The sequence below is a fragment of the Caloenas nicobarica genome, chromosome 5 (genome assembly GCF_036013445.1).
Source record: "Caloenas nicobarica isolate bCalNic1 chromosome 5, bCalNic1.hap1, whole genome shotgun sequence".
In the NCBI taxonomy this organism is placed as follows: domain Eukaryota; kingdom Metazoa; phylum Chordata; class Aves; order Columbiformes; family Columbidae; genus Caloenas; species Caloenas nicobarica.
This window is the reverse complement of record NC_088249.1, coordinates 57,723,956-57,796,044: the sequence shown is the minus strand read 5'-3', so window position 1 is coordinate 57,796,044 and position 72,089 is coordinate 57,723,956. Positions and strand designations below refer to the sequence as shown.

The 72,089-nt window shown below is 39.8% G+C and overlaps 1 protein-coding gene and 1 non-coding gene across 2 annotated transcripts; both read left to right on the top strand.

The window, feature by feature from the left end:
* The first annotated feature begins 58,480 nt into the window (after window positions 1-58,480).
* EIF4G2 (eukaryotic translation initiation factor 4 gamma 2) lies at window positions 58,481-70,197 on the top strand. The gene is made up of 23 exons (XM_065636891.1): window positions 58,481-58,750; window positions 58,865-58,903; window positions 60,644-60,708; window positions 60,857-60,922; window positions 61,301-61,426; window positions 62,004-62,106; window positions 62,673-62,804; window positions 62,893-62,959; window positions 63,045-63,196; window positions 63,630-63,740; window positions 64,199-64,282; window positions 64,366-64,464; window positions 64,708-64,849; window positions 64,941-65,101; window positions 65,532-65,645; window positions 66,428-66,553; window positions 66,800-66,904; window positions 66,982-67,197; window positions 67,469-67,727; window positions 67,946-68,150; window positions 68,596-68,807; window positions 68,942-69,063; window positions 69,373-70,197. The coding sequence occupies exons 1-23, from the start codon at window positions 58,481-58,483 to the stop codon at window positions 69,436-69,438; spliced, it is 3,042 nt and encodes a 1,013-aa protein (XP_065492963.1). The 3' UTR covers window positions 69,439-70,197.
* LOC135989968 (small nucleolar RNA SNORD97) lies at window positions 65,687-65,850 on the top strand. Its single transcript, XR_010606360.1, has one exon. It is a non-coding gene; the product is annotated as a small nucleolar RNA SNORD97 (small nucleolar RNA).
* Window positions 70,198-72,089: the final 1,892 nt, after the last annotated feature.

Here is a 72,089-nt window from a genome sequence, read left to right as displayed (position 1 = left end):
TGTATTTCACTTTTCCAGGTTGTTGAGCAAACAGAAAGCCTTTTGTAGACTTTTGCATGATCAAAAAATAAGCTTTTTCCCAGAGAAGCCCTGGGAGCTGGAAGAAGGGCATGACACAAGCACAGAGTTTGTCCTATATACCCACTAGGGCTGCAGGCCAAGACTAGGCCACTGCCTAGGCCCTGGTTTGAGCTTAAGCCAACTGCAGAGGACATGGAAAGCTACTGAATGTGGCTCGCGGAAATGCCAAAGGCGAGAAGGTGACAGAGTTACAGACAGCACCATGATGACTGGGCTTCACAGGCAGTAATGTGGACGTTACACCAAAACCAAATGAAATTCCGTTGATAACTGAAGGAGAGTTCTGGGGACTTTCTGGAGAGCAGAGCTGTGCTAGGCCAGCAGCATTTAGGTATCAGTAACACCACAAAAGGCTGAGATTATCTAAGTAATGGTAGCAGAAATGCCAAATCTGGGTATAGATGCAGCAAAACTGGGACCAACAAGGGAAAAGTAAGAGGGAGTGGAGAAGGAAAAAAACTAGGGTGGAGAAAGGGAGGTACGTGGGCAGCAAAAAGAAGGGCTAGGAAATGGGAAAAGGAATAATTAAGGTATGAAAATCACACTGCCTTGGGGTGCTCGCTGGGAAGCATTGTGTTTGATCTTCTCAGCCTAAAGCAAGACAATAAAACTAAACCTGTTGTTCTGGCCACGCCACACAGCCCAAACTGACTGCCAGGGTTAGGAGGCACAGGAGGAAAGGAACACTTGCCCTGGCAAGCAAGGGAACAGGTGTGGGCAGATCAGGTGTGCCAGGACTGCTGTGCCAGGTTCAGCAACCATGCTGCCCACCACCTCCTCACTGTGTCACTTCAAGACACCACTGAGTGTCTTGAGTCCTGACACTCTCAGTTAACTAAACGCTACAGTGGTAATTATTCTAATGTTGCCAAATCCAACTGCAGTACAGAAACTAGCTCAAATATGCTTTTATCCAGTGCCTGACTTACCAGATGAACAGAAATCTTTGAAAGCTTATTACCCAAAATGAAATGAGCAAAACCACCGAGGACAGCAAAATGCATTTACCAGATTTAGAACTCAAAACTCCTTTCAGAACAACTAATGCTGGGGTTTGGTTTGGTTTTGGACCAATGCCAGCTAAGATGTGCAAGCATATACCCATATTTTTTAAAAAGTCTTTGTACAAATTTCACTACAGATGTGATCCAGAGTTTGGAATTTCCTGCACTGCAACTAGAGAAGAGTTCCACCATCACTTACTGTCAAGAGCATGCCATTCATATAAAGACCCACTTGTAACCAGGATGAGGACTACTCCAGGTCCTTACAGCATGATTTGCAAAGCAGTCTAAAGCTACGTTTGATACACTTGGAACTAATTCAGATTAAAGATTAGCATTTTGCCTCAATGGACAAAGCACACGACTAATTCAATATGTTCTATTCATCACAGCACTGAGCTTAACTACCGGCTCACTTTAGAGTTCTACCATCCAGTTCTACCTGACATATGGTTGTTGGATGTATATAAATGCCAATTTTTAACACTCCTTGACTTGGATTGTTAGTAAGAACATCTTTTGCTTCTCACTCTCAGAAGCAGGAAGAACTGTCAGTGGCCGTCTGTGCATATTCACAGTTCTTTCACATCTTCCTCTACATTTCTGAGCATCCTGTTTTATGGAGCTTGTATAAATACCTAGGTGAGCATCGGCATCAGAGGCCATGTAACTGTAGAACAGTTAGATTCTAACAGGGAAAATATCTTTCGACTTGAAAGATACATTTCCACACTTTGCTCAGAAAGGATCACTTTCCATAATGCAGACGGCTGTTGTCCGATAGCCTCTTTTCACACCATATGCAATGCAGCAATATAAGCAACAGAGATCTGTCATGCAGGCACATAGGGTTAATAGAAGAAGAGATTTTTTAATATATGACTATATAAAGGAGAATGTAAACCACTGAGTGTGCCAGGAGCTTGTGCACACTCAACTATTTTAGGCTACCTAAGCAATGACATGCAAACAGGCTCTGACACGGGGCCAATCTGTAAAGTACCACCAGAAGGGAGCACACAAAATGCAGCTGCTTCCCCTCTAATCAGTGCACACAGTTATCAAAGCAATCACAGCCTCCACCGAGGATCCATCACTGGCTGAGCAGCTGGACCTGAGCTAAACAGGGAGACATTAAAAGACTGAATCATGCTTTAGCTACAAGGCTGGCAGCCCAGCCCGTGTTGGGGCGCAGGGAGGTGGAGATGGAGGAAATAGGCAAAAACCCGGGAAGGAAGAAAACATAGGTAAAGCAAATTCCTAAATTAATGGAGGAATATACAGAGCAACTCATCGAAAAGTTGCATACTGAAAAAATATTTCTCTCTACGTTCATCTAAGAATGGTAACTGTCTTCAGAACTTCTGCAGTCATTTTTTCTATCATACATGGCTGTCACTCTTTGTTCTTTAAATGAATCAATATATAAAAACACAGACCAAATCAATAAAGGCAACGTAATAATATTAATATTTCCAGGTTGATGTGACAAGACTCTTTTCTGACAGTGCTTAGCTGAAGTGGAATGGTCATTCTATTGGCAGCCTTTCCAGTTACTATACAAAAGGCAGCAAGTTTGTCACATTCCCTTTTCCTGTACTCCTTTTCCAAGCCAAACAAAAAACCACATAAGCAGTGTAATGAGACACCCTGCAGGCTTAGTCCTTTCAGACACTGCAGAATCAGTTACATCTACTTAAATGCAATTTTTAAAATAGCACTGAAACAGAAAAGCACTAAGGTATACCATCTCCACTGTGTCTGAGGCGCAGGAGTCATTCTAAATACATCATAAACCAGACATTTATGCACCAGCATCAGGCACTGGAAACAATCTTTTCACATAGCGAGAAACCATCAGGATTTCTCTCAGGGTGTAGTGCAGGGTTTTCGACCATCAGTGTGGAAATACTACATATAGACTTCTTGAAGAAGTGAGCAGCGCTGCAGCCTCACTCAGCCTTTTCTTAAACTCTTTGTACAACAACTGCTGCTAAAAAAAAGAAAACAAACAACCAAACCTGTTTTCTCATCCTTGATCTCCACCCCCTAGACATTTTTCTTCGGTCCAGGAAATGCAAATAAACCCAGAGATTTTGAGATCCCTTTTGCATGTTGGAAGCAATGCAGATATTCGATAATCCTCAGTTTAGTCATCAAAAGATGCCCTTAGGCAAACTTCAGAGCTTCAGTGTTATCTTTAAAAGCAGCATACTATTGAAATAGGAAACTGCTATGTACTGCTTGCCAACACTGTGTTATTAAGGAAAAAAGGAGTTAAGTCCTTGAAATGTAATGAGAAGGATTATTGCAACATGAAGCCTCCCTCTTGAAACAGATTATATCTAGAAAAGAATTCAAGTCCCATTAGAAACCAAAGGAAACAAGTTTCAAAGAGATTGCAAAGTAATTTTCTTTCAAATTACTCAGTTAATTGAAATGTATTAAACCATTAAATTAACAGAACACATTTTTTTAAGTTACAGAACTTCCTTTAAAGTAACTTTGAAATCAAATCTCACTGGATTCAAGTATGGTGTAAAGGTTATTTAGTTTTAATTACCACATTTAAAAACCCCAAACCTTTATCTTGAAAATATATACTTGAATGTGTCAGGGCCCATTCTCTCATTCCACACTATTACCTTCATTTCTTGGTCACACTGAGAACTCCTGACTCAGTGCAAAATGAGCCACTACACATTCCCAATACAGATTTCATTCTCCAGTAAAGGCATCGTGGAGAAAACAGGACTAGAGACACTGCTCGATAGCAGAACAAAAAACGACAATTAAATGTGTATAAAAGTATCAGAAAATAACTGAATTTTGGGTTCATTATTTCAAATATACCTAGTGCCTTAGATGATACCAACTACTACTATATTTTTTTTTTAGGTATTTCAGGTCTAAATGTGTGGAAACAGATCACTCTAGGATCTATGTTCATATATACATCCATTAAAGTAGCACAAGGGTCTACCTTTTTTATACCTATGTACACTACAAACCAGTAACAGACTGAGATCTTCTAATAACTCTTTGCAACTGTGTAGCGAAGTATCTCTTATAAAGGTAAATTAAGTGATCTGAGCAGTGTCATTCCTGTCAGTGGCACCACTAGGAACAGTGTTGAAGTTAATGAATCTCACAAGTTTAAGGAAGATTTTCACAATTCCCTGGCTGTGTGCTCACTCCTTCAACCTGATTAAAACATCATGAGCAGTTTCTTGAGCACCTGCAATTTCTGAGTCACTATGGCCCGAGCAATTCTTCAGTTTCTAAACACAGCTTCAGCAAAGTCTGAAAATGTAAGGAGAATATAATCTAAGCTGGCTGGTTTAGCTACCTGTGTTAACACTGATTGATTTAGGACCTTCTATACTGGAATCAGAATTACCTGAAACAGACCAGTGATAACAGTTCAGTCTTGTTCTGATTCAACAAGAATTTCAAAGCCCAGAACTCAAACTGGAAATAGGCTTAAAATGTCTTATTAATCTCATTTGGGTTAATAGCCTAGTTATGTTTCACTTGCTTTCCCGTTTGCTGGACTTGATCTGCAGCTTGAGCAGCATCACAGCTGTCTAATTAATATGGTGCCAAGAAGAACACAAATACTGTTAAATCTTAACTAGAAAAACGAGCTTGTAATGCTATTGTCAGCAGGCAAGCTTGGCTAACATTCCTTGGTTCAACGCACCAGGAAAATTTAAGTTGACTCAATTGTGCTTCTTACAGCATTAGCAGTAATCCAGACACGCATCACTGCGCACAAGAAGATCCACAAAACCTTCATGACAGCAAGTTTCTCTTGAAGCTCCTTGCAAACCTTTTAGATTATTCAACATTCCTATCTGTGCAAAAACCAACACAACTTCAGCATCAAGGTCCAGCTTTTTACAGTTTATTTTTTCAATAATTCCAGTTTTACATGTTCACTGAAGCAAGCATGAGCTTTGCCAAATGAATGGAGGCCCTTTCTCACTTTTTCTAGAGGAAGGCTAGTATATATCCTCCTCTCTATACATAAGGAGTCTTATACATCCTATTAGCTTCTGTTCATTTTGTAAACACCTAGTTGACAAATGCTACTCTATAACCAGAGTTACAGATTAGGACCACAGCACTGTAGAAACTTCGTGTTCCTGCTGCCCACCAGTGGAAATTAGGTAATACACCCAGCATTATTTCCCCACACACTGTCAAATAGAGAGGGCAGTGTGAACAGGAAAAACACGTATTTTTCCATACTTTTAATACAGCTTCTGTCAAAAAAGAACTTCCTTGTGTATAAGGATAAATTTTGGTCCCATATATATGTGAGGACATAGGTTGTGGCTTATCCTCTTCACCATTTAAAAATGTCACCCTATCTCTCTGCATCAACCTTTGACCTACACCCACTCCGGCCTCCGCTCTGTTGACATCATTGAGTGGAAAGTCACTTTACAAACCAGGCAATCAAAATACTTGATCTGAAGGTATGAAAAGAGCAGCTCAGTGGTTAAATCACCTCCCCAGAATGTAGAAGAATGCCAAACAGGATTTATGCTCAAACATTCTCTCCCACTGTGCATCATATATCAACCAGTGATTGATTTTTTCCAGGGAATTTCCAGTTTCATTTGTAAAAACTCAGGGGAGGGGGATGGAGGGACATGACAATAGCTGTCGACAAACAGTATATCAATAAGGAAACTAATATTCTTTAAAAAAAAGTCACAAGACAGGAATCTAGGTTTTCACCTGTGCCTAACTAGCAAAAAATAAACTATAGGTCACATATAAGTTGCTTTGAGAACTGACAGATCCTTCTACCAGGAAGACTGGATGAGCGGTACAGACTTTGACTCATTTGCCTAGGAACAGTGGCAATCTCTTTTTACACACAAAGTCAGTTAGAAAGAGAAAATTCCTACAATCTTATGTAAACGAACAAAAAAAAAGTAAAAGCAAACAAATCAAGATTGTCATTCTCTGGAACTCTATGAAGAGAACATCATAGGAACACTGACAGGAGAGCTGCAAAAAGAGCAGTTCAATCTCTTTTTGAGCTGTAAAAAAAGTGACTAGAAATGTCGAAAGTTGATAGCTTTCCTGAAAGGGATTCTGAAACTTCTGAATTTACATCAGTTGGTATTTCTGCATTCCTCAAAGACAAAACAGAGAAAACTCTGGAGTTATACCATAATTCCGCAACCCTGTTTTGATGATCATTGTTTAGTGAGAAAAGGCAAAGAGAGAAGTTCAGACGTACTTGCTGCAGACCATATAACACAAAGTAACAACATAGACTACATAATAAAGTAACAACAAAAGTACTAACTGCTCCTTAGGAAGAAAACGACAGAAACACAACATAGGCAGAAAACTAAGCAAACTGATTTTACAAAGCTTGATTCCTTAGCATTCCTTCAGCCATTTTCTTACTACACTATTAATTTCATTCCACACCCATTGGAGGCATAGGGGGAAAAAAGTCCATATCTTCAGAAAAATAATAATGTTGGTACAGTAGGATCATTGGGTTTTTTTCTGTTGTCCACTTGAAAACAGAGAAAGGGTTTCCTCTTCTCTCCACTGCCAACATCCCCAGAGCATGAAACGATTAATAGGTTGTCAACTATTTTCATCGTGACACCTTATAAAAGAAAACTTTCAAGACTCTCAATAAAACATTGAAAGTACCTTAAGAGGTGAATTAATTAAGCAAAAAATGCAAAAATAAGTCAATACTATATCTAAGGCATTTCCAAGACAGAAATCATAACCCAAAATTGTAGCTGTAACTCTCACAAAAATGATGGTCAAACCAAAACAAAACACCACACACACCAAACCTGTTGCTATCAAAACATCATATAAGAGGGACTGGTTCTAAATGAATGCATGCAAAAGCAATCCAAATGTCAGCTTTAAATGCAAGAACAAGTAAAAAGATGGAGTCTGTGATCAGTAACAATCCTGATATGACAAAACAGCCAAGGAGAATCCAGGCAAGTCGGAATAGTAACAGACTCTTTCTAAGGTACTTAAGATGGAATGGACTCTGATTTTTACACATAGGAGGAAAACACATCAGGGTGCTGAAGATGCCATTTTTAATGCAACGTGTCCTATCCTTCCATCTCTTCAGGAACCCCCAAGCAGAACTGGGAGTCTAATTCATTCTTTTTCCTTTGCTTTTGCCACCTTTTCCTCCTTTAAGTGTCTAAGGGCTTGCATTGTTTAGAAGTAATATATACCTGGATTCTTATCTATATTTAATATAACCGATAATTCCAATGAAACCAGAAATACATTGATTTCTATTGCTATATTTTCTGTTTCAATTCTAGACAATGCGAAGTTGATTCCTATGAATTACAATAGATTTGCCAATGTGGAGAGGAAAATTCTCCTTTTCTTCATACAATAAGCACCTGCCAGATAGCAGCAATTTAATCTAATCCATGTATCTTAATCCTGGTCCAAGGAGACCATTTCTAACTTGACATCTACACTCAGTTTAATTTTAATAGCTTAAGTTTAAGTCATTCAGTGCTAGTCAGAAGAGGATTACAGGTGCCTGCAAATAAATTTGGTGTCTAAATACCCTAAATGCGGTGTCAAACGCACACACTTATTGCACCTTTCACATTTCCTAGAGCTCCTATTAACAGTACCATGAACATAGTTTAACTATTAATCTCTTCCTACCTACAATTCAGGAAATCATCTGATATTTCAGTTACCACTGCAGCAGTCTTCTTTCTTTATATGATGTAGAAAGCACAGATGTGGTTATCACCATTGGGCTGCGTTTTCTCATATGAATATTTTCTTCTGAGATCAAGTAAATCATTTCTCATAGACTGGTACATTTCATTCTTAAAATGATTCCCACAGTGAATTGGGACAGGATGCTGGGTCAGTTCCTTCCAATCTGACTCTGAGCAACAAACTCCTGCGCTAGCAGAGAGATTCATTGTGCTACCGATCCATGTGTTTGGATCACTACCTGTGGGAGGAAAATTTACATGTTGCCAGTGTGTAAAAATATCTAAATGCCATTCCAGTATTTGATTATGAATTGTTATGTGATTTAAGGAAATATCTAGTTTCCACTACTGCTCAGGGAGATTCTTGCCATCAATTTAGATAGGAGTAAGAGGTAAGACATAGTCCTTTACAGATATTGTTTTCCCTTCCTTAAAACATTTATTTGTAAACCTTTCAAAGCCTGTATTTAAGCCCTCTCTCCCTTCCAGGACTTAGTTTATCTGGTTGTTTCAGATGAAACAGCTCTCCAGAACCTGTATCAGATAAATATTAATAAGCATATATTTTTTCCAATACCTAGACACAGTCCACTGTTGCTACTACTACATCTGAATTCACACTCTCAAAAATACCGCAAGACATATTCCCTAATGTAAGAACACAGAGTGCAACTTCTTCCAGTTATAAACAATAACAAAGTACTTAATACTTTGTTACTGGAGAATAATCAAACTTACATTAAATACTTTGTTACTGAAGAATAATCAGACTAGACAAACGAGCAGTATTTTATGGAACAAGCGATCTACATGATGGCATTGGAAAGCATCGCTGTATCTCCAGCTGAGCTCCAGGCCTGCATGGCTCCATCAGCTCCTCAGGCTTCCCTCAGGCAAAGTTCAGACAATATTCACACATTAGGGGATGCTATTTCAGCACAAAAGTAGGTACCAAGCACAATCTGTGGTATTATCCTCAAATCATGCCATTTTCCTCTACCCTCAGTTGTGTGCAGTTCTGTCTTCGATATTAGAAATGCAAATAAATAAATTGACAATATTTTTTTTTAAGTCTGAATGAACATATAAATTAATGTAGCAAAGGCTGTGAATACAGAAATAGCCCCTCAAGAGCTTCCCTTTCCAAAAGCTGATACAAAAACTGTTTTGTATAGCTATAATATGCTGTTCAGTTCATGTCTCTCTCTTTTGCCAGAGGGAAAGAGAGAAAAGGAAGGAAGATCGTGCTTACAAACTTCTGCCTTTCAACAGGAAAACCATGACAACTGATATTATGAAATAATCACACGATCAAGTCCATTAACAATTTGCATTTCAATGCCTAATGCAAACATATGTTTGGGATAAGATGGAATAACCACACATCCTGAAAATTAAGCAATTATGGATGGGTAGAGAGAAGGGGGTTAGGTTTACTGTTATACATATTAAATGTCTGATGGAAAAAAAAACCCAAACCAAAACAGGGTAATTTTACCAGTTGCACATAAAGGCCTAAATATTAAAAGTGTCTTTTCTCATCAGCAAATGCCTGTTTGATGAGGTCATATGTAGGCTTCTCATTTTTAGCGAATGACCCAAATGCACATTCTGAGCACAACTCTGAAGACTTACGCTGCTCAGAATATAACTATTTCAAGATAACTTTTTTTATTTTGTATTTCAAAATACAAGCAGGAATTAAAGAGTTAAATTTGCTTCCTAAATAATCTGTAGTTAGATCATATGATATGCCAAGAATTCAAACGAGTGCAAGACTCAGTTACTGGTAGCCACTGTTTTGCTGAAAGTTCTTCCAAGAAGAAAGAGCAGAGCTGGAATTGGGAGGTCACTCATCCTGCAACTCCTAGGGAACATCGGTTTTACAAAATGAACGCAAAAGACTATGCATTTTACAAAAGATAATATAACAGTTTTTTTAATGCAAGGAAATGAGAAATTGTATGTTTAAGCTGCCTTGTACTCTCTTTGACCTCCAAATTGGACAACTCCTTTTTAGCAGGAGACCAGGTGTAAAAACTGTGCTGCAACATTTACCAATAGCCCCTCAAAAATCAATGTGACTGTCAGGCATGAGGCATATTTGTAAACCTTGAATACTCAAATAGTAATTAACATGTTAGTCATTATCATTGGCAATATCTTCAGTAGAAATGTACCAAAAAAATTAAAAGTATATTCTTCCAAACAGGAAGAAAAAGTCTGTGTAGGAGTAGCATGAAACCAAAGTACCATAGTACCAAATCACTTCACTGGGCATGAACAAAAAGATGCTAGATTACTCACTGCATTTACTAGAGCAGATACTGCAACAAACAACCCAAGTTGCTGCTCTCTGTGTGGGATGTTTCTTGGTGTTCAAGCAGATGTTCTACAAGCACAGGTTCTATATCCCATTTGCTCTCCAATGATCCTTTTATTTGTCCCCACTGCAGAGGCTGTGCGTGGGTCAGGTCACCATGCACAAGCTTTCGTCCATCTCTCCAGTAGACACTGAAGAAATCAGCCTTGTCAGTGCCTGAGAGACCAAGGCAAGGAAGACAGCCAAGGGCCATGTACAAACTGCAATAGTTTAGACCTGCTCATGTTCAGACAATAACTCACAGATAAGACTGGAATACAAACACACTGATTTGGCATTTATGGGACACACATGGAGTAAACGTTGCCAACAACTGAAAAACTTTGTAAGTTAAAACAGATCGGCATACTTAATCCCTGGATTGTTCCTAGCTGTTCACACTTGCATCAGCTGATTAAACTAGCTCTGTGGGAGCAAAAGCCATCCTAGTACTGAAATGCCAAACTCAGCCTTGGTGCTTTACTTTCAGCCCACATAAGTGTTTACTGTAACATCCACCCACAGGGAAGGGAGGGGAGGTTCTTGCAGCCATATAAATTTTGTCCCCTCTGCTCTGACTTTGAATGGAAATAATGTGAGATTTAAGTATCAAAGACACAAACTTCACAAATCACCTTAAAGGAACATTAATTTCTAATTTCATTTGTGGCCAATATATGCTGACATTGTTAGTGTTGAGCCAAAGAGCCAAACATCTGAGTTGTGCCATTGAAACATAATTATAGAGGGACAGCTGCATGCAGTTCTGTGTGACCCTGAGGAACACTGCAAAATAAAACTCCACAAAAGCAGAAGCATCCTGTGACAACTTAATGGAACACAGGCAAACAAAACCTACACGTGATATGTTTTAAACTGCTGCTTCTAATGGAGCATTACAGAATATCAATTAATGAGCAGTTTTGCTCATTGGCATAACCTAAAATGACTTTCACGATCATATTGTCTAGGGTCAAATATCTCTTGCAATCTGAATGTATGCAACAGCCAGTAAATGATGGAAAGGAATGCAATTTTGTCTACTCCATGCCAGCCACTTCTGTCTCAGGACTGTAGAAAATCTCCATCTCCCACAAGTCACTTCAATGCTGGAGAAAGGAAACACTGATTTGTGCATGCTCCAAATGAAACAGACACACACATACTCATGTGCACAGAGGCTCTGCTGAGGATTAGGAGACGCGAACACTGCATTTGCATCCTCTCAGTCCCACAGCATCCCACCATGATCCACAGAGGTCCTACTGATCCAAGGGCAGCAAGAAGTTAGATACCCAGCTAACTCCTGGACTTCTTGCCTCAATTTTCAAGGGCAGGGAGCGGGGGTAAGTAATTCTTTAATTTCTTTAACTTCAGTGGATTTCGATTTTTCTTCTGAAGGGCATGTCTGCAAGTAACATTTTTCTCTCTCATACTTTATTTTATCCACTGCTGAAAACAAAGAGGAATGAATACTAATGAATGCAGCACATAATGCACCTTTACAGGCTTAAAAGGACATAGAATTCATGAGAACAGAAATGAGTGTTATAAAGCTTTAAGACAACAAAGTTTTCCACTGATATCCACATGTGTATACCTAAATTATGATGGTTTAGCATGTATCTTTTTTAGCAGAATCTTTTATTCACTAGCTCTATTGAAAAATTCCAATTTTAAGCAAAGAGACTAAATAAAGAGAGGTTAAATATCGGATGAAAAAGAAAATTTGTTATGGAGTATCAGGTCTACCAAGCACAGGCAAATTGCAACTGACAGACATTAATACATTCTCTTTGTACCCGAGAATCTTGTCCAAATGCTTCTCTACAACTGAGTTTCACAAATGCATCCACTATTCAGAAATACACTAGAATAACATAAGTAAAAACTAACTCCACAGATCATCATTAACATTCAGTACTTTTCCTTAAAAAAAGAAAAAAATTAAAGCCATGAGGTTAAATAAACCTCTTTCAATTTTCATCTTAAAATAAAAAAACCACAAACAGGTATCAGGTTTATGTAGACAATGTCTTAAACTACCATAGACCTAATCTAAGAGTGCCATCCAGTGGAAAGATGGTCCATATCCTCTTCTTTCTTCATACTACAGTGGAGGCAGCTTTAGCTCAAATAAAACCTATCATAACACATTTACGTTATGAATACTCAGAAAGACATGTCTGTCTTGTATTATACATGTCACTGGGAAACCAGAGGTGTGTGAGAATAAGAAATAACATTGGATTTCCACAGAGCTGAAAGATGTACCACACCTTGATTCATATGGCCTAAGAGACAAAATTCCTATCACTTCACTGCAACAAATTATCTGCATTAAAAAGTAACATGCTTCTGATAATACATTTGCACAGGTATTTATTGTCATAAATAACTAAGTTATCTTTGGTAATATTCTATCCAACTTCCTAATGGGAATTAATTTTACAAGGAAAGAGACACAATAAACATGGAAGCTGTTACGTTTTGATCTAATGGAGCTGAACTGTGAAAAAGCTAGGTGAAGACTGATGAGATGAAATGTTTAAGCACAAGATGGAAGTAAATCCCTTTTATGTGAAAAAGACTGTTTCCTTGATTCCCTAATTACACTCCAGAGAATCCCAGGTGCATTTCCCTGCACCTGTGAGCTCTGGAAGATGTGAATACTCAAGCAAAGGGAGATGTGCTCCATGTCTCCATGTCACCAGCATCCTTTTCCCTACTTTCTTTCCTATACACATAGGAAGGAAGAACAGGCATCACGGATTCTCCCCCTTCCTCCCTGGAGTTCCCAATGGTTCCAACACACTGGTTCTCATTCCACTATTGTCTGACTAGACAGGGAAGACAGCTTCCTGCTACTCTGGCTCCATTTTCACTCTGCCTCTTATTGCTTGATCTTAAATTCAATATGGCTTGAGAGAAATGGCTGAGAGGAAATAGTGATTTTCCTTTCCACTATATCCCTTCAGCTACTGGCTCTTATCACATCAGGTCTCACCTCTGCAGACTCAAATCAGTTGAAACCTCTTTGTTAAACAGGCAGTATCTGCTGCAAAGCCTGGTAGGCATGGGAGAGTCTCCCAGCCCCTGTCAAGTGAGCGAGCAGCCATCTGGTGTTTGGTTGTCAGCTAGAGTTAAACCACGACGCAAGGCTCAACAAGTTCAATGGCAAGGTTCACCTTATTAATTACGGCATGAAGGAAACATATAGAGGCAAATTGAGTTAACCTCTAGTTAGAATGTTTCACAGAGATCAGAGATGCAAAGGTTAAGGAAAACCCTCCTGTTGAGTCACAAGATTCAGAATGGACCCCCTTGCTTTCTAAACTCCTTACAGAGCCTAGGTGTGGCTAGGTCCAACCTTGGTCCCAGATTTGGTCAGTGGTTTACATCTAAAGGTAGAGAAGAAATACATAGAGCAAAGGTAAGGAACACAGAGGCTATAATGATTAATATTGAATACCCACATGGACTGGTAACGTTTCACTAGTATCCATTCAGCAAGCAACGAAAGTTATCAAGGCAAAAATCAAAGTTACCACACTACAAGGCTGTGTGCAGTATCGTTCTCTTACCAAAGATCTGCTGTTGGTAAAAGGTCTCTCTGCCTTGAGAAGCAACTTTGAGGGGTGTCCCAGCTGAAGGGGACATCACTGCCATGCAGCTACACTGCCCAGCAGGAAGAGCTCAAAGAAGGCTCACTTAGGCTCTCAGATTTATGGAATAAAGTGGTGGACTCATAGTCATACCATACGTGGCAGGAAGACTCCTTGTACCCCCAACTTTCTTTGTTCTTTGACAAATCAGTCTTGGAAAAGCCACCTGTTACTCATATGACTTTGTACGATGGCTGTTCCAAACTCATAAGCACCCATGCTCACTGTATCACTCCGCTCCTTTGTAGGTGAACTAGAGGAGTTCATGGCCCAGCTATGGCTCAGGCCCTTGCCGTCTTTGGAGCCTGTACCAAATCATCGCCAGTCTGGTCAAGGGGGACAAGCACACCCATCACAACACACGATCCAGGCTCTCGGTGAAGACTAACAGGGCCTTTCACACACAGAATCACAGAATGTCAGGGATTGGAAGGGACCTCAAAAGATCATCTAGTCCAATCCCCCTGCCAGAGCAGGAACACCCAGATGAGGTTACACAGGAAGGCGTCCAGGCGGGTTTTCAATGTCTCCAGAGAAGGAGACTCCACAACCCTCCTGGGCAGCCTGTTCAGTGTTCTGTCACCCTCACTGTTAAGAAGTTTCTTCTCTTATTTAAGTGGAACCTCCTGTGTTCCAGTTTGTACCCATTGCACCTTGTCTTACTGTTGGTTGTCACCAAGAAGAGCCTGGCTGCATCCTCATCACACTCACCCTTTACATATTTATAAACATTCATGAGGTCACCCCTCAGTCTTCTCTTCTCCAAACTAAAGAGACCCAGCTACCTCAGCCTTTCCTCATAAGGGAGATGCTCCACTCCCTTCGTCATCTTCATGGCTCTGTGCCGGACTCTCTCCAGCAGTTCCCTGTCCTTCTGGAACTGAGGGGCCCAGAAGTGGACACAATATTCCAGATGCAGTCTCACCAGGGCCGAGTAGAGGGGCAGGAGAACCTCTCTCGACCTACTAACCACCCCCCTTCTAACACACCCCAGGATGCCATTGGCCCTCTTGGCAACAAGGGCACAGTGCTGGCTCATGGTCATCCTGCTGTCCACCAGGACCCCCAGGTCCTTTTCCCCTACACTGCTCTCTAACAGGTCGTTCCCCAACTTATACCGGAGCCTGGGGTTGTTCCTGCCCAGATGCAAGACTCTACACTTCCCCTTGTTATATTTCTTTAAATTTCTCCCCACTCAACTCTCCAGCCTATCCAGATCTCGCTGGATGGCAGCACAGCCTTCTGGGGTGCCAGCCACTCCTCCCAGTTTGGTGTCATCAGCAAACTTGCTGATAGTGCACTCAATTCCCTCATCCAAGTCATTGATCAATATATTGAATAGTACTGGTCCCAGTACCGACCCTTGAGGGACTCCACTAGATACAGGCCTCCAACTAGACTCTGCCCCATTGACCACAACTCTCTGGCTTCTTTCCTTCAGCCAGTTCACAGCCCACCTCACTACGTGATCGTCCAGTCCACACTTCCTCAGTTTAGCTGCGAAGATGCTGTGGGAGACGGTGTCAAATGCTTTACTGAAATCTTTTGCATTGTTCAGTAAAATAGCAGTGGCAGATGAATAGTGAACCAGCTTGGAAAGTTCTACATCATCATAACAGTGTACAGCAGGAAGAAGCATGTATTTCTCTAAAGCAGGCAGCTAAGTAATGGGCTGTTTTAAATGGAAAATTACCATAGCACACCTAACTTTTGTGATAAGCAAGGATGAAAATGAGCAGTGCAGACACAGAATCACAGAATGTTAGGGATTGGAAGGGACCTCAAAAGATCATCTAGTCCAATCCCACCATATTTGTTGAGTAATATTGCACAATAGAGTGTATTTAAAAATACACAAGAAATGAACTAAACACTGAAATACTGCCCGAAACAAATAGAAAGCATGTAGATCTTCTAGTTATTGCACTGGAGAAGATGGGACTGATTAAACCAGGAACACGACTGGAAATGTGAAATATCAGAAAGATCTTTCTTCAGAGACAGAAATAGTGGCTATAATAATCAAGAATGATTATAAGTCTTATGAGGACATTTTGGATGGGAAACATGGATGACAACTTAGACAAAAATAGAACAGCATGCCTTAATGCACTGGGTGTGCTGTAGTTATGGGTGGAATTTTCCTCAGTAGAGAAAATAACAATTCTTGATTACTGAATCCTTTGAAAGCAAATTGTCACTTTTTTCCTCCATCCATTTATACCTCAGCCCTGCAGCTGGAGCCGCATGAAGAGCCATTTATTCTTTTTGTATTACACCTTTATTTTAGTGGGAGATTTCATTTCAGTAGAAAATATATCAACCTTAATATCTAACACATTTAAACAACAGCTCAAGAAATATTCTCTTCAAGGATAGAAGCATAAGGCTGCTTTTTTGATAGACTTTTTCAAAAGCCTATTGTTTTCTCACTGTCATTAAAAGCAGCCTGGAAAGTGAAAAGATAGTCCTACTTCTCACAAACAATTGTTACAGAAAAGTAAAAAGAGATCATGAACCTACTACTGAAAACACTGAGCACATCTTAAATTGCGGGCACTACCTATAGCCCCAGTCATTCTTGAGTGGCTACTGCCGTCGCTACAACATAGCAAGTACAGTTTAAGAATCACAAAAAAATATTAAAAACACAGGACAGTTCTTTCATTGGTTTAAAGCAGTATAGTTCTGTTTAAATTAATAAAACTGTGAATAGTGCATCAGTTGATTACAAAACTACTGTTTGCATGTGTTACCTTACCACACTGAGAAAAATGACACAGGGTGCTGATGCCACCTGAGTAGCCATATCAGATTAAATAGGCTTCAAGCTACAAACAACAATAAACGGTTCTTGAATTCACAATGCTGAGTCAGCAGCCATCCCTGTGAGCACAATGTTGTGAATGAAATGGAGAACCAGAGCAACAAGACGTTAGGAATGACTTGCACAGGCAGCATAGAGTAGGGGACTAGATTCTGTTTCTAACTGAAGAATAAGATCAGAGAGGTGAAGGGGTAGAAAAGGATGTTTCTGGTCCTTGAATCTCTCTCTTTACAGCAGAAGAAAAGGTCCCCTCTGGTCCAAATTCTTCAATGAGCAAAGGGAGGGAAGGTCACTATGTCTGCACCAAACTTGATCAGCCTGGGCTCAGCTTTTATATACCCAGTGGTTTGTCAATAAAAGCTGACAAAAATTTGAAAGAGTAACTATATGAGCAGAGGGCAACAAGGTAAAAGTGAAGAGCTAGGTAATCAGATGTAAAGAATGTGATGTTAAAAGACAAAAGTAATTTAATTTCACAGTGCAAAGTACGCTAGCTAGTGACAAAACAAAAGAAGGAACTATATATTAAATAAGACAACTGTACTGCAAAGTTGGTAAAAAGAACAAATGAGGCTCCCTGAAGGCAATTTTGTGAAGTTACCAGCTCACACTGCAATATGAGAAGGAAAAATGGGTACAAAGATTCACTGCCCGCACAGAAAAACAGTCACAAAATATGATGCAACTCTCAAGGCAGGTTTATATTATTGCTAAAACAAATTCTAAGTATGATCTGTGGATTCTTACTCAAGCTTTTGAAGCTTTGAGGGACAAGAAGTCTTCAGAGCTCTAGGTTTTCACAGCACCTCACACAGTATGACACGCAAATCTGTACAGGGACCCTATAAATACCACAAACACAGGAGGAAGCAAAACTTTTAAAGTATCCATCCTTTCTCTTAATTATTTCCTCTGTGTCAGGAATGTGGCCTGAAACACTGTGAATAGCACTATGGAGAAAGCCATTGTGTTCTACTTGTCAAAATAGCTTCAGAGGGAATGCAAATCAGACATCCTCTTTTATAGCAAGAATTCCACTGGAACTATAATTAAAAACAGAAGAAGCAAGATAAATCTGCTACTGGGACCAGAAAAAGCTAAAAAAAAAAATAAAAATCACAAAAATAATAACAAAACATAAAAGAGGACATGAGCATTCTAACAATGGAAGACTCTTTAAATGGAGTGGGAAATGTGTTCAATTTGCTGGAAATTATAGCCCTGATAGAATACTGCACATTAAGTAACAGCACTGAGCAGTTGCTATAGCGGGCATAAATTCTCCAGAAGTGCCCAGTACTACGGCAGTGCCAATCAAAGTGAGCATCTCCAAGCTGCTCTGGAAAATACCACTACAGGAATAGTCATTGCAGATTGCTTGTGCTGAAAAAAAAATGAATTATTTCAAACAGCAATAACAGCCTTGATCTGCTGTGCTTGCCTTACAATTAACAGCCCAGTTTAATGCATTCTGTGAGAATTATAAGGGCATTGAAAAGTTTGGGCACATTGGGGTGTTTTATTGGTTGGTTTTTGTTCGGTTGGGTTTTGTTTTGTTTTATATATTGTATGTATTGCGGCAGCATCTAGAATCACAGAATCATAGAATCATTATGGTTGGAGACCCTTGAGATGATCAAGTCCAATCATAACCTAACTCTACCACTAAACCATGTCCCTAAGAACCTCATCTACATGTCTTTTAAACACCTCCAGGGATGGTGACTCCACCACTTCCCTGGGCAGCCTGTTCCAGGGCCCAATAACCCTTTCCGTGAAGAAATTTTTCCTAATATCCAATCTAAACCTCCCCTGGTGCAACTCGAGGCCATTTCCTCGTGTCCTCTCGCTTGTTACTTGGGAGAAGAGACCAACACCCTCCATGCTACAACCTCCTTTCAGGTAGTTGCAGACAGCAATGAGGTCTCCCCTCAGCCTCCTTTTCTCCGGGCTGAACAGCCCCAGTTCCCTCAGCCGCTCCTCAGACTTGTGCTCCAGGCCCCTCACCAGCTTCATTCCCTTCTCTGAACTCTCTCCAGCACCTCAATGACTTTCCTGCAGTGAGGGGCCCAAAACTGAACACAGGATTCGAGGTGCAGCCTCACCAGTGCTGAGTACCCGGGGACGATCACTGCCCTGGTCCTGCTGGCCACACTATTCCTGATACAAGCCAGGATGCTGTTGGCCTTCTTGGCCACCTGGGCACACTGCCGGCTCATGTTCAGCCACTTATTGACTAACATCCCCAGGTCCTTTTCTGCTGGGCGGCTTTCCAGCCACTCTTCCTCGAGCCTGTAGCGCTGCCTGGGGTTGTTGTGACCCAAGTGCAAGACCCGGCACTTGGCCTTGTTGAACCTCATACAATTGGCCTCAGCCTATTGATGCAGCTGGTCCAGATCACTCAGCAGAGCCTTCCTGCCCTCCAGCAGATCAACACTCCCACCCAAACTTACTAGGAGTGCACTCAATCCCCTCATCCAGATCATTGACAAAGATTAAACAGAACTGGTCCCAATACTGAGCCCTGGGGAACACCACGCGTGACCGGCCACCAACTGGATTTGACTCCATTCACCACAACTCCTTGGGCCCGGCCCTCCAGCCAGTTCTTTACCCACCAAACAGCACACCCATCCAGGCCACGAGCTGCCAGCTTCTCCAGCTGAATGCTGTGGGAAATGGTGTCAAAGGCTTTACCAAAGTCTAGGTACTCAACATCCACAACCTTTCCCGCATCCACTAAGCTGGTCACCTTGTCATAGAAGGAGATCAGTTTGGTCAAGCAGGACCTGCGTTTCCTAAATCCATGTTGACTGGGCCTGATTGCTTGGTTGTCTTGTACGTGCCGCATGATGGTGCTCAGGATGATCTGCTCCAAGTCTCCTATGACAACAAAGCATCATTAGAGCTTATAGCTCCATTAGGCTGTCAGAATAAAGCATTCAAAAAGAAATAGTTCCATGCAGAGCTGATTTAAATGGAGGGGTGGAGAAAACTCCTGTGAAAAATGTCATAAAAGCCATTCCCAAAAAATAGTCACAATTTGTCTTCAAAATATTTCAGATCTTCATTTAAAAAATTAGAGGTTCCAGTTTTGGCCTAAACACATGACAAGACAGACTTCTGCAAAACATTTTAATTATGATGAAAATACTTTTTTTTTTTTTTTAAGGTCTACACTTAATTACTATTAAAAAAATTCACTCTCATTTAACACAAGATATAATTAGCGAATGGAACAAACACTAAGGAGACACACAGAAATTAATAGCATAACCATTGAAAGTACTAATTAAGTTGGTACTTAATCATCTTCTGGGGCATTTATATTTTTCTCTGTACCTTGTTACAGCTTAGGTTTCCCTTAAACTGCCAGTTCACGGTCTCTCAAAGACTGGTTATTTCTAACTTGAAACCCAATTCTTCAATCTTTTACTCAAGCTAACTAATCAAACATACTAATAATTGTGGATTTGTACCATAGGACACACATTACCAAAACAGAGGGTGAACATCAGATCTAGATCCAAAACTTTATTCAGACCTGAAGATTATAGAGAAAGCAACTAAAAGTCCAAATGTTAATTACTCTTTTCTTACAAGCTTTTGAGAAACCTATATGGTAAGGAATTGAAATACTCTGTTGTATTTGACCATTGAAATAAGTGCATAAAATATTCTAAATTTTTTAAAGGACGGGCCACACTGCAATCAAATGTTTTTTGATTCAAAAAAATCTCAGGCCAAAAGCTCCAAAGACTAAACAGTATGCCTAATTTTTTCATCTGACTGTATTAACATAGTGCTCAGCAGAATAGAACCAACTTACATAATATTGAAGAATATTGATAGTGAGATTAAATTCTTTATATTCAGTCTATTAACTCAGCAACTGCCTACTGGAAAGAATATACATTACGTTGTATCAGAAAATGGCAAAAGTGTATTCCATTAATCTGTATGTAATAGTTCTCCTATCTTAGAGAGAATTTAAACCATTTAACTTTTTCTGAATTGTGCCAGAGGCCAGCCGCACAAAAACTTTTATAAAATTGCCAGCTCACCAATGACATCTATTCTCTACAAACCTTCCATCAGGGCCCCAAGTGCACCAACAGCCCTTCAGTGCCCTGATGAGCCTGACCTGGGACCTGCACTCCCATACCTGCTGCCCAAGGCGCTCGGGGACCTCGCTGTGGTTGATAAGGACACTGTCCTGCTATGCCATGGTTGATGAGGACACTGTCCTGCTGTGCCGCGGTTGCTCTTGGCTCCTGTCTCATCCTCCCTCACGGGACAGCCCACACTTCTCTGCTCCCAGATACGGGTTCGCTGAAACATGTATCCTTGGGAAGGTTGAATGGGGCAAAGCAGCACACTAGTCATCTATTTGATCTCAGTGGCCAAGATGTCAACTAAAAGCTATTACCAGGATTCCCTATTTCACAGCTACAGCAATTCCCTTTCCCAATAATTAAAAATTTAAACATCTGCCTTCCCCTTCCAATTAACTTGCCAGCTCCTTGTCTCATCCTCCATGAGGATTAAACATTAAAGACAAGTTGGAAATAATTTGAATAAAAGCAAAAAACAGAGTCAGTGACTAAGGGCTGCCAGAAAAAACACTGAGCCAGGCAGTCAGTTCTCAAGGATGAAAACTGGAGAGCGTCTGCTGGCCATGGCAATGATGAGATGTCATCAAGAGGGAGCACTGGCCTTCACTCATAGCCATCATGGCAGCACAAAACTAATTAAAGACGAGTAAAATATCTGGGAAAGATGTTGATGCTTTAATGATTTCATGACAAACGATAAGACTGAAAATCCAAATGATTAGTTGAATTCAGTCCAAGTGTCAGGTAGAGTGTTCTTTATCTCACAACAAGGACTTGCAGCAATTTCTACAGACTGAAACTCTTAGAAATTTTAATGGAATAGATTGCTATGCTATTCTGTGAACACACCAGTGAAAATATTCATATATAACTGAAGACTACAAGGCAGTAAGATTTAGAGAATTTAAGTGTTTTAATAAGCAAAATTTGGAGACGAATGAGACCAAGATTTCAGTACAAGATTAAACTCATCTTTAAAAAACGAAGGCGAGACGAAAGCACTATCAGTATTTAACTGTTTAATTTCTATTTCCTTTCTTAACACATTCAGTACCTAAGCCACTTCATAATGTTTGCTAAATAACATCTTATTGTTACTCAAATTGCCATCAAAATGTGTTCCTGAATTAAAGCATTGGTTTCTTTTTTCTATTATGCCCAAGCATGAAAAAGTAACTCCCGAAAAGGGATACATGGACTGTCTCCAGAGACACTGAAATGGCCGATCCCTCTGACATCGTACTCTCTCCGACATTTGACTGCCATGATAATTCTGAAGGTTTATACAATTAAAATATCAATATCACTGATTTCCTGCTAATTATTTTACTAAAAAGAAAAAATCAAGTTAAGGAAATCAGCCACTGTTTGGGATGCTTTTACTGTGCAGACGTTGCAAAGCACACACTACTCTGCAGGATTATGATGGTGAGAAATAGGGAGTTTCAGACATAATCCTTCATTCCAGCAAAGAATGCTGGAATTGGTAATTGGCATTTATCTTTCAAGTAATTAGTAACTTCGTCCCCCGCCTTGTTTCATCACTCAGGAAATAATTTGGTCTTCTGTGATACAACCACAGTGGAAGTGGTAAAAGTGACAGAAATATAACTTTTATGCAGAGCTAAGGCAGGGGGAGAAGAAGAGACTATTAGCAAGAAAGCCCACTTTTAGAACTTAGTATCTGCTTTTCTGGAGGGTTCTTTCACTAGACAAAGTCTATTCATTTATTTATTGTTGTTGCTTGGTGTGAAAGTTTTTTCCACTGCCATTTTCCCTTCCAGATGCATTTTTTTAAAAATCCAATATTCCACAGAAAGCAAACTAATTGCTTGATAATGACCTTTTAAATGCCCAGATTACCCTTAATGGCTCTAAATGGAATTTTAATGAGTTATTCTAACTAATTATTTGCTATTTATATGCATAGACATGGACAGAGTATTCTTGATCAAACTAAATTTTAGCCCAAGATGTTGTTTTAAACTGCATTCTTTGCACAGGGGTATCCTATAAGAAAGGCATACATACGTATATATTCACATACACTTGTGCTCCAGCTTGATAAAACTGTCTAATGGCATGGTTTGAAACGAGTGATCCATATTCAAGTCCATGCTCTGCCTGACTCCAGGCAATGCAAGATAAACTGCTCTGAACCAAGAAGAACAGAGATTTAAATCTAGATCTCCCACATTTCATGCTAGTGCTCTAAGCATGATACGCTTATTGGTGACAGACACCCGCATACTTCGCAAAATCAAAAAGCTCAAATTCTGACTTCGACAAACTAATTTCAGGAAAATGGTCAGAACATTTCAGACTATTCTGGCATGAAAAACAACTTGAAATATCAGGAGTTCCTGAAATAAAGGATAATGGGTGTATGAAGTGTAAATTTGTACAAGTGTTGTACTATGAAAAAACTAATTTTATCTTCTTGAGAAAGGAGGTAAGCAAGCCATACTTTCCAAAGTCCCAATTTAGTTAGCCACTCAGTTAACTGCTAAGGTGAAAATATGGGTTTTTTCTTTTCTTTTAATGTGGTTTTGTTGGTTGTTTGGTTTGGGTTTTTTTAAGGGGTAGTCAAGTAATGCTACTTTTACAACTCCTAATTCCAATCTCTGCAACTCCTAGGGTATAAAGACTGCGGCAAGAGAATACTACTAGTAAAATTTACAAAAGACAGAAGGAAGAAAGAAGAAAAGTTGCCTTACAAGCCTGGGAAGGAGCTGAAGAACAGCAGATGCTTTGAAAAATTAGTTTCCTTCACAGGTCCATAAAAACAACTCTGATATGTGCTATGGCATAAACTTGGACAAAAGTACAAGTACACTTGAGTTTGAGCTTGAACATTTATATATCTTCCAGACTGAACTGTCAAATGAAATTTACCCTTCTACATTTCAGCTACTCTAAAACTTTATTTCAAAATGTTTTAAATAAGGTTGCAGAAAACTGCCCTTAACCAAGAAAATGTCATCTAGCTATCACAGTACTTCGGGATATTACCAAAAAAGTTACAGATAATCATTGAGTTCTACTCTCTTGGTCTTAATTTGGATTAATTCACTCATTTTTATTGTGCCTTTCTCATTTAAACAAATGTAATATCTTATGTTGTATGACATCTGCCATTCAAGATGTTCACATACAAAGACTAAGAGACCTGAAATTTACTTAAAATATGTATGAGAAAGTGACTTTTTTCCCATTTGTTTCCTATAAGATAAAGGTTCTTAGACACTAAAATAAACTAAAAAGTTTTTAAGCCACATTTAGGAACAGTAGTAAATAGCCAAGTTACTTCTTTATCAGGAAGATAGACTCAACAAACTAAAATAAATAAAAAATTAAAAAGTTATCTTACAGGATTGCAGAAAATAGGTATAAAGTTTGGGAATCTAGGACTAAACAACATGTTTTCTGGCAAAACAGTTGCTTCAATTGATGTATCAAAACTTAGATCTGCATGGAAACTTTTCAAATAAAATTCAGAGTGCAATTCAGTGGAAATTAAAGATCTGCTCATCCCAACAAGAGTTAAATTGAAAATCTTTAGAGAAAAATTGTTATTAAAATCCCAGCCTTCAGTTCCAAAACCGAAGTGTTCCCTTTTGTCTTGCTAAAGTCACCGAAGACATTTCAGCATGAGTGCAAGCTTTACCTCATTGCTGCACTACTCAACCTTTTGTTAAAGGAATTCAAGTTCTTTCCCCTCCTTTTTTTTTCCCGATACTCATATGAACAATTTCAAAATCTCAATAATAGTTTCCCTTCTTATAATTAGAAAATCTTCTAATGGAAATCTTACTTTTCTGTGTGTTACATAATGTTTTTTGGATACAAAGATGAATGGTTTGTTCATGTGACGAGCAATCTATTAATTCCTTGGTCGTTTCATATTTATAAAACGTGCTCCTGGCTACACTAACTTTTTAATTTCCCACTGAAACAAACACAAATGTCATAAGCAGAGCTCTGACTTGAGTAGTTCTCTTAAAATTCATGCATTGACTGAAATAACAAAAGAACAAGACAAATTACTGCAAGCTTTGTAAATCTGGTTCATTCAGTTCTCTAGAACAAGAAGGTTTAAAAAAGAAATGCCTCATACCTTTAGGTAGCTAATAAAAAAGCAAAGTAAATTTATAAGTCAAATAGGTTCTTTACAAGAAATGTCAGCAGAATTCCTCCAAGTAGCAGTACTTGCTACTACATTGGTCTGTCATACTTCTCAGACTTCAAAGACAACTTTATCTTGAGAAGTTCACTGGACAAATGTGTGTAAAGTAACTTTTTTCTTCTTTCAAAATAATTAAAGGGCTGTAAAACATTCTTTTCTTTGCTTGACTGATAAGTTTGTGATCTATATTTGTCATACAGCAGACAGGCTGAAAAGAACTGAAGATGACAGAAGACTTGAAATATAAATAACCATCATTAAGGGGTTTTGCCAAATAAATATAGAAATTCAAGTTGTGAGAGGTTGGCAAAGAGTGATGCATTTGTCATTTAAGCACATCATAACCTTCTTGTGGGTGATGTTGTGTGACACACAATGATACAGCATGCCTAGATGATAAACCATCAGCTTTTCACCAAACAAGTACACACTTATTGTGACCTTGGTAAGCTGCAATCACTTCACATTTCTATGATAAAAAGAAGCAGAAAATTGGTGTGGCATAAAGAGAAAAAATGTCCATGTGCATTATGTGCTTACAAGCCAAAAAGGGAGAGTTAGCCGACCCTTGGGAGTAGAATCAAACTACTTTATTTTGATCTCATCTCCTTTCGTCTTCTCATTTCACCCGCATACTTGGTTTCCCAATATTATGCATTTTTTTTCTTTCCTCAAAAGGAGGATCAGAGATAGCATTAGTCTGTTCCTTGATGAGGTCAGTCCCCTCCCAAATAGGGATGTAGACAAAGCAGAGACACATAAAGCCATTTTTGCCTCTCTGTTTCACACTGATGATGGGCCCTGGGACCTCCAGAGCCTTGTGTTGGAAGACTGTGACTGGAGGGATGATAAACTCCCAGCCAAATCAGACCTTGTTCGAGACTTGCTGCTCCAGCTGGATGCACGTAAGTCTACTGGGCCCAATAAGATTCATCCCAGGGTACCAAAAGAGCTGGCTGATTATTGCAGGACCTCTCTCCATTATTTTTCAATGGTCTTGGGAGTCCAGAGAGTGCCTGGTCAACTGGGAACTGGCAAAGGTTGTCCAGATTTTCAAGAAGGGTAAGAAGAAAGACCTTGGTAATTACAGGCCTGTCAGTCTCACTTCAGTGCCTAGTAAAATTACGGAGAGGGTTATTCCTCAAATATAATTTCACCTACTGTAGACAGCTTTGGTTTTATAAAATATAATCATTTGCATAGATTTGTCCTCCATTACATTAAAGAAAATATAAAAGCTTTCTACAATCCTAATAGAAGGAAAGCATATTTTAAAACAAATTTCAAGCAGAATACAGCTCGTGAGCAGAGGAGGAGGACATAGCTAACCTAAATGCTATGAGAACCTAGGCTGACATTTACATAGAACCTGTGTTTTCTTTGTAATTGATATATCCTGATATCCTTCGTCTTCGACAGGGCCAATTAAGGCAAATAATGCTGCAGCATTCAGAATGTATATTTTCTTATTTGGAAGTAGAGCTGTTCTTTAAACAAACATGTATTTGCCAGCATGCCAGAGAGTACAGTAGTATGTAGCCTGATATTAGTAACAATACAGACAGCTGACTAGGTCATCTACTTTCCTTTTCAGTAAAGGGACAGAAAAAGTCCAAGCTTTTTCCGTTTGCAATTCTTCCGAACGGAGAATATAGTATAATCTGAAATTTAAAAGCTGGATACTTCATATACTCAGAAAAAGCTGTAATTCTTCTGTACCAACATTTGCAGAGCTATATCACTGCCACTTACAACAGAATTCCCATACGGCAAATGGCAGTACCGAGTGCTGTTAATACCACTTTCAATTTCATGCTTAATTTATGAAATCTTCATTTAAATCTCCTCCTCATCAAAAGGTTAGAAATTCAAGATTAATCGTGCAAATTTTTTAAATTTCAATTTAAATTAAGCAGATCTTATCGTTAGTAAGTAGATCAGAGGACCCTATGAGGGTTTGGGGGTTGTTTGGTTTTTTGCTTTTGGTGTTTTGTTGTTTGGGATTTTTTTCTTAAAAAAACCCCAATCACTCATTTCTATCTTCTCACAATTTCAACAGATCAGTCTGTGAGGAAGGGCATCTGAAAATCATGAGACAGCAAAGATAAAAGTAATACAACAGTAGCTGCAGAATATTCCACACAAAGTTAGAATAATTATAGCCTAAGTAGAATAAAGTGATAAATACAATAAAAAGCTTACACACAGATACTGTAACAGGTATATTTTGGTGCTTGGTCTCAAACCAGAGTCTATCACCTTAAGAGAAGTTAGCACATGCCCTACACAGGGCTCAAGAAGGGATAGAACAAACTTAAGTCAGCAGGAAAAGAGCAGCATTGCCAAAAGCTGGTATAGACATCACTTATTTTTATAGACAACAGTATGTCTCTCAATAACTTTTTCAGTTTTGATGAAAAATATTTTGATTCACTAGGGATCCACAGGCTAGATGTCCCTCCCCTAAGAAAGGCAGAGGTTCCTTAAAGAGTTGACTGGCTTTCCTCAGAATAGGAGGAGCTCAAATTCACATCTTCCATTTTCTCAGAGAATCTATTAACAAGCAAGCTGGAAACTGTTCTACAGCACTCAGCTAAAGCTGCACCACTGGAAGAAAAAAAATTCAAGACTTCTTGGACCAGGTAAAAGAATCACACGAGAGCGCAACTCAGCATCTCATTAATGATTCTTAAATTTGTTATTAGTGATAGAAACTTTACTGGAAACCAGTATGAAAACTCAAGATATTCCTCTTCCCAGGCAGATGCTCTACTGACTTGAATACAAAAATATCGCACATTTTCTTGATGGCATAAATACAGTTACATATGCCTTGAAGCCTGCTCACTACATACTTACAAGAAAGAATAAAAATTCCATTATTTGTTAATGCTCAGATGGTCAAAATTGAGAAATTTTAGGCATACCAGGGAACTTTCAATTACAAAAGCAAAACGAAAACGGAGTTCACGTGCCACCAGAAAGCACCTGCAAGCATTTTCAGAACTGCAATTTAAACATGTGAATTTGACAAAAATTATGCCTTTAAATGTCTAATCTTTTGGGAACAGGACTAAGATTCAGGTTTTTACTCTAAGACACCGAACATGTAAAAAGAGAAAACAGCCATGGAAAAACAAAAAGAGAGCAAAACCCAGAACATTTCAATATGCTACAGTCTTCCACTGTAAATATTCTGATAGTGATTTAGTGTTTTAAGGGATTAAAGGTCAAATAAGTCCTATAACATTTAACAGGAACAGAGACCGGTCAGTCAGGAAACATGCAAGTTACATTTCTGCCTTCTGTAGTCTCATTTCCAACATGCAAAGCTACAAGGAAACAGGTCTGGCATTTTTCCGTGTGTCTCCCCATCAAACACAATTCTCCTCCAAGATAAACTTACCAGGGAGAAAGGTGGCACCAAACTGGCATCCTCTAGTGCAAAAATGTCTCATTTCCGCTTCCCTATTGCAGCTGCAGGCTTCAAATCATTCCACACCACCTGTTATCATCTGCTTGATAATGATATTCTCTCTATGCCATAACAATGAAAGGTATTTTGAGGATAACTTTTTGGAACATACAAAATAACCCCACATCTAACAATTTTAATGACAGCTCTGCATGGAGTGAAGAATGAATTACTCTCTCCACACCTCACAGCTGGCAGCTCCAACACATTCCAACCTTGCTCGTGGAGTACCTACCTGATTACGAACCAGATAATTTGATGTCCTGTAAAAATAACAGTGTAAGATTTTTTTTTTGACATTATCTCTCTAGGAGGTCTGCGTCCCATCTAAAGCAACAGGAAGCTCATTTTAAAATCTTCTCCAATTAAGTGTTCTTACCTCAGGGGATTAGATAACTGCCTGAGTAGTAATGGTGTCCAAGAGAATAATCAAACAACTGGACTAACAAGGAGATAAATACTATCATTTTTAATGGAAAGCTAATTTAAAACCAGCTGTTATTCCAGCACGACCTCTAAAAAATGCTATGCTGATACCATTCAATTTAAGGAAAATATTTGGTGTTAAACATCCTCAAACTGTTCAGGTTGCTTGTCACAGTAACATTCTTGATGTATAACTGAATGAATCTGAGTCAAGCTCAGTTTACTGCCTCTGAGGAACTGGAGGCTCATTACCAATATCATTATCTAAAAGTAATTAGTAGCTGGTGATTGTAGCCTACTGGCACTAGGAAGCTGATTAACATTCCTCAGAAACAAACATGGCTATGTTAGGGAAGGAGAGGGATATTTTCCTTTTGCTTCAGCCTCATATAGCAGAAAGGGAATTAAATAATTATTTATACCTGTGCACATTGCAGCTCAGTTTCTTCCATTAATTAATAAAACATAGTGATATTGGATGTGCTTGAGGCATTTCCATTGCTTGACATACACAGAGTTCTGATTTTTTTTACTAGTTAGATGACAGAAATAGAAACCTTAAAGTGCAATTAAATATTTTATTGCCATTGTTTAATTAAATAAATACTGGATTAACTTGTCAAAGCAGATTTCACTGGCATGCTAAAACAGCATTTTCATTTTACTTCATTAATGTAATCTGTGCCTAAATACTGTGATGATTAGTATAATTACTTTAAATAGTACTGGGTGCATTTAGGAGAGTGGGATGGACCAATTACTGAGTATACCATGGAAAACAGTTCCTTTTTTTTTTTTCCCCCAAATTATATTCTGTATAACCATTTTCCTCCTTCTTTAACTGAAGAATGGGTTCATTTAAAAATCCTAAACTGAAGTTTGGGTCAAGCTTAAGTTCCATATCTCAAGAAAGCCCTGCAATGTCACATATGTCTCAGTGTCTTATTTAGTGGACATCGTAAAAGTCAGATTTGCATGTAAAGTTACAAAAATTTAGATATTTGTATTGAAAAATTTTCCTTTTGCCACTACCCAGCCACCTTGTAAAACACGTGTTATTATAAATTGTTTACGCTCAGTGCAAATCCATACCATAGTAAAAGATCAGATGAGCAAGAAGAGGTAAAGTTTTCCTTGTATCTCTGTTGGTTTCTATATGGTGAGAAATACGTATCTATGCACGTACATTAATATACTGTCGTGGTTTAACCTGAGCTAGCAATATAACCATGAGAGCCGTTCACTCACTCCCTGCCTCCCACCCACAAATAGGTGAGAAATTCGAAAGGGAAGGGAGAAACTTGTGGACTGAGATAAACACAGTGTAATTAAAAGAACACTAATATACTACTAAGAATAAATATATAAAAAATAGAAATAGAATATAAAATAAAAGATACTCAATGCAATTCCTCACGAACTCCGTCCACACTGAGCACCCAGTCCCAGGAAGCAGCTCCCGGTCCCAAACAGCTGATCTCAGAGAGAGAAAAGAGGGGAAAAAAAAGGGCAGGAAGGACCAGAGGCCTCTGCAAAACAGCAGGATGGCAAAAAAGGCCAAACTAAAGGAAGTCCCAAACAGAAGTATTCCAAAAAGGTCTCCATCCTGGCTCTAAGAGCTAACTGGAAGATCACGACCCTCCTTAAATATGAAGCATGATGCTAATGGGATGGAATCCTCTTATTGATCAGTCTGGATGTCAGTCAAGCTCTGCCCCATCCCTGCCCCCCTTCCCAGCTGCCTCACACCTGTGGGCAGAGCACTCAGAAAAAGTCCTTGGCAGACAACAACAATTAAAAACATTAACTCTGTTTGGGCTGTTATCTTCTTGTTCTCAAACTAAATTCAAACACTGATGGTGCTAGCTACGAAAAAGAAAGGTTTCTAACAGTATGAAGAAAATTAACTCATTTTCAGTCAAACCGACACATACACACAGGTACACATCAATAAAGTATGGAGAGAAAATAAATCTGTCAAGACTGCTGCAAACAAAGCAGGTGGTTGTTTTTTAAAAAAACCTTTTTTTGGTTAATATTCTGAAGCACTAGACTGGAGCCCTGTGACACAGCTGGGGGAGCCGATGCTCAGCCGTGCACTGCACCGAGCGCACCACAGAACCCCAGTGCGCGCAGATGTCCGCACCATCACCAGCATTCCTAAGGCTGCCGAGATTCTTCTTTAGTTCAAATATTTTCCTCTATTTGGAACCAGAGGATGTGAGGTTATCCCTCTACTTTTATGAACCAGCAGAAAACTAGTATTCATGAAGTCCTACATACACAAAAATATGCTACATTAGCATTACAAAGCACACTCAGTTTTGACAAAAAAATTACTTAAAGCAAAAAATAACATGGCACAAATTAAAGGACAAGTAGTATGCTGTATCTAAATTTGAAGTCTGTATTTGTGCCATACCTCAAATACAAGTACTAAAAATTTTATTCAAAGCCATTTATTCGTAACAAGATTAATTACAACTCTCACATAATGTGTGCAAAATTCAAATCGTGCCTTGGTGCAAAAAATACACAACTAGCATGAAATACTTGTACAAAACAGTGAGCAGTATCAATAACACTAAACTGGACTATGTTCATTACAGTAGAACAAAATGAAAATGGTTCAGGTATTTGTAAGACTGTATTTATAATGCTCAGACTCAGAAGAAATGTTCATAATTCATATAAAGCAACCGAAAAAAAAAAAAAAAGCATAGATCCTTTTGATTAGAGTAATAGCCTGTTACAAGGTTGATACATTTTATAAAAATAGATGTCTGATTGTTACAGAATTTTACGGTTGAAATTGGAGTGAATGCATTTGATGATTCTAACCTAGGTTAGGAGGACATCATGTGGCAGAATAACGCATGAACAGACTCTGTAACTCCCACACTCAAAAAACCCCATCTACAACTGCTACCCCTTGCAGGAAAAAATATTAAATACTGCTGACAGGCTCTGTGAATGTAGAAGCAATGTCCAATATTTGATATTAGGATAAAAGAGAGGATGATTAAGATGATCTGCAATTCTGTTACAAAGGTGTGGATGAACGGTTGGACTCTGAGGAGCTTTCCTCAGTCCCTAAGCCCCAAGCCGCCATTTCAAAATATTTGAAGCACACAGTCCCATTTACAGGATTAAATTTCACCCTTCTATGCACTTAGATCAAACTGTCGTTGCCAGAGCCCTACCAAAAGCAGTAATTTGTGCATCTGTGACCTGAAAGCACCAACAAGTAACTCCAAGAAATATGTGACAGGGCCCCATCCTACCTCATCAGCAACTCCTCCCCTGAGCAACTCCATCGTTACTAGCACATGAATCCAAAAAATACAGTGCTAAACAGGTATTTCTGAAACTGTGGTTTATGTTGCATTTCTCTAAAAACTCCATATTGTTTCCCTTGTCAGAGGCCCATAATAAATCCTTAGAATATCAGATGAAGATGGAATCTATTTAAACTTTAATTTTAAAAATTAAAAAGAAAGCAATGCACTTTGGTTATAATATTAGTCACAAATTATGGAATCAGTTCAGATTGTTATATCAGTCCAGGAAATCAGATAGAACTGAGAACAACTCAATATCATGGCTAAGGATGGACAAACCTCTACATGTTTAGAATTTAATTTCAGATAAACACTGAAGACTATCTGAAAGAGAAAAAAGCTAGAAAACAGAAATTCCGAGGAGATTTTTCTCTTTCCTGTTTCTGGCCAGAAGACATAGGTTTGGCTCATGCTTCCTTTCACGAAATCATAGAATCATTCTTGAAATTTTGTTTTGGTTTTGTTTTTTGGGGGGTTTTTTTCCACTAAATTAGAAAAGCTATCATAGAGACATTAACACTACTTTTCAATGCATTCTAAATCCTCCCTATGGATGAGAAGAATTCTGTAATGCTGACTTTAAACACACAATTGACATGTCCTGAATATCTCTGTTTACAAGGCTTTTGTTATCAGTCTCAGCCTATAATACTCAGGAAAGCCAAGTATTTCTTCACCTACTATAGTATCATTCAGCAATTGGGATCTTCCATCCTATTCCTACATTGTTTACGGAATACACATAGACAAAATAATCGTCTCTACATTCTCATAACTCAGCTAAGAGAGCAATCTTAGACATAGCTTAAACAAAGCTTTAAACACACCTCCCAGAAGGGTTTTGCCAACTCAAGAAACTGCATGATCAAGTCTGCAAGCTGGGTAACTATCTTGCAAGCACAGGCTGACTAGCAAGGAAGGCTGGACAAAGAATTTGGGTTTCTGATCCATGGGTTCCCAGAACAGCATTCTAGCAGGAGTAACTGGAAAGAAACAAATACCTACACACCACATTTTCATGTGTATATCGCACATTTTATTAGTTTAAAAAAAAAAAAGGTTACTTAGCAGTAGCGCTGTTAGAAAAGGGGAAGAGAGGCCTCCTCTGCTGGCAGAGAGCAGAGAGCTGAGGCCTTTGAAGTTCATGAACAGCATTTTTAAAACAGGATATCTCAGTGCAGGTGAGGTGGATGAAGAAGTAGTTTCAAGACTGAGTTTGGTGGGGTTTAATGGGATTTATGACATGTAATGCCTGCTATAGCAGAAAGGGGGATTCTATGATCCAAAGAGTCACTTCCAGTCTCACATTCCTATTCTGCAGGCTGAGATCAAGATAGTATTGGGAAAGTGACAGCAGGAAATTACACCAAGACCATAGTTGTTCACTGCCTTGGCCAGAATCAAACTTAAAGACAAAAGAAAAGAAACCTGCTTTTCAGGTCACCCTCACAGAAGAAAGGAAAACTGCATGGCTAAAATCACACCATATAAAAAGGGTCATAGAGTCATCAAGTCTTCTAGTGGCTACATTAAGTAAAACTCATAACTGACTCAAAAAAAAAAAAAAATTTGTCCTTACCTGCTCTCATCAAACCTGCTGTTAAGTAGTCAACAGCATAAAGTTGTTCTTCTGTCGTGCTCACTTAATCTCTTCTATTTTATGTGCTTTTGCTTTTTCCTAGGCAAAAGAAAAAAAATCAGTATCGGCAAAAGAAAAAAAATCAGTATTGACAAAAGCACATAGGTGTTGCAGAGGATGCTTCTATTCGAGCTACAGATCCCTCCAGATCTATACAAGTGAAGTCACAGAAGGATTAGAGAGAATGTACAACCAGAGCATTATTCTATCTCAGTGAATGGGGGAAGGGAAAAAGACGTGTATTTACAAAAGAACAAACTGTTTTTTGAACCCTGAAGGAATACTTCCCAAGGTCTACCTACCAAATACTTCTTGTGAGGGACAGAGAAATCTCTGCATGCCAGCAAGGGAGCTTACACAATGGGATTTCAGTCTCACCTGCTCTCATCAATCCTGTCTAATAAAGCCAGTAGGATAAAATGCAAAAAGTAGGAATTCAAATTTCTTCAGCCACAGTGCTCAGACAGCAAAGAAAAGGCTTCTGTCAGCCAGCATCCAAAATAACCCAAGGTCAGGTTTCCTGGAACTTGGCTGCAGAGGGCAGGCACTTGTGCGTACACCCCTCTGCCATTCTCAGATCTCCTGATTCTCTCCAGGCTACTGATTTACATCTCCCACCTGCTGGGTAATCATATGCTATTTATCAGTAAGATTCGTTCACACTGTCGCACTGTTTTTAATCTCTGGATTACTGAAGTCCAAAATCTCAGGTGACTACCCCCAATACAGTTCCAAATGTAATCTGAAGGCGATTCTAGTTGCCTGAGAGAGGATTGTACAGTCTTGCTTGGCAGGTGTTTTGAAAGGATTTTCCATCTCACCTTGTTGCCTTTCAGCAGTCAGATGAAAAATTTCCTGAGTATCTGGGATGACATGTATTCGGGGTTTTACATTTAGTCAAAAAAATATTTATCCAACAGATGGAAACATGATAAAGTAGTCTCTAAAGTAAGCACGCCTTTTGAGAATCTCATGCCTGAGTCAACACTCATAGTTGGCAGTAGACTGCTACCATTTCAAAAGTGTCATTGCACACAACTGAGAAAATGTCAGAATCAATCCTCCTTGTCCTTTATCAGAAAAAAAAGTGTTTATCACCTAAGAAACATATGAGTAATCTGAGTAATTGAGAAAAATCTAATACCTTACAACAGCTATTTATACACTGGATGAGTCAAAATTATGTTTGCTTTATATAGTGTAAGAAATTAATCCAATCTTCACAAAAATCCTCAAAGGCTTGATCTACAATTAGAAGTTTTTGCCATCCTAGCAAGGTTAGCTAAAAGGACAACAAAAAAAATTCACAGCTTTAGTCAGTACTTGTATGCAGCAATGCACTCCATAAAGACATAACTGTATCTGAGAAAACTGCTATTGACTTTATTTTATTAAGCTGGAGAGGCAAAGAGTTATCTGTTTAAGTTGTTTTTATGCAAGTGAGGATTGCCAATGTAAGCACAGAAAAGTATGGTAGGAAAGCAACTAAACACTGGACCTAAACTAAACAACAAACTTAACATTGGTCATGTTTGATATTTAGTTCCAGATCCGAACTTTGCACACCGAATTTTTAGCCAACTAGTAAGAAGTGGTACAGCTGTGTTTGCAGGTACAAATACTATAAACCTCAAATTCCTTTACTTCCATCACGTATTGTGGCCTCAGAGTTGCAGAGAACCGAGAAACCTTCTGGGCATGTAGACATAATAAACTCTTTCCTAACAAAAAATTAGTCGTCTTAACATTTTGATTGTATGACTTATCACAAACCATAGGAAAAAAAAAAAGGTGTGACATTTCATCCTGAAAAGCCTTCTGTTGACAATTATTTATGGAGGTAAAGTTCAGGAAAGATCGCTCTCTACTTCTTCAGGGATAACATTTATGGACACAATAAATTAGATTGAAAGAGTATCTTTAAAGCTTATGTTCTCCTTCAAGGGAGTTAACAGATTACCTGTATATAATATATTAACCCAATCAATAAGTATAATCTGTATACATTACCAGAACATACCTGTCTTTATTCTTCACACTTCTTTTTTAAATTTAATTATGTACTGTTGCCTCCTGGTATAGAAATTTAGGAAAATGTTCTACTCAAGACTTCATAAGCATGATCATGAACTTGGAAATAAATTATTTCTGTAACACTTAATTTTTGGTAAAATAACTTGCACTCTTGTGCAGGACCTTCGACTTGACAGATGTCAAATATCACCTTGAAGAAAAAAAAGGCACAAAATATGTTGTCTTTTACTACTGAGAAAAAAATATTTCTACATGAGTTCTTCAATCATCAGAATATATTCTTTTGAGACTCTAGGCCATGGCCACTTTTTGTTTAGGCTAGGGCAAAAAAAATCAGAAGTGAGTGAAATTAGGATTTTAAAGTGTATTAGGCCCATATGAAAAACTGTTTTTCAAAAATATCGAGCCAGTTTCCTTAAGTACTCAAAATCCTCAGTTTTTAGTGATCTTGTCTGTTCAGTATTTCTGAAAACTTCAATGACATTTGTCTTAGACCCCCCCCAAATTAGCAATTACTTCCAAAAGTTTGTGGGTTTTTTTTTACTTGTTCAAATGTACACAGTAGAACAATTACCAAATGTGTTCTGGTTTGCAACCACTGTACTTTGCCTTTGCTTGGATAGATCTGTCACATCTGTCATGAGACTTCACTTGTCCGGGATATAGCCACTGATGTGCTTTCACATGCACACAAATTTCAATAAACAGAAATCTTTTGCATTGAAATTTTTTTCTGGATCTCACTTATTGATATTGCCTACTTTTCAGATCAAACAATTCAGCCCAGGCAATTTAAATTCTGAGGTAATTTCCTATTCTTTAAATGCCTTAGTTTGCAGACTTAATATGTTTGCTTTTTCTTATATATAAGTATACCTTCTGTGATGATTTCTGCTTTTACTTGTAATTATCCAATTACAGTTGGAACTTAATTTCAATTGTATTTGAAGCTAAATAAGATTCATGGAACTAAATAATCAGACCACAACCCTGTGGAACCAGTGGAGTTAGACTCGAGTTCAAATAATTTTTCCCAGGAAAGTCTCTTTGAGTTCTCCAGAAGTGCTCAGTGAATAATTTCCATAAAGGGGAGTATTTGTGGGGTCAAACCTTACAACATAATGTTACGCTTTCTTCTTTGCTGCTTTCTTAAATAAGGTGCTTTTAACCTGCATATTACACTTACTCATTGCCCATAAATTGTCACATCGGACAGAAATTTTTCTTCTTCTCCTCCATCTGTATCCAAAGTGTTAAAGTAACCTCTAATTTCACCATCAGATGCACTGAGGAGCTCTCACAGGTGTCACACATACTTCAGCAGAACTAATTCACCGTCTTCACAGTGCTGCTGATAGAGGTTGCAGCCTGAAATGTGTATTGAGAGCCACCATTTCTCAAAAGGCTTCATAAGAAATATACTTCTAAGCTTCATTTCAATCAATAATAACAAACAAAGATTATAGGGGCAAAAAATGTTCTGTAGTGATTTGTTCTCCTAAGTCTCAAATCAGCTGGCAGTAAAATTCCTGACCCTCTCTGTTGCAGTTATCCTATGAAAGGCTGGAGGAGAGAAATGCTATTTTGGTATTTTACAGTGACCTTTTTGGTTTGTTTGTTGTTTTTTTTTTTGACCGTAGTTGCTTAGCTGCTGAATACGTATGAACATGCAGAAAGATCCAGAAAATCAGACTGGGAGTTAAAGAGAATACGAAGACCTTCAGGGAATTCATTAATTCTTATACGTCATAGCCTTTTTTCAAAAAAACAACCCTGCGGAACCAAGTAGCACTTAAAAATCAAGAAATTATTAGAATTACTCAGGCCCTAAATATGATTTAAAAGTAGATGCTCCCAGTAAGATATCAAAGCTCAAATGCTCAGGGGTCAGAGACTTTTCAAATGTGTTGTGCTAGACTATACTCTTCTTTCCCAAATGAGAGGCTGAGGATGCTCACAGAAATCTAGCAGAATTTAAGCAAACTCAGACAAAGGAAACGCTGCTCACCAGCTGGTCCTAAAATCTCGAAAGGGACTTCCCAGCTCCAAGATTTCTGCTGGGTTCTAAAGGAGGTATTGGTTCTCTCAGCCAGCTCCCTCCATACAATGTGGCTCCTAAACCCATGCTAATTCAGCTGCCAGCCTTTCATAATTCGCAATCAGGGGCTGCCAAAACCTGCTGTAGGCTGCACTCTGGCAAAACTGCCACCGAGCAGCAGAAATGCTGACATACTGCTGAAGAAAGCACCACATGTGGAACACCAAGATACAGTGGTTCAGAAAAGGAGAGAGAAAGTTTGATTTTTAAAAAATGCTCATTTTACACATATTTTTCAATACACAATTTAGTTATGGATTGACTTCCTTTATAGAAAGCCAATAGCACTCATGTTTAAAGCTATTTAAATGCTGCAGCTATTGTGCTGAGGCTTGTAAAAGCTTTGGTAACAAATTTCTATATGGCTCATTACCTCTGCTCACTTGATCAATTATCTATTTTTAGCAAAGTCTGTGTAAAAAAATGAAATGGCCTCTGTCTTTTTGTTTTTACCTATGTGATATATACTAGGTTACTGGTTACTGGTTTCCATTGCCAAACAGAAGTGCAATAAAGCATTGTGCGTCCAGTTATTTAAGCAGAGTTTGAACACTAAGATGTAGGTTTCAATTCCATCATGCTTTAATATTCCATTATTAGGCTACCTCACGAAAATGAATGCATTTATTGCTCAGAGCAAGTCCTGCTTCATCTGAGTAAGACTGCAGAATCAGCCTCCTCATATCATCTTTCCTCATGGGCTTCTGTGCTAGAGCTCCTGTAAACAACCGCAGTCTCAGAAGACAAGCCTTGGCAAGAAATCCATAATTCTACTAATTTCACAAGCGTTCGAATTACATAACCTTCTTCAGTTCCATCATTATCACAGAATTAGCATATTTCTCTGTATTCACTCCTGTAGTATTTTACAGTAGCGACTCAGAAGAATAAAGGTAGCAATAGTCTCACTGTATTGTCTACGACTAATGCTATAGAATTAAGTGGTGAACTGGACTTCATGCAAGGTCTTAAATTTATCAGGTTTCAGATTATGGAGAACAAAAAATTTGAAATCAGGGAAAGTTCTCTTCGTCGTAGCTTTATAGAAAGGTAAATATTGAAGGCTTTCAAATAGTAAAATCAAATACATATAAGATACATTTCTGTCCATGTACCCTCCATTTTAGTTCTGAAACAGAATGTCATCACTTACCAGGTTAGTGCTTTGTTATTAACCTAACAAATACCTTCCACTGTGAACACCCCCACATTCTATCACATTTCCCTCTCTCTCATCCTAGCATAGAGAATATACACTGGTGTAATTTCTTTAAGCATCAGTTAATATAATTTCTTTTCAAAGGGGAGAAGGCACTAATTCCCTAAGGTCTGACTGAATCTGTTTTCAAACCATCCAGTCAATGGACACACCTACATGAGTCTTTAAGTTCAGATCAGGAGTATGCTTTTGAAGTGAATCTCCTGCTCATTCCCTCCTCCCTTACTTTGTTTCAGACAGCACAGATCAGAGTGCACAGCTGGATGTCCCTCAAATCTGAACAATAAAGCTGAAGGATGCACTCTACAGACCATCTGATCTGCTCAAACTATTCATGGACTTCCAGTTCACAAGAGCAAACTGGAGCTAGTTCAAAGCGGATTCCCGTCTCTCCTCTCACCCACATATAAGGTGGACGTTGTGTTCTCCACACCAGCTATAGATTGGCTCTTACTGCATGACCCTACTTGCTAACATGGACATGGACAACAGTAGCTCGGGATGAGGTGGGGGCTGGAGCCAAATTTTGCCTGGCAGGTTGTATTTCCTTCTTCCATCTCAGCTGCCCTTGTACTAAAATTTTCTTTTATTAAATTACAGGGTGTTTCAAAAAGATGTACCAAATTTCAATGCATAATGATTTCAAATTGCATCTATCTTCTTGAAACACCTTGTATTTTTAAAATAGACCTTTTTTTTGGATAGGAGGAATGGATAAAAGTTAGGTTCATATATGTCAGGAAGGTCAAGATGAAAACCCCAAGTTCTAGCAATCACAGCCTGGCATGTTACATGCATGTATGTGCATGTTACCTGTGTGGACAAAGATGAATATACTGAACATGTGCTTTACATAGTTCTTTTTATCATGTTTAGAATCTGCTGTCATGCTTATCCTGTGACTCCAACACATTCTACCTGAAGTTTAAAAATCTGGGCAAACATCTTTATGTCTCCATTGAAGCACTGTAGAAAAATGCAACTTTAGAAACCACAGCTAAATAAGTAAGAGAGAACTACGAAATGTGATAGATTAATAAAATACACTTATTTAGTCTGGATATGAATTCACCACTGAGATGAGTTTTGCTGGTTTTGAAGTACCATCATGGAAAGGCTTAAGAGGAGGGATGGACTAGAGGACTAAACTGTTTTTAAAAATAACCCAAATTTTTCTGTCAAACAAAAGATAAATTTAGAATAGAATAGAATAGAATAGAATAGAATAGAATAGAATAGAATACAATACAATACAATACAATACAATACAATACAAAACAAATTTCACTTGTGAGGGATCTACAATGATCATCTAGTCCAACTGTCTGACCACTTCAGTGCTGACCAATGTAAAGCATATTCTTAAGGGCATTGTCTAAATGTCTCTTAAACACTGACAGGCCTGGGGCATTGATCGCCTCTCTATGAAGTCTGTTCCAGCTACATCTTCATATAATCTTAGTTCATAGATACACATTTTTATAATCTAGAGATTGGGTGATGTAAGTTAAGAAAATTGTCCTATAAGAAACCAAAACCAAGAGGGTTTTTTTAAAGTCAAACCAAGGTAAATTCACAAAAATATAGGATTTTTTTATGGCATAAAATACAGAAATATTACTAGCATTGCAGGGGATATTTGTAATTATGTAATAACTTACATTTTTCATGCTTTCATTTGTAACATCTTAGAATTAGCTACTCTGCAACAGAAATGTCATATTAAAAGAAAAAAAAAAAGACTGGCTAGAATCACTAAGAGAAAATAGCCAGTGTATAAGTACGCTATAATATTATATTAAGAATAATATTTATGGTAAATACAGCTTGGTCAGGTGTAGCAACTTGGGATTTAAACTGAAATTTATAACTGAAGAAACAATATGAAATGTAATAACATCATTTTGTGGATATTGGACAGCTTAGTGGATTCCTAATGAGAGTATGCAAGCTTCTCTTCAATCTGAAAGCTATTTGGTGGCTTATATGGAATATCCCTGTGTTGTTAGTTCGGTTTACATCAGAGATACACATCACCACAACCAGCATTATCTGTTACCTATTGTTGTAGCTCGAGGGGCTAATTGCTGCTTAAGCACGTGACAGGGAGATACTATTGTATTTCCTCTTTAAAAGTGCTCTCTTCAATTTAAATTGGCAGAAATGGAGGGCTGTGCTATGACCACATGTTCTGTGTTCTCTGCTGGGCAGTCTGCCTTCCCTGCGCACACAACTGATAGCTCAGGACCACGAGCCGGCCTGTGGGCGAGCCTGAGCAATCCTGGGCCACCACTGCCCCCAGTACAGTGAGTGCCCGCTCGCCCACCACCGTGTTTCCCTCTGCTCCAGAAAAGTAATCACATCTCTCACAGCATCAACACCCCTGTCTGTGCGTAATTCCAGCAGGGCGAGACTGAGCGGGCTCTGGCATCTCCCTTCCAGTCTCCCACATCCCTGACACAGCTGACAGCACCGCTAATGTACTACGAATAGTGCAGTCCTATGGCTTTTCTACATCTCCTCTACTGTTATTTGCCAGATTGCCTCGGTTCCTGAATACAGCAAATGAGGCTGAAGAGGTGAGAAAAGCAGCGGTGATGTGTGGGAAACGCAAATAATAGCAGGGCTACGACAGCAAAGCAGAAAAAAGGTTTTAAACCCTACCTCCACCTGAAGCCCCATTCCATGGCATCACTCACAGCATGCGATCATTTCTATTTTTAAATGTTATATTTTCTAACATGAGTCAGTTACCAATCTATTTCTGATCTGAACAGGAAGGACAACTTTAATCACAGCTGAACCAAAATTAGAACAGAAAATGGATCAGTTCAGTTCCTTTATTTATGCTAACCAACTTTAGGTGTACCTATACGAGCCAGTCAGAACTAAAAAAAAAAAAAAAAAGAGTATCCACAAGCTTCTTCTGCAGATAGTGAGGATCAAAAGCTGGTTTAAAATGTAATTTAAAACACAGAACTGGGAATTGGAAAGGGCCAGCTCTCTCTGAAGATTTTACTTAGAAAACTGGCTAAGTAATTCAGCCAGCTAATGAAGTGGTCACTTAGTGGTGGTGACAGTCGCATGCCTAAGCAGTGCCTGTAAGGTTCACCTCTCCCTCACTCTGGTTTCCTTGTGGTGTTTCTGCACATCCCAGCACCCTGAGGCCCTGGCAGAGACAGGAGCTGCTCAGCACGGGCACAGAACAGGGCAGCAGGCGGAACGGGAGCCAGCAGCGCACTTCTGCGGTGATGAAGGCAAACGCACACCCGACTGCATTAGCACCTGCAGAGCTGGCGTGGTGGGGAAAGCTATTATTCCCCTTATTCCCCTTTGCTCAGCACTTGTGAGGCCACATCCAGAATACCCTTTACTGGAAGACTGTATCCAGTTTTGGCACTCAGTATAGGAGAGAAAAAGACAAACTGGAAGGAGTCCAGAGGCAGCCTCCCCCAATGGCCAGGGGACTGCAGCACATCGCAGGAGCTGAGACTAAAAGAACTGGGTGTGTTTAGCAAGTAAACAAAAAAAAAAGGCTGCAAGGGTCCCAGCTGTGGTTTTCTACCACCTAGAGAGCAGGTACAGAGAAGACAAAAGCAGAGTCATTCCAGAGGTGCACAGGGAAAGAATGAAAGGCAATTCTGACTGTGCACAAGGAAAACAATCTTTACCACGAGAGTGGCTGAACACTGCAGCAAGGCGCTGGAGAGGCTGCACAAAGTCCATCTGGGGAGATTTACAAACCCGAACAGGCCAAGGCCCTGAAGCTCTGAGAGGAACCATGCCTTGAGCAGGACTGTCAACTGGACGGTCTCCACACCTCCCGTCTGACCTTAATTCTACAGTTCTGAAACTGAGACACACACATCACACATACCAATATACATGTTAAAAGCATGACGTGAACTGGTTAAAAATCAATACAAAATAGTTAAAAAAAAAAAAAAAGTCAGGCCAATGTGTGGCATCAGAAGCCTTTTTCTGTATGCCAGAGTCGTGATACTCCAGCTACAAAAATGACACTAAAGAAAGGAATAAATCCTTGGTAATAAGACTATGATCTTATTGAGGACATCTATTATTAGAAGATCAACAAAATAAGCTGGATGGCACTGGAAATGCAATCAAGCACCAAGATGGCAGATATGAACTCATTAAAATACTAAATGTATAAGCTTTATTAAAACTGCAGGAAGGCTGCTGTCTGTACAGTCTGCTGAAGCCCTGCTGCTGGTTTTTCAAACTAACGCATCTATCTCATGATTCCTTTTGAAAACTTGCAAAGAGAGAATTACAGTAATCAATATCCTACAAAGACATCAATAAAAATTCAGAGGTATCCTGATTTAAAAATATATAGATTGTAGTGGATATATAAATAGCTCTTCTTTTAATAGTCCAAAAGACAAAAGTGATTTTCAGCAGCAAGGCTGCCCTTAAAGCTAGTTGCATGTGAGGGAAATACTTCTAAAAAGGGGGAGGGAAAAACTTCTAAAAAGGGGGAGGGAAAAATCTGTGTCTTTTTCCAAGCTGTTTTGACTACTAACAACTCAGTTTCAAGATAAATTCAATATGCGTAATATATGCAGCACGTTTACATTCGGTGGTTAACACCTGACTTGGTTAATTATATAGATGCATGTATAGATAAGCATAGGGTCAGGTATGGATACAGCAAACTGCTTAATACAAAGATGGAGATTTCTTGTTTAGTTGCCTAGCAATAAGATCTGACTCCTGGAAGCTAACAAATGCTGCTTAGAGAATGGAATAGAATTATTTAATGTATCTAATGTATCATACAAAAAGGAACGTAACACTACTGAAGAAAGGGAAATGCTAGCCCACGAAAAAATTCTATCCAGTGAAATCTACTCAGGAAATTTGTAATATGACAAAACTACAATATCTAAATTAAAGAAAGCCTCTGTCTGTTCACCCTGTCAATATTTTTCATCATTCTTCTTTTAGCAGAAAGTCTAATTCCATCTTGGCTAATGGATCCGGCTTTTGAATTGCTCTGTTTAACTTTGTCCAGCCCCTTCAACAGTGTTTGGAAGCTGGAAAGAGCTTGAACTGGATGAACATGATGGCATTTCTCTTCTTGGAAAACACAGTATGATACTAATAGAAAGTCTGATGACATTTACTACACTAGTGGAGAGGCAAAAGTCCACACTTGTGTTTTATTTGGTATGAAGAACATTAAAATTGATGCCTTTTAGCACATTTATAATGTCTCTTCTCTCAGCTTTTTCAATATCACAAATGTTTTGCTCACAGTATGTCAGAGGTAGAACAGGAAGGTCACAAACCAAGGATAGGTAGCATACTACAAGTCCAGCACAGATTGGAAGTACTTACTTCATGGAACAGTAGTAACATTGATCTTTTCCCCTTATAATCTAAATTTAAATAGATTAGCTTGCATTAAAACTGGGAAAACAGAGGCCACTGGCTGGTATTCCAGCATTATAAGCTGTGTGGACTTGTGATGCACTATCTATCCATTATTTAAACTTGAAAAACAACACGCGAGTCCTCTTTCTGATATTTCCAACCTTTCTTTAAAACATTCTTCTTTCACAAAGCCTTTAAAAGAGCACTTCCAAAGATCTGCTCCTGTTTGAGCTGTCACTTAACAGTATTCTGTCCGCTTGGGACAGAAGCAGTCATAAAATTTCTCTCACGTGTCCTGTTACACCAGCATTAATCAAGAGGAACTCCACAGATGTCCTGTGTGACACACTTAAGCAGGGTTTGTCTACACAAGGAAGTAAACATAAAGGAAAACTAGCCTCAAGTCAGAGCACAGCACCACTCTGAACTAACTCCCAGTATAAACATTCTTACCACAAAGAAAGCAAAGAAAGCTTTTCCCACTCTAAATACAGATTAAACTACTTTGAACAGACTGTCCTAGTAAAATCCAAAGGTGTAATCACATTCCACAACACAGTGCTTTACAAAAACAAATGGAACAACTTTCAGTATCAGAAGCTGCCTGTCTTCTATCTAGTCATATATATCCTGCTTATCAAACATTCCCTATTTTAAGTTAGGGGTAGTTTTAGATACTGTACATAGCTTTGCATTTTGGCATGAAAATACCCTTTGACTGTCCATAACGTGCATTTGTACAGAATAGCCCGTAAGTTTTTATTTAAAGGCACTAATCTTTCCGCGAAGACAATGCTTTTATTTCTTAATCTTCCTTCTCTAGTTGGAGAGACCACTACACAGACTAATTAACTACATCTTCATTTGGTCTTTTACTGTGGCTCCTTTGTCCTTGTTGCAGCAAGGTGTTGTGAAACACCCTTAAATGAGACATAAACTATATTTACTACATGAAAGGTCTTAATAAACCAGGAATTTATATTACTGATTTTTCTATGTTGTTCAGACACTACAGTGATAGAAACTACACAAATATCTAGAAAAGCAAAAGCAGACAAAAAGGAAGGACATACAAGTGAAGACTGACATATGAATCATGGTAATCACAGAATCATAGAATCCTTTTGGTTGGAAGAGACGCTCAAGATCATGGAGTCCAGCCATAACCTAAATCTGGAACCTTGTCTAAACACCTTTTAAACCCCTTCAGGGATGGTGACTCCACCACTTCCCTGGGCAGCCTGTTCCAATGCCTGACAACCCTTTTTGTGAAGAAATTTGTCCTAATATCCAATCTAAACCTCCCCTGGTGCAACTTGAGGCCACTTCTTCTTATCTTCTCACTTGCTACTGGGGAAAAGAGACCAACACCCTCCATGCTACAACACAGCCTCTTCATGCAAAGAGCAGATCTCTCCATCAGATCAACACTCCCACTCAACTTGGTGTCATCTGCAAACTTACTGAGGATGCACTCAATCCCCTTGTCCAGATTGTTGACACAGAGATTAAACAGAACTGGTCCCAATACTGAGCCCTGGGGAACACCACGCGTGACCGGCCACCAACTGGATTTGACTCCATTCACCACAACTCTTTGGGCCCGGCCCTCCAGCCAGTTCTTTACCCACCAAATAGCACACCCATCCAGGCCATGAGCTGCCAGCTTCTCCAGCAGAATGCTGTGGGAAACGGTGTCAAAGGCTTTACCAAAGTCTAGGTAGACAATATCCACAGCCTTGTCCACATCCACTAAGTTGGTCACCTTGTCATAGAAGTAGATCAGGTTGGTCAAGCAGGACCTGCCTTTCATAAACACATGCTGACTGGGCCTGATCGCTTGGTTGTCTTGTATGTGCCGTGTGAAGGCACTCAGGATCATCTGCTCCATGAGTTAATTTAATGAGATGGAAATTGATTGGCTGTTTCATTACAGTACTTTCTGTACAATAGTAACTTACAGATTTCTAATAATTGAATCACCTATGTTCCTACCACCTGTAGGTTAAAAAAGTAAAGAGACAACAGTACATATTTGCACACATCCCTTAGAAGACACTTGCTGTTTATAGAGATCTGTCAAGAATAGCTGGTCTGGGATGAAAAGTATTGTTCCTAGGTCTTTCTACACACATCTGCAATTTTAAGACTGTATAAATACGTGCAGTTAACCCTCTCTACCCATCTCTCTCACAGACCCTCAGAACAACTGGCACTAAGTAAATCCGTGCGGTCAACATAAAAAATCATTTTATTGGGAAAAAATTGTAGAGGGAGTAGGGACACAGAGTTGGCTCTTGCCTCTTGTTCATTCTCACAAGTTTCATACACATTCTGTGGTATTATCAGCGATTTCAGAGAGTTTCTGAAAAAGAACAAATTGGATAGAATTGTCCAAGGCAGAAGTAATTAGTATCTTCATTTGGGGCAACATGGTAATCTTTGCACCTATTCTGATATCGTAAGTACAGAATCCAACTTTTACTTTTTTCCTATGTCATAATAATCAATATCTTGAGCTATTAATTTCACTGTCACATGCACCTGTAATTTGAGCTCTGTTCTTCACACCACATTTTTATTTTGATTTGCTTTGACAAGTCACAAGAAATGTAACATATTAAGTTTGAACTCTTAATTCATTGTGAAATTAGTATACTGTCTAATCCCTTATTTCCACATTACTATTGGCTTAAGCAATATTCAAAGATCTGCTGCCAATTACATAGCAAAGCCCACATCTAATTTGTAAGATGAACTGAAAGGAGCAGGCATTTCTGAAGATATTTACTGAGAATGCTCACTGCTTGCAAATAAAACTATGTTGCCAATATACAAGACAATGTATGTTACTTGGTGTATTGTGACAATAACAGGTTATTCTGCACTTGACATTTTCTAACACTTCACACTGCACAAGAAACCAAAATACTTCATGCTCCTAACCAAGATCCAGTAACTCTGGTTACCCTTGGTTACTCCAGTGTGGAGAATGTGAAAGCGAAGTGCTCTGGTGAATATTTATACAACCCCTGTATGAATTGTAACTACTCTTTTTTAATCTTTTTATCTAAATTATACACCAGCAAATAGCCAAGAAACTGTCTTAGTAATTAAATGTTATAATAAAACATATGTTACACATATATGTAGCCCCAAACTGGCCTAATAGCAAAGGTTATCAAGCTAAATGCACCATAAATTCTACTCGCAGTATCATAAGCAAGGTAGTAATGTCACTCTTTCTTCAAATAGATGTCAGTATGGTGTACGCTGCTTTAGGGAGTCTTATTCTCTTCATTATTTACCACTCAAACTACAAACCTTGCTTTCACCATCTATTTCTAAAATTCCTTTCAAAAATTAGTAATTATAAGATCTGCATAATCCCTGCAACTAAATAATGAAAAAGACATCTTGGTGCAAGCATATTTTGTATACTTTTACCTACAGATCTGGAGATTTGCACTCACTGTGTATGTAACTGTACTTAAAACTGAGGTAAAGCAAGTGTTGTACTCTTCCTATGTAAGTAGGAAATATCCATCTCACCTTCTGTGTTTGTCATCCTCTTAGCCACGTACTCCTCGGGCATATCCTGCCTGTAAGGCAAGATGTTGTCCTTATGGTGAACTCCTTTTAATACTCCCTCTTAAAAAACAGTCCATGAAAGCAAGAATCAATATTATAGTAGTCTGACCATAATTTTTTAGCAGGAGTTAACTACAGTTGTTATCTGTAATACATTATAACACCATACAGAGGAGATGGCATCATATGAGCCATTGGTTGACATCAAAAGGAGGCCAACGGTGTTCTCAATTATTTTCTTTTTTTTCCAGGCAGCCCTGGTTCCATTAGTAGTGATTTCCCTTCAAGAGCTGAGTGACAGCAATTTTGAGAGGACAACAGAAGTGACAACTTTGCATCTTATAAAAGAACAAAGGGTTTGAAGCTTCAGTGCTAACCCTTTTAAGATCAGCTCTGGCAAGACTGAGCAAGATTTCTGACATCATTTTTGTTTACTTTCCAGTAAAGTTTCTATCTGGAAAAACTTCTTTTGAATCCTGAGGTTCACTGATTCTGAGACCTTGATGGCCTAGAGTGTGGGTTTTTTTCCTCCTTTTCTTGATAGCTGGCTAAACCCCAAAGAAAACAATTAATGTTTCTTAGTAATATTTACAAGAAAGGGAAAAACATATATTAAATTTCATCAGATAAAATAAATAGATAATATTATTGAGATGACTTCACATCTGAAAACATAAATGCCATGGTGATGCTCTGCGCTTTTTTAAAGCAGCTTGAAGACGTCTTTAAGATTTTTTTCTGCCCAAAACATTTAAATCAATGAAATAGCAGTTTGAATAAAGGAACAATAATTGACTGATCAAATTTTGCCACACCAACTAGTATGTGCTTTCTGTTGAAATATCCTTGATCTTGATAAAGACTTGTAACTTGTGAAACCCATATGTCCTGCAAAGATTTATGGAAAGAGATCACCATCAGAACAGAGGAAGTCACTAATGAGTTTAATATATCACGGGCACAAATATCAGATCTTCAGGTGCTCTTACTCAGAATTTCTCCAGATCTGGGCAGAACTCTTCACTGGACCTGAACATGAATTACAATTTCTTTTAGAAAACTTTTTGTTATTTCCATTGGGAAGTGACAATGAGCTCTAGCAAGTATAAATTTCCTGTTCCGCTTTCACACAGGTGCTCAAGGTAGGGTAAAGAGGCACTAGATAACATTACATTCAAATGTTTAGAGAGTCTATGCAACTTTGCTAAGAGAGAAAGGACTCCAGAAGCATCAAAAATGTAGCTGCTAGAAGGTAGAGTACACGCCCAGGTGTGTGTGGGTTTTTTGCCTATATTCTATCTAATGTTTCTATAGCAGTTTTGATACAATTTGGGCAGGATGAAGCTTGTTATAGATAAAATCTGTCTTCTGTAATCTGGCTCCTACTGCTTTGCAACTTTTGCTAAAAAATAAAGAAAAAAACCCCAAACAACAACAGTTAGAGGGGAGCACTCTGCACCCAAAGTTCACCTCCAGTCAATTCAAATGGAGTACAACTGTTCTTGGCATCTTTCTTTGCCTTGCCTCTTCATGTTGTACTGCTGCTAAGAATTCAGAGTGCAAAGCAATCATCAGTCCCTTGAAGTGTAGTTTTCTTAAACAAAACATCTTTTCAGTGAGTGATCCTCTTGGCAATGCATTATCTGTAAATACAGTTGCCTGTTAAACAGGAGGAGTATAATGTTGGTTGATTACAGGTGAGAGGATAATCTCCTATCCACAATATAATCCAGCTTTGTACTATTTCTTCCTCATGGCAGTCAACTGATGTGACTACACCTGTTGCCTACCAGACTTCATTATCTATTTCTTGGAAAATAATGCTTATATTGAAGAAATTAATGGTATCCATGGTCCTTGCTAGGAAAATACAGAGGTTAAGGATGCCGTCCACATCTGTTGTTAAAGAAACAAATGTGCACTATGTTTTTACTGTTAATTGAAGGGCACAAATATGAAAATGAAGAAGCTGTATCTTTTGTTTATGAGGAAAACGTAAATCAGGAAAAGACAAAAAAGAGAGAACAAAAATGAAGTTTATCCTAAGTAAAGTACAAATCATCTTTTTTTTCAATTTTTAGTACACCCAAGCACCATAGCCTATGTCACTAATATTTCTACAGGAGCAATGTACCGTTTGTTCTCCCTTTTGCAAATTTTTATGTTACCAAAATAAGCATATTTTTTCCCATAGATATTCTGCTTGAAATCAGCCCCTTATGGGTTCTGATTGCCATGAAAAGTGAAACTGCTAAATGTAGCTCAGAGTACTGAAAAAGGAAAGAGTTTTATAAGGACTCACAGACTATAGCTATTGTTTCGCTCCTCTTTAAAGTCAGACAGCTTTAGTCCTTATTTACATAGAAGAGGTGAACTGCTTTCCTTAAGTCCTTGGACTTTTCTCAGCAGCTTCTATGTAGGTACACACAGGAAAAGTAATCTTAGTTATCTTTTTAAATTACTGGGTAAACTGTGCCATATTTCTAATCAGACATTCTTATTGCTCAAAATTAATTTGGTTTAACTGTTTTTTAAAATTTACTTAGAATATGCTTTAATAATTTAAGACAAGTGGCTGAAAGTATCCAAATTCTAATTTCAATTAATCTATAAACTCTGTGCATTTGGACTCATCTTCCAGAGTGTTCTCCTGCTGACACATCCTCAGCCTTGTACTTTTTCTATCTGTCAGAGTACTATCATGATTCTATATTTGTTTGGCTAAAACACATAATGTGAGTATGTTTGCAATGTAGTTGCTGGAAGCGACATGAATGGGGAGCTGGCTAAGAATATGTTTATTACTTAAGAAAATCAGGACCAAGGAAGAGAAGGACAGGTGTAAGGAATACCAGAAATTTGTTTCCAAGCTAACTGACATGGAAATACTATTTGGCAGGAACAGCTTTGACATAATTTCTATATGCTTTGGCTTCTCTAGGTTCTTTAGCCTCTTAGAGGAGTAAAAAGCTGAGCTCTTACTCAAGTTTTCTACTGTAGCTTCTAATGTGCAAAGATGGACAAAGAAAACTGTCTCCTTTAATCAGAACAGGCTTTAAACTTAAATTACTGACTCCTATTTTTCTTAAGCTTTTCTACCAGTGTTATTCAGGAAACAACAGTAATAAACCTGTTATTTTCTGATGAAGCTAGATGAAAATCAGAGTCAGTATATTTGAAGTAGCACCCTATAGCTCTGCTCCCAGCTAATTCTCCAAAAGCTGCTGCATTCAACAAATGAGTCAATAAAGTATACAATATGGATAAAATTCAGAGTCAAATTAATCCCTGATAAAACTAACATTTAAGTCAGTAGTTACAAGGCTACGTCCTTTTGTGTTTGTTTAGGGCCTAAATGGAGTTCCACTTGCTGAAAATACAGTACTAAGAGTCTATAGAAGGAATAAAGACTTCTGATTAACTCAGGAGTGTTTTTTATGGCAGTCTTTTAAATACTTCAGTCCCAGCAGGCTCAGTTCTCACAGTATCTGAACAATGCTGAAACCATATTACCTTAAATTGTAAGAAGACACGTTACATTTCTGCCTATGGAAAAGGCACACAGCAAGAAGTAGCTCACTACATCTAACAAAAGCCCTTTTCTACAAGCAACTAAAAGCATATACATGTTCCATGGTGCATTCCTAGTGTTTCCTACACACACAAACCATGACACAGCATTTTATGCAATGAAAAGGATAATCCAAAATTATTTTGATAATACTAATTGCAGCATTTTAATAATAGTAATTTCCTACCCATGCTTCTGAGTTCATCAATAATATATTTTTATAAAGATAAGAGTAATGCAATGCAGCTATAGGACGCTGATGCTCTTCCAACTCAATCAACTGTAAGTTGTGTTCAGCTCCAGTAGGTGTTTATGAATAAGGTATTTCATATAGAAGATGACTGCCACAAAACCACTTAAGCAGGAAAATTACAGTGGAATCAAGCCAATACATTTTAAAACTGAAACAAGGATTATTGCTTCTTAAACACTGTACAATTAAACCATAGAACTCACTAAGACGTGATATTGGAGGGGCCTAAAAGTTGTCAAAATTAGATGGTAACATAGAAAATTGAAATACTAATAACTATAAAAATTACAAATTATACACATGCTTTAAGTTAATGCAAACATGAGTTGGCAGTGGTTAGGAGAAAGAAAAGCTCTTCTCTTGGCAAATAATGAAAATGACAAATTTTAACGCTTTCTTACTTTATTTTAAAGCTGGTGCTGACCAATATCGTCAACAGAACACTGCAGTACAGCACACTCACTCTGCTGATGCTAAACAATATTAACAAATTTGTCATTTTAGAAGACTAGAGAATATAAAAATTTTGCAGCTTACATGTTATATTGAACTAGATCTGCGGAGAAGACAGTCACTGTTGGGTTTGTTGTTTTGTTTTTTGTTTTTTGTTTTTTTACCTAAGCCATTATGGGAATACATATGCAATCTTCCTCGCTGAAAGTTATGATGATTATGCACTAGTACAATTATATTGGCTAAAAATATTCACTGTTCTAAGTGGGACTCCGAAAGCAAAGTAAGCTGTACTGTTAAGGGCATTGCCTCACTTTTCTTTGTTGCCTGTACAAACCTTCACTGATGAAACATCAATATCTCTGACAGTTGAGTATTCTAGGCAGTTTTCACTGGCTAACTATGGAGTCACACCCCACAGATCTTTCCAAGTATCTGACAAAGAACCACCCTAAGAGTCCTGTGCAATTGTAACTGCCAGACTAATTGTTATACTTAAGAAATCTAGCAAGTCTTCAGAGTCTTTAAATAGAGAATAAAGATTTTTTTTTAATATACAGAATGATAGAATCATTTTGCTTGGAAGAGACCCTCAAGACCATCTAGTCCAACCATTAACCTAACTCTGCCACTAAAGCACGTCTCTAAGAACCTCATCTACATGTCTTTCAAACACCTCCACGGATGGCGACTCAACCACTTCCCTGGGCAGCCTGTTCCATTGCCTGACAACCCTTTCCATGAAGTTTTTCCTAATATCCAACCTAAACCTCCCCTGGTGCAACCTAAGCCCATTTCCTCTTGTCCTCTCGCTTGTTACTTGGGAGAAGAGACCAACACCCTCCATGCTACAACCTCCTTTCAGGTAGTTGCAGACAGCGATAAGGTCTCCCCTCAGCCTCCTTTTCTCCGGGCTGAACAGCCCCAGTTCCCTCAGCCGCTCCTTATCAGACTTGTGCTCCAGACCCCTCACCAGCTTCGTTCCCTCCTCTGAACTCTCTCCAGCACCTCAAGGTCTTTCCTGCAGTGAGGGGCCCAAAACTGAACACAGGATTCGAGGTGCAGCCTCACCAGTGCTGAGTACAGGGGGACGATCACTGCCCTGGTCCTGCTGGCCACACTATTCCTGATACAAGCCAGGATGCTGTTGGCCTTCTTGGCCACCTGGGCACACTGCCGGCTCATATTCAGCCACTTATTGACTAACATCCCCAGGTCCTTTTCTGCTGGGCAGCTTTCCAGCCACTCTTCCCTGAGCCTGTAGCGCTGCCTGGGGTTGTTGTGACCCAAGTGCAAGACCCGGCACTTGGCCTTGTTGAACCTCGTACACTTGGTCTCAGCCCATTGACACAGCTGGTCCAGATCACTCAGCAGAGCCTTCCTGCCCTCCAGCAGATCAACACTCCCACCCAACTTGGTGTCCTCTACAAACTTACCAAGGGAACACCACTCTTGACCGGCCACCAACTGGATTTGGCTCCCTTCACCACAACTCTTTGGGCCCAGCCCTCCAGCCAGTTCTTTACCCACCAAAGAGTACAGCCATCCAAGCCACGAGCTGCCAGCTTCTCCAGCATTGTGGGAAACGGTGTCAAAGGTTTTACCAAAGTCTAGGTACTCAACATCCACAGCCTTGCCCATATCCACTAAGTTGGTCACCTTGTCATAGAAGGAGATGAGGTTGGTCAAGCAGGACTTGCCTTTCATAAACCCATGCTGACTGGGCCTGATTGCCTGGTTGTCCTGTATGTGCCGTGTGATGTTACTCAGGATGATCTGCTCCATGACCTTTCCCAGCACCAAGGTCAGGCTGACAGGCCTGTAATTCCCTGGATCCTCCTTCTGGCCCTTCTTGTAGATGGGCGTCACATTTGCCAACTTCCAGACAACGAGAACCTCTCTGGTTAGCCAGGACTGCTGATAAATGAGGGACAGTGGCTTGGTGAGCAATTTCCCCTTGGATTATTTGCGCTTCGCTCTGCTCCCCATCCCTGTCTTCCAGCTCAGGGGGCTGGGTACCTGGAGCACAACTGGTCTGGCTATTAACGACTGAGGCAAAGAAGGCATTTAGTACCTCAGCCTTTCCTCGTTCTCTGTCACTATATCTGATAGAGCATAAAGGACTGGTCCTGAGCAGCAGGAAATCCAGGTGCTGAGTTAAGGTATAGGGAACAGCATTTCAGAAGACAACTGGATGAAAACAAAATCATTGGTGTTATTAAAGACTCACTGAAATCTGCTGCAAAGATTTTCCAAAGAAAGGGCGAAGTGACCTCCCAGGAGGTTGGAAGTGCACCACTGTTTAGAAGGGTCGGAATGATCTTGCCCTAAGTGAGTATTGTTAAACGAGCCTTGCTGAACGTCATGTCTACAGATATTCAGAATAATAAATACTCTGCAAATCAAAATATTGTAGCGAACAACCACAAAGCCTTCTGCAACACTTTCATATCATCCGTGCTATATTGTACAAATCAGGCACATAACCAATAATGTATTTTTTTCCAAAAGACAATGCACACAATTCTTGAACTAGTGCACCTGGATGGTATAAATGGGTTTGCTGTTAAGAGCATCCAGCTTCAGCAGAAGTGCCAAAAAATTGTTTAAATGAAATAGATAGATGTGTTCTTCAGTTTGGGTTTGGTTTTTGCTTTGTGTTTCTTCCCCCAGGCCTTTTTTCTACATTACAGCTCTTCTTGAGGCAGACTTCTATCACAGGGAAAACTATATGAGTACATTTCGCTAAATGTTCGTGCCAGCTGCTTCATTCATGGGGTGGGTAAGGAACTACATACACATGGCATTAGAGAAAAATGAGGCTTATGGGAAAAGGCAGGCAGAAAAACTGTTTGGAAAGTAAGAAGGTGCAGAAGGTGATTATGTTGGAGCAATTAGCATGGAGTAAACGAGAGTGTGAATTTTCAGTGAATTACTCTGCAGTAATTCTCTACATGGATGCTTTGGTTCATATTATATGCATGTCTAACCTACATTAATGGGGCACTCTGCATAAACCCCAGCCTAGCCAGATCCACAACCAGTACGGTGATGAGATGCAGTATTTACTGGAGGTGGTTCAGCACCACACTGCCACAGCTACTCTGTCATCAGGACTCCATCTGGCATCTCCACCCAGCAGGGCTCAGCTCTGTAATCACTGCAATCCACCCTACTACACAGAGTAAGTCTGGGTGATTCCAGCTTGGCAATAGTAAGTAGAAACTCCTAGCTGTGCAAAGCTCCTTTCCCCCATTTTGTGGGTTGTTTTGGTAGATGACGGCAGCCAGTCCAGGCTCTGAGCTGTGCCACATGCGCAGCAGGAGCCATTCCTCTTCCGCTCAGCCAGATGCTGCCTTTGTGGCAGCTACTCTTGTTTCTGTGCCACACAGTCTGCAACACAGTAGGCTCCTCAGGACACTTTACAGACAACTCTTCTCCTCCAAATAACCCGTGGCAGTGTACTCAACTTGGAATTATGCATAGATCCTGCGAGTTCAGACTTGCAGAAACAAATCCGGAAGCGCCACTGTGTCAAGTGTAGAACCGCTTATTTGAATTAAAGCATCACTGGTGTTCAGGGCAAGTGGAAGAGAAAGGTGGAAAACACAAAGTAGGCGGGAATTTGTGCAGTGCACTGAGGTGACTGATAGGCGCAAGGTGATACTGAAACTGATAGCTATTAAACTCCATTTGCTAATAATTTATTTTCATTTTTTGTGGAGTCAAGGGGACAAATTGAAAAAAAATTCTTTAGGTAAATTTGTTACTGAATAATCATATCAACAAATGGGCTGCTACATTCTCAGAGATGAATCATGGTGTCTTCCACATTGGTTTATGGAATTTATGAAGTAGGTGAGATCTATAAAAGAGAAAGCATTTCACAATCTTTTTTTGTCCTCTGTACTACAGTTCATTGCCTTCATCAATTGTACTAGTGCAGCTGGTCTGTGAGGCTGACAAAGTGTGGCAGAGACGTGAAGGAAAGCTGTGAGCAGCCAAGCGCAGAAACTCCTTAGGTTCCCACCTCCCAAAGTCAGTGTGAGCTACGGAATAGCATATATCCTGCTGGTCTTAACATAATGCAGGATTGAGTCACAAAAAAAAATCAGGCTTTTAAGAAAACAATGATCATTTGCTGCTGTTCTCTTACCAACCAAATGTTGGGTTTTTTTCCTGTTGTTATGCTTTAAAATAAACAAAACGGTGATATTTTAGTCTGTCAATATGTACCTACTGTGCTTTGCACTGTCTTCTCCTCTTCCTACCACAAAAAAAAAAGAAAAAGAAAAAAAAAAAAAGATAAATTATCCTTAATTTTATCTTGTGGGGTCTCTGCCCTAAACAGTATTGGAATGCTTATGCTGGAAACATTGCGTGAGAATATTCTGTCATTCGATGCAAAACAAAATCCTTGATTTCACTTCAGTTTTTAAGATTTGCAAGTATTTCTGTTACTCTTTTTACTCTGAATGTTTATTTCAATAATATTAACTGGTTTTAATGTTGGTTTAATTCCTGTTAGCTTTGCTGGTGCCTCTGTGCCCATTAACCCCTTCTTTCAAACTGGATTCCACTGATTCCAGTGGAGTTCTGCACAGTTCTGTTCTTGCAGATTCACACACAAAGTCCAAGCTCTTGCAGTAATATGAATATTGTTAAATGCAGGAAAGTGTCATTATGTAAAAATTCTGGTGACAAGTACCTGTCACAGTTACGTTCACACTTACGCAACACATATGCGCTCAAAACTTACTTTCAGGTAGTATGTTCAAGATTTTCCGTAACACAATCTGATAGGTAAACTGTCCTTAGTGCTTATGGCTTTGAGATGAGGAAACCTATCATGAACAAACTTCATCGCAGATAAGATGTGACACAAGAACTCCTGTATGACAATACCCTTTAGGCCTTACATAACCCTTTGGACACTGTGGCACACTGTGTTGAAAGCATTAGGAATGAGGTTGGCTCTGGGGAACTTGAAGTTCCGCAGTATCATTTGTTTGGGCTTGCCATCTATACAGTTAAAGAGTTGTTACACGTATCACTTTCTCCCAGTTATCTGAAATACGAGTCAATCAAAACAAAAGTGGAAGGCATATTTGTGAACAAAGCAGATGTGCATGTTTGCGGAGTTTGTTGTCACATTTTCATAGCTCTCATTTTCTGTCCTGCCCCATCTGGGCAAATAGGTTTGAATTTTTGGCGAGTCCAGGTAGCTGCTACCTCAGCAACAACCTGGGCATGAGACACGACTGTTAAAGGAAAAAACCTTCACCCTGGTAAGTATCTGGAAGTCTCTCATGGCTCCAGCTTCCACCCACAGCTAAAACCCTGGCCATCTTCGTTCTGTTCAACTGAGCAGGAGCAAGAAAGCCCTACAGTGTGCTTAGCATGATAAATATATGAATATGTCTCTCAGGAATCCTGGTTGTCCATGGGTTCCCTGCAGGATGCCCTGTCACGGCCAGGCCAGTTAATAGCTAAAAGCACGTGCAGAGATAGAAATAGTTTCTAAACTCGGAAAGCAAACGTGAACCGGGATCCACGCGGACAGGCTCCTGGAGCTCAAACGGCGAGTCTTCCCCTTCGGATCTGATAGCAACCTCAGGACCACAGTGTACCATCAACTCATTTCTTTACCTTAACCAAATGTGAAATATGGTCTGACTGAAGGGGAACCAAAGCTTAAATGAATTTATTAAATAAAAAGCCAAACCAAAACAACAAAAAAAAATCTTATGAGAATCCGTATATATTAAACTATCCTCCTATGAACGTGATAGAATCAACTGTACCTCACACTCTAGGCCTTTAGAACTGGGGCTCTGTGGTGGTTGAAGCACAGGAGAAAACCGTGAAGAGGCAGCCAAGTTGCCGCCATTAACGGGGTACGCCACTTGCGCAAATTTGCCTTCTCTCCCGGGCCCTACCGCCAACCCCGTGGCGTAACGGCTTTCGTGAATACGGATGCTGCACTGCGGCGATGGCACAGTTCAACCAAACTTCCTCCCTCTGCCTCCCACTCCGACGTTAAGGCCACCCCCTTGCTTGGTTGTGATTGGCAAGACGGGCGGAGCCCTTCACGGCGATTGGCGGCTGCCGGAGGGAGGTGGGGTAGGTTGCGTGAAGGGTAATAAAGTTAGTGGGGCTGGCCCGGTGCGCTTTAGACGCGGCGGCGGGTCGGCTCTCTATGGAGGTGGCAGAGGGAAGTGTCGGGCCGTTGCTGCTCCTGCTGTGGTGACTCGGAGACTCGCCCTGTCTCGCGCGCTCCCCCCTTCCCCTCCCCAGCCCCGCTCCCCGGCTCCCTTCCCCTCCCCCCCCTTCTCTTGCCTTTTCCCCTGCCCTTGGTAGCCGCCGGGACCCGGGGAAGCTGACAAGGCCTTAGGGAAGGTGAGAAACGCGGGAGTGGCGGGAGAGTGGTGTGGGGCCGGGAGAGAACGGGTACTGCTGCAGCCGCCGCTCAAAATGGCGGCTGCCCGGAGTGGCCGCCATTTTCTCGTCAGTTTCTTCTCGCTTTCTTCCGCACAAAATGGCGGCTCGGGTCGGTGGCCGCTCCCGCTGCCTGCTCTCGGGTTACCGCGGCCGCTAAGCGAAGGGGTGGAGGAGCTCGGCAGCCCCCGCCAGGCGCGGGAGGGAAGCGGAGCAGAAGCGCTTGAGGCTAGAGCCGCATGTCTGCAGCGAGGGAGATGGGGGCGGGTAGTGTCGGTTCGTAGCTTCCCCAGGGCTGCGGGATCCTCCTCTCTGGGGGCTCCGGGCGGCTTGTCCTTGTGGGGAGCGGCCTCGGTGCACGTAGCGGGCTGCGGTTTAGGATCCGCATTGTTGGGGGGGTGGTGGGGGTGAAGTTGTTCTCAAACAACGGTGACGGTTTTTTTTTTTTTTTTTGCCCACGTTCATTTACTCTTGTCGTGGGAGAGCGGAATACCGAGAAGCCGTGTGTGTCGGCAGCGGCCTCGCCCGTGTTTCTCCTTCAGGGCGGCGAGTGAGGCGAAGGCGCTGGTTGCGCGGGGGTGGCGGTGCGGCGGATACCCACCCCTTCTCCCCGGGCGGAGCGGGGCGGGCGCCGTTTTCCGCCGGCGGCGAAGAAGCGCGGCCCTTTCGCCCGCCTCACGGAGAACAAAGAGCCGGCCGGGCTCCCGGCGGCGCCTGAGCCTGGAAGCGGGCGGCGCCCGGCAGGGGGAAGGGGAGGCGGGTCCGCGCTCCCGGAGCCGCCAGCTCCATGCGGCAGGGCCGCGCCTGCCTCCTGCGGGGGGCGCCCCTCCCGCTCCGCAGCCCTTTTGTTCGGCGGCCGCCATGTTGGGAGCCGTTCCTCGTGCCTCGGCCGGTGCCGCGCGCGCGGCGGTAACGGCCGCAGCGCGGGGAGCCGCGTTCTGCGGGGCGGCTGCCGGGCGGGCTCGCCGAGGCGCTGCCTGCGTGCTGGGAGCTGTAACGTCTCGGAGCGGATCTGTGATGGGGTCTCAAAATGCCTCCGGGGTTTTTTTATGTGCTGCCCAGTGATTAGCTTTCTGCTACGTGAGCAGTGCAGTGATTTTGGGGTTGCTTTTTTATTTTTTTTTCCCTACTGCTGTCTTAAAAGCTAAAATTTGAGGTGGGGAGGAGCGATATCTTTGGGGTTTTTTTGCATTATTTAGACTTAGATGCAGAACACATCACTTTTACTGTGTTAAGTGTGCGGTTTGTGATCTGGTACTGTGCACTTTAAAATTCGACTGCTTTGTCTTGCCATAATTAGTCATGGTTTGCGAAGCATATCAATAGAGGAGTCATCTAATTATGCTGTAATACCAGGAAAAAAAACCCCACTCTTTTTCTGCAAGTGCTTTTAGGGGGCGACAGGGTAATTTTGAGGCTCTTATGTTCCCAGTCGGTGATTCCTTTTTCTCTTCACGCCCCCACTGGAAAATATCACTATGATGATGAAATTGGCTTTTCTGTGGGTTTCCCGAGTGTTGCACAAATAAGAGGTTTCTTGCCTTTCATGAAGTTTAATGTTTGGGTGTATGCTTTTCTTGTACTTTTATTGTAAGTTAGATATTATGGCTGCTAGTAAAACAACCATAATATGGACACTTGATTTGTCTTTCTAGGTTTTGTTTTTCCCCACCCCGTCAATTTAATTTTATTCTTTTGAAGATTCTTCGTTGTCAAGCCGCCAAAGTGGAGAGTGCGATTGCAGAAGGGGGTGCTTCTCGTTTCAGGTACTGGTGCTTTTTGTTTGTTTGATGTACACTTGGCAGTGGAAACTGTCCTTTGAGGAGGATTTAAATTGGCCTTGTGTTTATACCAAAACTGACACGTAATTGAAAGTATTTGGATTTTGAACTTACACAAGATTGTTTTTCACAGTGCTTCTTCAGGCGGAGGAGGTGGTAGGGGTGCACCTCAGCACTATCCCAAGACTGCCAGCAACAGGTATGTCATCTTGCTTTTCAATTTGGCATGATTTGGAAGGTAGACAACAAGGAATGCCTGCTGAGTTGATGGCATATTAATGTTCTCTAGTCCGTGGCAAGATAGCATACAGTCTGTTGAACGTATGTGTGATGATAGTGACATGAGGTGCGCAGACTTTCATGCATTTCACTTTAAAAGTTTAGAGGAAAGGTTTTCTTGGGTGTCTTTTTCTTCATGTTTTTGTTGCATGAACACTGTGCAACAGATGTTGTGGTGTTGGTAGGGGGAAGTATATGCTCTTAGCAGAGCCGGTAACAGAATTAGCTTAAGTAAGGCAATACTGAAAGGCTAAAAGGTCAGTTCTTGAAATTTTTTGTTTCTGTTTAACAATCACAGCGAGTTCCTGGGGAAAACCCCAGGGCAAAACGCTCAGAAATGGATTCCTTCACGAAGCACTAGACGAGATGACGACTCCGCAAATGACAAAGAACGACATGATGCAATCTTCAGGAAAGTAAGAGGGTAAGTTCTTTCTAAGATTATTTTTTTTCTTACTGTTTTCTTCAGGCTAGACATAAGGAAGAAATTTTTTACAGTGAGGGTGGTAAAATGCTGGCCCAGGTTGCCCAGAGAGGTGGTAGATGCTCCATCCCCGGAGACGTTCAAGGCCAGGCTGGATCAGGCTCTGAGCAACCTGATTTAGTTAATGGTGTCCCTGCTCATTGCAGGGGGTTTGGACTAGATGATTTGAAGGTTCTTTCCAACCCAAACTATTCTGTGATTCTATACAACTCCAGTAAATGGGCTGGAGGAAAGGAAGACGTGGGTCTTGAGTTTGAGAGGAGAGGGGCCTGGGGCTATGGTGGCCTTTGGAGGGGATGAGGCAGAAACTCATATGCCAGCAGCAGCAAACACTTGAAGCAGTTCTTGTGAAAGAATTAGTCTGTGCAATACTTCAGTCAAAAAAAATGATTGGAAAGTTGCACTTTTTGCAATTTTTGTTTAATAGACTTAAAAAGTAAAGGCGAACTTGGGTCTGAAGTCCCTTGTAGCATGCTTACAAGATCTGTAATCTGGACTTTTCTTATTTTCTTTTTAGCATACTAAATAAGCTTACTCCTGAAAAGTTTGACAAGCTATGCCTTGAGCTCCTCAATGTGGGTGTAGAATCTAAGCTCATCCTAAAAGGGGTCATACTGCTGGTAAGTTGGTTGCGTTTTTTTTAACGACAGGTTTCTTGCATGCTAAAGAGGTTGGCTGGTTTTGATGGAATGCAGAAGTAACATGGCTAATGTGGGGTGGTTGATAGTCTGAACATACAGAAAATATCGTTAGGCCTTTTTGTGTAAAAGGGGTATACATTAGCAATCTTACTTCTCTGACCCCCTGTTTTTTCTCTTCTGACAAACAAGTCTAAGAGTCTTGAAAAGCTACCACAGGTGGTATCTTAAACTGGTTTAATTATCATGTTGCTTCATTAATCTGGCAACACTAACTTCAGTGTTTGTATGATGAGCTTCAAATTTGTCCCATTTGTTGGGTAGGGGTTATAGAAATTCATTGGTAGCGTAGAGTAGTTTTTTTCCTTAGCTTCAGCGTTACCACTAGTGTTAAACATTATTTCTGTATGTTTGATGAAATAGCAAAAATAGTTAGATGTTCTAGGTCACACAAAATGGTAATATTCCATTATGTGTCTTGCAGTTTGCTTTTCTGATAATGTTCGCATCCTACTACATGCTACCTTATTTAAAATAAATCTATTTAGATTGTAGACAAAGCCCTTGAAGAGCCCAAGTATAGCTCACTGTATGCTCAACTATGTCTGCGACTGGCAGAAGATGCACCCAACTTTGATGGCCCATCAGCAGAGAGTCATCCAGGACAGAAGCAAAGCACAGTGAGTGCCTTTCCCAATCTGGAATGATTGATTTTGCTAGTATGCATAGTTCCACTGATCAGCTTAATTGTTTCGTTTTCTTTCTTAGACATTCAGACGCCTCCTAATATCTAAACTTCAAGATGAATTTGAAAACCGAACCAGAAATGTTGATAGTAAGCTTTAAAATAATTTTCAGTAATGAATTTTATTTATTTTCTCTCTCCACAGCCATATTAAACAGGCTTCTTTGTTTTCCAGTCTATGATAAGCATGATGGTCCCCTCCTCCCTGAGGAGGAGGAACAGAGAGCCATTGCCAAGATCAAGATGCTGGGGAACATCAAATTCATTGGAGAACTTGGCAAGCTTGATCTTATTCATGAATCTATCCTTCATAAGTGCATCAAAACAGTGAGTATTCAGATTGAGTGTGGGTTAAGAGAAATAGGACTTCTGAAGTTAAAGTGTAAATATTTATGGTGCTCTGGGAATCTTGAAGTATAAAATAGCACAAATGTTTCCTGTCAACTATCTGCCCCCTGCTGTTAGAAGTAAATAGTCTTTTGGTGTGATTAAAAAGTAAAATTGACTTTGTTCAAAGCCATGGGAATTTTCTCCAAGTGAAGATGTCGTTTGGCCTAGACAAAAGTATTACAGGTACTTAAGTACATAGACTTATGAGTAATGAGTACTTCAATTAACAATTCTTAAAAACTAATTTTCAAGTCCATATGTCTTCAGAACAAGATCAAATGTTTTTGCATGTCCTTGTGTACAAAGTTGACACTTAGTAGAAATAGTCATATAGTATGTTGAAGTACCTAATTCCTATTTGCTGTTTCAGCTTTTGGAAAAGAAGAAGAGAGTCCAACTCAAAGATATGGGGGAGGATTTGGAGTGCCTCTGTCAGATAATGAGGACAGTGGGACCTAGATTAGACCATGCAAAAGCCAAGGTATGTGCATATCCACTGCAGTCATTAAACTAGTTAAATTCTGTGGTTAAGACTAACTGCTTGAACCTTCTGTATTCAGTGTTCTATTTATAACTACAAAGCTGAGGTGTGACCTTCAGAGAGCAGGAGTGCCAGCTATTGCTCCTGCACCAAATCTCTTTGTAGCAAAAGGAGTCAACCTTTGACATGGTTTTAAATCTGTTTCTAGAATGCAGTTAGGGTCATTAGGAAGTTGTAAAAGCAAGAGTCTTGTTTCTCTAAATGCTATTTGAAAAGAAGTCTTGATATATTAGCTTTCCTTAAGCTATCTGGGAGATTGAGATGTCAGGAAAGGGAAGTCTGTTCTATTATTTGATTACTTTTTTTTAGATGTCTTTCATGTGGTCACCTTTCCTGAAAATACTCAAGACACTGATAGAATTAGCCCTCACTTGTAATATCATTTTTGTTCCCCCCAGTCCTTAATGGATCAGTACTTTGCCCGTATGCGCTCCTTGATGTCAAGTAAGGAATTGCCAGCAAGGATTCGTTTCCTGCTGCAGGTATGATGATAAAATAGGTTACTGCTTCCTTTTTCTTGTGAAGTTGTCTTGAATCTTTTCTTAATAATTCATTATGTTTCAAGGATACTGTGGAGTTGAGAGAACACAACTGGGTTCCTCGCAAAGCTTTTCTTGACAATGGACCAAAGACTATCAATCAAATCCGTCAAGATGCAGTAAAAGTAAGTGTTACAAGTAAAGTCTTGTGCTGAGCTTTTGCTCAAGTGTTGAAGTGAATCTTTACGCTGTTGGCTCTGTGTCACAAAACTTACGCTTTGTGCTTATGAGTAGTTTTCACAGAGGAATATGCCAGTAAGGGGTCAAGGGTTAAAATCGGATGGACTTGTATTTTTCTGGGCTAAGAACTTGATTTTTTCAGGGACTGTTACTCCAAACTGACCAAAACTACAATTCCTGTTTTAAAGGATCTGGGAGTGTTTATTCCTGCTCCTATGTCTCAAGGGATGAGAAGCGACTTCTTTCTGGAGGGACCTTTTATGCCACCCAGGATGAAACTTGACAGGGACCCACTCGGAGGGCTTGCTGATATGTTTGGACAAATGCCAGGTACACTGAAATTGCAGGGCTGATGTGGTGACTGTAGCTGTACTGTATTGAACAAGAACTGAAATTGTGGTTTTTCTCCTTAACAATACAGGTAGCGGAATTGGTACTGGTCCAGGGGTTATTCAGGATAGATTTTCACCCACCATGGGACGTCATCGTTCAAACCAGCTCTTCAATGGCCATGGGGGTCACCTCATGCCTTCTGCGCAAGCCCAGTTTGGAGACCTAGGCAAATCTTTTCTGAAAAGTCAGGTAAGGAAGATGGTGTTCACAAGGCGACTTCAGCATGTTTATAAGCTCTTCTGCAGATGCGTATGTTATGGATTATAGTCTGCTTATGTTTCAACACTTCCTCAGATTTGATTCTGATAAAAACTGACGCTCAGCTGATACAAAAATCCTAATCCACCTTTTAAATTGTGCAAGAGATGCAAGGAATACACTTTTTTTACTGAAAAAAAAGGTGCATGTGGCTTTGGTGGGTCAGAATGGTGTGTGTTATTTAAAAGATAGCCCTGTTTTTAGGGATAGATGCTACCCTCCCACCACCCCTGCTCCTTCTTTCTCCCTTCCTGGCAAATAGAACCTTTGTTCCTCTGGTCCCTCTGGTAACTACTTACCATATGATGTACACCACTCCATCATCTGCACTTCTTTCTCTATATCTCCCTTTCTGAAATAGGGGCAAAGCCAGCTCTACCATAACCAGAATCAGGGACTCTTATCCCAGCAACAAGGACAGTCGAAGGATATGCCACCTCGGTTTTCTAAGAAAGGACAGCTTAATGCAGATGAGGTACATTACATGCCTACATTACTTAAAGCCTATTCGAAATATTGCCCAATGATTATAGCAAGACGCGTTATTATGAGGACTAATGCTGGAACTCTTCCTCCTTCTCCTCCTCCTCCTTCTTTGTCCCTTCCACTTTGACCTTACCCCCCTCACTTTTCCTCAGGGTATCCAGCGTCCTATGAGCAAGACTGAGATATGAGGGCAATTTCTTGGGGTGTCCCTTCCTTCCCCCACACCTCCCCAAGAACACTACTCTGACATCAGTTCCCATGCATCATACTGATAACAGTACACTTGACTAAAACTTCAGAAAATCCTGAACTCTAGAAACTTAAACCCTGAAGTGCTGGACCAGGCTAATTTTTTTTTTTAAAGAACTGGCTAATAGGCAAAATGTCAATTGCAGAGTAAACTGCATTGTTGTTTTGAGTGTTAACCAGACTTGTATCCTGATTTCTGAGCAATTGGTAGAGTTTTATCTTGGCTGTAAAATACATCAGCAAACATGCAAAGTATCTTCTTGGGTCTCTAACATACTGCATCTAAAAGGAGCAATTCCAGATCTTGATACCAATGGAACTAAATAACAATAACTCATAGCAAGCTGTGATTCATGGAGTTGTGCTTTTGGGGAAACTTCAGTACATGTGGCTTAATGTATATTTGAGTGTTAACAAAAGTCATGCTTCAGTGGGATCAGTTGCATGCATCCATGTCTGTGGATTCTTGGTCAGAATCTTGAAACAGTTTGAGGGTGTTTTTTCTGACTTACCTGTTTACAGATTAGCCTGAGACCTGCTCAGTCTTTTCTAATGAATAAAAACCAAGTGCCAAAGCTTCAGCCCCAGATAACTATGATTCCACCCAGTGCTCAACCACCACGCACTCAGACACCACCTTTGGGACAGGTAAATATAAAGATTATGGTTTATTGTTTGCTCTACTTAAATGTCTTCATGCATATTGAATTTAGACCTATTTCTAATATGGCAGGGCAGAGAGACATTGTTCATTGCAGAGAGCAGGATATAGAAAAAGAATATCTGAACCTCATTTGACTTCTAGCTGCCTTTGTACATGGTGTTCTTAAACTTGATTTAAATGCGTGTAGATGGTACTGCAAAGAACCACCCTGGGTACTGTCTTTTTTTCAGCCTCCTCAACTTGGTCTTAAAACAAACCCACCACTTATACAAGAAAAGCCTGCAAAGACCACCAAGAAACCACCTCCTTCTAAAGAAGAGCTACTTAAGCAAACTGTAAGTTGAATATGTAACAGTGCTTCTTGAAGCCTTGTGTGTGCTCTTAAATGTTTAACTATTTTTTTTCTCTCTAGGAAGCCGTTGTGACTGAATATCTGAACAACGGAAATGCTAATGATGCTGTCAATACTGTGAGAGAAATGAGAGCTCCAAAACACTTCATTCCTGAGATGTTGAGCAAAGTAATCCTTCAATCTCTAGATAGATCAGATGAAGACAAAGAGAAAGCAAGTACTTTGATCAGCTTGCTCAAGCAGGAGGGAATAGCCACAAGTGACAACTTCATGCAGGTACTGCAATCTAATAGGCGCTCAGTCCTTGTTGCTTGGCTGTTTTCTAAGTTCTATTGATCTGAGGAGGTAAAAATAATGTATAAACTGGTGATGGGTATAAGTGATGAGGAAGTGTGGGTATGGAATTTCAGGAACTGGAAATGGGGAACCTGCTGGCAAGTGATTCAGTGCATCAGACAAACTTGAGGCTTCTAGCTAGTAAGAGTATTACTGTGCACAATAACAGAACTACTTCAGAAGTTCAGCTTGTGTGTTTACTGTTTCTTAGGCATTCCTAAATGTATTGGACCAGTGCCCCAAACTGGAGGTGGACATACCATTGGTGAAATCCTACTTAGCGCAGTTTGCAGCCCGTGCCATTATTTCAGAACTGGTGAGCATTTCTGAACTGGCTCAACCACTGGAAAGTGGCACCCATTTCCCGCTCTTCCTGCTTTGCCTTCAGCAGTTAGCTAAGTTACAAGATCGTGAATGGCTGACGGAATTGTTCCAACAAAGCAAAGTGAATATGCAGAAAATGTTACCAGGTAAGAGTTACCACATAGCTCGTATTGACACCTCACATTAGTGTGTGCAAGGTGGTGGGTTTTTTTCCTTTAGTCTTTACACCAGAGTAAAATAACAGAGTTATTTTGATGGAATCGACTGTCAGGAGTCTTAAGAATGGTGTTTGTTAAAAGGTGGTTGGACCAGGTAGGTTTTGGTTGGCACCAGCACTTAAGTGTGTCTCTTATCTGTTTGTCAGAAATTGACCAGAACAAGGACCGCATGCTGGAGATCTTAGAAGGGAAGGGGCTTAGCTTCTTGTTCCCGCTTCTGAAACTGGAGAAGGAACTGCTAAAGCAAATAAAATCAGATCCATCCCCTCAAGCCATCTACAAGTGGATTAAAGATAACATTTCACCCAAACTTCATGTAGATAAGGGATTTGTGAATATATTAATGACCAGGTGAGATGCTGTCTTAATGTAGTTTATGTATATGTTTTATTAAGATAACCAGTAAGTCGCTAATTCTGTAAAGGCTGACATGTAGCCTGTGCAGAAAAAACACAGTACACAGGGAGATAAATTGTTCTGAGCAGACCTACCCTGTATATTAAACACTCTTTGTACTAGAGAAAAAAAGTGAGTCTCCAGGCTTCCATCGGTGTAAAGTGTTGCTTTTGCTTGGGAAGAACTCTAGACCTGTGTTCTTTCTCTACAATGTTTCAGAGCCCTAAGGAGCAAAACTAGGATTCTTGTGCACAGTCAACCACAATAGTATTCCACTGTGTATGCACACAACTGCTGATACAGGCAGGAGGATATTTTTAGTAACAGCTAGCAAACTGAACTTGAAGGTAGCTGCTGTATCTTTGTTGACAGAACCTAACCTTTTCTCTTTTTGGTCCAGTTTCTTGCAGTATATTTCTAGTGAAGTAAACCCACCTAGTGACGAATCGGATTCTTCATCTGCTCCATCTAAAGAGCAGCTCGAGCAGGAAAAACAGCTGCTTCTTTCCTTCAAGCCGGTAATGCAGAAGTTCCTCCATGACCATGTTGATCTGCAAGTGAGTGCTTTATATGCACTCCAGGTGCACTGCTACAACAATAACTTTCCAAAAGGTATGTGCATCAGGACCTTGCCCAAAATTGAACTTGCTGTCTGTGTGTGGTTTTCAGGCTTGTAGTGACTTAAAGAGTGAAGTAAACTATTTAGAAGGTTATAAGGCTAACAAAGTTTAAATCTACTTTCACAGGCATGTTACTGCGCTTCTTTGTTCATTTCTATGACATGGAGATCATTGAAGAAGAAGCCTTCTTGGCATGGAAAGAAGATATTACTCAAGAGTTTCCAGGGAAAGGCAAGGCTTTATTCCAGGTAAATTTGATAACCTTAGAGATTTGTGTTCTGTGATCACTGCTGCACCGGAGTGTTTGAGACAACTTTGAAATAGTGACTAAGACTTCTTAATATCTAGAAACTTAATGGAGTATTCCACTAGGAAGGAGTGAAGCAAGATGAACTAAATATTTTTTTCTTTAGTAGAGACCTGCATCTAGTGCTAAGTGTGGCTGGATGGATGTTTTTTTAAAATGAGTTGGGGAGGCAGGGGAAAGCAGTGTTCTGCAGAAGTACAGCATGGGGAAATAATTCCTGCTGCCTTAAACCAGTTTTATGTAACTGCAGGTAAACCAATGGCTGACCTGGCTGGAAACTGCTGAAGAAGAAGAATCTGAAGAAGAAGCTGACTAAAGAACCAGCCAAAGCCTTAAATTGTGCAAACATACTGTTGCTATTATGTAACTGCATTTGACCTAACCACTGCGAAAATCCATTCCGCTGTAATGTTTCACAATATTTAAAGCAGAAGTATGTCAGTAGGATATCCTCTGCAAAAGGTTTTTGTAGTATGTCTTATAGTCTACAATAAAAATATTTTAGAGTATCTTTAATGTTTAGATAACAGTGTATTAGCAGCATGCAATAATTACATTATAAGTTCTCGAGCAGAAGCAGTCTGTTGCAAGGGTCTTCTTTGCTGCCAGTTATCATAGGCTGTTTTTAAGTTAGAAAACTGAATAGCAACACTGAATACTGTAGAAATGCACTTTGCTCAGTGTAATACTTGAGTTGTTGCAATATTTGATTATCCATTTGGTTGTTACAGAGAATCCTTAACTGTAATCGATGGTTGTTGCCGTAATAGTATATTGCCTGTATTTCTACCTCTAGTTATGGGCTTTATGTGCTAGGTTTTAATATCCTTGAGCCTGGGCAAGTGCACAAGTCTTTTTAAAACAAACAGTTTACTTGCACAAAAACTGACCAGTTGAAGAGATGGTTTAATGCCCTTTTGGAAGAGGTTTTTGTGGGTGTGAAACATGACATGGTGAGAAATTTGAATTGGTCCCTCTATTATAGTACTGAAATTAAGTCTACTTAATTTATCGAGACATGTTCATGCCCTGATTTTATATACTTGTATCTATCAATAAACATTGTGATACTTGACTTGTTTTTGAATGTCTCCCAGTAGAAAAGCTTTGACTGACAACTAGCTGACTTATGGAAAGAAACATTAGTGGGAGTTGACTTAGACTGGGACAGTCTTCAGATTCTCTTCATAATAATTGTCTTGACATGCAAATGAGTTCTAAATAAGGTCACAGATGAGATTAGACACTACAGATTTGCTGTGACAGGAGGAAAAATTTAAAAATTCTGCTGAAGAAATGGTAGGAGTTTGCCTTGTGGTCCAACGTATGCTTTATCAGTATGTACTTTTAACTTTCTAATGCTTTGAACTTTCCTCAGGTCACATGCATGTTTTTTAATCAAGTGGCACTGACTTAGCTGCCTACTTTTCAAATTGGCAAAAAAACCCTTACAAAAGTTAAATTATATTGCATTGTACAGGCTTGAAATGTCATCTATTAAATACTCAAAATACCTGACTTCTAGAACCTTGTACCTAGTGAAATTTTTTTTTAACCTTGTTGATACTTGAACTGTTAAAAGGTGATGTAATGGCAAAACAGTAGTGTCTCCTTGACTGAAACTTGGTTTTGCCAGTGCTGGAAGTGCTTTAGGCTATGCTTCTGCATTGTGGGAGATTAAAAAGGAGCATGAGGAAAGTACTAGACATCATAAAAGGGCTTGCTTGCAGGGGAGGGATACTTTGCATTTCTGCACCTTAAAAGTGCTGTGAGTAGAGGAGTGGGTCTGGTTCTCATGTTTTGCATGCAGTTGGCTTCCTGACCCACTGATATGATGGTGGCCTCTTGCAGACTTTAACTGGGCTTCATTCAGTGGGTCTCTTCAGATACCCCAGTAACTTGCTTTATAATGTGTAGCCCAGTAAATCAAAGGGTACTGTGGTTCTGTAACTGAATGACCATAAAGGGCAATTATCTTGAATTGCTAACAAAAATTCCATCACACTTAAAACACCATCTGTACATTTCAGAGATGTGGCGTATTTGGCAGTAAACAGGAAAGCAGGATATTTCTGTAGAGTCTAGTTTAAAAGAAAAAGGAAGGCACTACCTACACTGCAGGGGTTTGAGGTTTGGAGCTGGCTGCTTTTGATGTAGCTGATGTAACTAACATGTAACAGTAGTAAGCAGTGACATCGTGGGACCTCTAAAAAAGGTCTATGTTCCAGTCAGGATGAAGAGTAATCTGTCAATGCTACAGGGGCTGGAGGGTTTACCCCTCAGTTCATGCCCATTCCCACATAAAGATGCTTCTCAAGTGGATGTCCAACATAGTTACTAAGGTTCTGCAGTTAAATACCCTTTATTGGGGTAGAAGAACACAAGTTACAGTTTGAAGGTTCCTGATGCTAAATTCTGCTGGTTTGGAATTGCAGTTTCACTTTGAGTGTAGTAAGATCTAGAGTAGTGAAATTTAGCTTTTTTTTTTTTTTTGTAACAGAGTCGTATTTCTCAACAGTGTTTTTAGTTTCACTTGTGTTTAAACTTTTGCTGTTTGAGCTGATCACTTGAGTGGTGTATGCCACTACAGTGCTACTTTTTTGTGTACTTAGTTGCAGGTTTCTAGATAGCTGATGCACTTAATTCCCATGTACTGCAAAGCTGAAGACAGGAACCACAAGTCAAAAAAGAATAATCCATTAGCTTCCAACTAAATTTACTGTAGAGGTGACCAAAAAAAGGTGAGAGTAGAAGGAAGTGCAAGTAGAAACCAATTCCCAATCAAAACTTCAGGAAAATAGTACCAGAGCCTGCAACTATTTTGCCAGAGTTTTGGAGAAGGTTAAGTTGGCACCTGTAGATTGTTTTAATAGCATAACTAAGCCTTGTATTCTTGCCCAGTCTAAAATATAAATACTACAATATTACATACTTGTGTGGGGAGGCTTTGCTGCTTGGCTTATTTGT

What these genes read in the sequence shown, in the direction of transcription:
- EIF4G2 (XM_065636891.1), top strand. Translation starts at nt 58,481, where the DNA reads ATGCTGCACTGCGGCGATGGCACAGTTCAACCAAACTTCCTCCCTCTG. An exon ending in CCCAAGACTGCCAGCAACAG is followed by an intron (nt 60,923 to 61,300) that starts GTATGTCATCTT and finishes TAACAATCACAG; the next exon opens with CGAGTTCCTGGGGAAAACCC. An exon ending in TCCGTCAAGATGCAGTAAAA is followed by an intron (nt 64,465 to 64,707) that starts GTAAGTGTTACA and finishes CCTGTTTTAAAG; the next exon opens with GATCTGGGAGTGTTTATTCC.